Source organism: Pongo abelii, chromosome 15 (genome assembly GCF_028885655.2).
Source record: "Pongo abelii isolate AG06213 chromosome 15, NHGRI_mPonAbe1-v2.0_pri, whole genome shotgun sequence".
Taxonomy (NCBI): domain Eukaryota; kingdom Metazoa; phylum Chordata; class Mammalia; order Primates; family Hominidae; genus Pongo; species Pongo abelii.
Genome location: NC_072000.2, coordinates 102,529,251 through 102,601,339, shown reverse-complemented (window position 1 = coordinate 102,601,339; position 72,089 = coordinate 102,529,251). Strand labels below are relative to the sequence as shown.

Genomic DNA, 72,089 nt, shown 5'->3' with positions numbered 1-72,089 from the left:
TTGTAATTGTTTTCCTCAGGCGATTCCAAAGGTTCCTTTAATTTAATAAAATTTTAATTTTATTGAATTAAAATTTAATAAATAGGCCAGGTGCAATGGCTCACACCTGTAATCCCAGCACTTTGGGAGGCTGAGGCAGGCAGATTACTTGAGATCAGGAGTTTGAGACCAGTCTAGCCAACATGGCGAAACCCCATCTCTACTAAAAATACAAAAATTTGCTGGGCGTGGTGGTGGGTGCCCGTAATTCCAGCTACTCTGGAGGCTGAGGCAGGAGGATTGCTTGAACTCTGGAGGCAGAGGTTGCAGTGAGCCAAGATTGCACCACTGCATTCCAGCCTGAGCGACAGAGCAAGACTCTGTCTTAAAACAAAACAAAACAAAACAAACAAACTAAATTGATAGATAATAAAAGTAAGAGACACTGGGTTCTTTTTAAAAATTTTATTGCTTACATCGAAAGAGTATGACTTGATGATTCAGTATATGTATGCCTGTGAAATAATCACTACAATCAAGCTAATTAACACATCTATCACTTCGCATAGTTACGATTCTTGTGTGCATGTGTGTGTGGTTAGACAACGTAGAGGGGCCTGGAACATGGAGGACATTATACTAAGTGAAATAAGCCAGACCCAGGAAGACGAAAACTGCATGACCTCATTTAAACATGGAATGTAAAATAAAGGTGTTGGTCTCTATCTGTGCTCTACTCTGTCATCAAGTCATGCGCCTCCACCATCATTGGTTCTGAGTTTCACAGAAGTCCATAAACATCCTAAGCTAGTGAAGAATGGGCCCTGGAGCTCACTGAGAACAGTGGCTTTGGCTGAAGCCACTGGGGACCCTTCCATCAGATGCGCCCACCTGAGAAATCTGGTATACTGCTCAGCTCAGCAACCTCAGGTCTCTGGTTCAGGAAGGATCTCTGAGCCTTCCTTCTCTAGGCTGGGGTCGGTGGAGTGAGTTCCTCATGGACAAGTACTTTCCATACTGGTTGACATTGTTGTCTAGGGTCACTCGGCAAATTAGGGTCAAGACTTGGTTTAGAAAAAAGTTGTTCAGAATCTGTGTTGGTAAGTGGGTGGACTCTTTTGATCAAGTTGCTTCCTTTTGATTATAAAACAAGAACTTTGGGCTAGATCTCTTTGGAATATGATCACTCAGTCACGATGCTGGATACGCACGTTTATTTCTAGGGGACCTCATAGTATATGAATCTAGGCCAACTGGAATTGGGCTAAACAGAAGTCTAGATTTGGGGGAAAGTTGGTAACACAGATTCATTTCGTTTTCTCAAGAGGGGCAGGTTGTGCAAATCAAGCTCCTCTGGGGGTGGCCCAGAGGCTATGTCTTCAAAGATGGGGGCTGGCAACAGTCCATACAGTGTCCCTGCTTAACTGGAGCTGATGCTCATGTCAGTCTGCAATGTCGGCACCTGCTCTGTCCAGACCCATGGACAGAGGATAGGGGGGCCTCTATCCATGTCTGACAAGTGGAGAAATGAGCCTTTGCGCTTGAAGATAGCATCAAGTCCACGCTTTGCTTCTTGGTGTTATGGCCCACTGTGGGTATCACTTGCTTGGAACAAAAAGTTTTTCTGCTTTTGATCATAGAATCAGATGTTTCGCTATAGATATGGGATGAGCCCAGAATAGTCACGCTTATTCTCGGCTCACTAAAGTCCTTTCAATTAGCTATCCTCTCTTTACCTGACTAATGTCCAGAACCACAGTCCTGTATATATATTTAGACAGATTTGTATCAACATTGCATTGTTACACTTCACTTCCTCCTTTTTTTTAATTATGTAAAAAAACCCACATTAAGCCGAATCTAATTACTGCAATGTATATTAGAAGCAGGGCACCATCAAAATTTTATTTAAATTAATCAGGTTTTGATTTAAGATATTAAATTCAAATTAATCATGTAAAAATGGAAATGATCCTTGACGTGTTTCCAGCTGTGACTTCAGTCTGTTTTCTCGTGAGTCACTTTCGGGATGTCTTGGGGGGAACATTACAAAAATTCACGCCGGTGCTATTTCAATTAGAGTTATTTAGCAGGACAGATGTAAAGAATATGGTATAATTAAGAAGGAGTTGATGACATGGCTACAGATTTTCAGGATTAAAAGGAAAAAAAAATACATGAACTAGAGTGAAAATTGACTACTGGCCATGATGCCCAAGTTCAAGTGCAGGGAGGTTAAGCACTCATTAAAGACAGAAAGAAGATTTGCAGAACCACAGGACTTTTTCTCTGGAGCAGTCTGCAGATCCCACTTTGGTTTCAACTTTGAAGTTTCATTAACAAGCCGGTACTAACTGATATTGCAATTCTTATCATTCCTAAAATTATCTTTCCCTGTGGCAATCATAGCCTTTGACTAATTTGATTCCAGGGCCATCAGAAAGCTATGAGAGTTAAAATAGTACTTCAAGACCCATTTTAAATCCAATTGCATATACCGGCATATATAATACTGCATATAGATATCCAAATATTATTTATGCTCATGAACATATATATTGTGTGACTATGTCAATAAATTCTTAAGATGATGCTACTTTTTCATATTTATATATGACAGATTACAAATTGTTTGAACATACCCCTACTCATTTTTAATAGCACTTAGGTAGAGTGAGTAATGGTCCTCTATTCATGGAGAACTAAGATTGGACTTAGAATGGTTATGTAATTTGCCCAAAGCCTCTTATCTAACTGGACACTAGAGACCAGAACCTGACCATTCTCCTGATCTTCGCACAGCAATTTGTTGCTGTGATCCTTATACTCCGTAGCAGTCTCACCTGCAGGTGAATCTGGTTTTCAAGTCTTTAGAAAGCCCCAAGAGTCAGAATACAACTTCAACGGCCTGTATAGGGCACACCTGGTAAGAACAAAAATCCTGGCAGTGTGATCACTGTTCTGGGGCCCCTCGTCTGTTTCCAGTGTTTTGGCTGAACCCCAGAGAGGGACTGGGGCAGGGGCTTTCCTACCGGAGGATGTGACTCAGTCTGTGTTTCAGAGTCTCAAATAATCAATATTTCCATGCAAAGAGCAATGCATGTGTCCTTTCTCGCATCCCCTCTGACAAACACTATGATCTGTCATCTGGTCTCTCTGTCCTGCTCCGACCCACCCGAGCCCCACAGACCAAGGCTGTACCCTTCTACCCCAAGGCAGCCCACTGAGGCTTGGGGGCAAGTAGAACCTTTTCTCCACTCATGTCTTCAGGTCCCAGGTACAGAGCCTTGACTCCTCCCGTCCTACCTTTGACCTGACCCTTACCTCAGGCTGGATTCTGGTGTCTTCCGTTGTCCAGCTGTCACTAGAATGTGAGTTCCCCAAGGAAGGGAACCCAGCCTTGTTTCTCATAAATAAACCCAATTCAATAAAATGCAAAGACTGTAGTTTGTTGGTCTTTGGGTGCTCCATAGGCAGCAGGGGACTCAACACCCAGTAGGTACACAGTAAATTGTTTAATGAACAAAAGTGGAAGGAAGAGAAAGAATGAAATAATAAATTAGTGAATGAATGTTTCTGTGGCTGAGTTTATCGTGGATGCTCATTGTATATTGAAGGTGAAGGTGCCAGAGACTCTCCTCTCTCTCTTATGCCAACACACCTTATGTGAAGATCCAATCAGGGAAATGGTCCCACACCATGGACATGAACCTGACATGTGTCTGGATTGATTTGAGAGTTGTAGAAAGGAGATGATTCATTGACGGCTCCTGCTTCCCACTCATGTGATATCAATGTATGTAATTCTTCTTTCAAAATCACGTTTCACTCTTTTTAGAAAATGAATCAGGTGGGAGGTTAAAATAATAACCCTTTTTTTTTTCTTGGTGGAAAATAGTCTTTGTCAATGAAATGCTATTGCTGATGGTTCACAAATCCATTCAACCCAAATTAAAAGCGTGTTTTAAATACTAGGAGAAAAATGGTATTTTTCTCTGGCATCCTTTTGCTTGAATTTTTCAATCTCATTTTACACTTGTACACTGGTACCATGCAACACGGTGAGGGGAAAGGATTTGAATTTAGGTCTCATTGCTCACAGGCTGTGGGCCTTGGATGAAATGCTTGACGTATTTCATCCAATACGTCAAGCCTCAGTTTCCTTAGTTGTGAGTGATCAATTGTTTTGGGGTTCAGATTTCAACCTATCCTCATGCTGTTTCTCGCCTCCTCCTAGAACCCGGAGTTTTCAGGATTGTCACTTGTGGTAGCTGTTCCTGACTTTGGAGGCTGGGACAGTTGCTCTGTCCCTATGCCACTCCATTTGAATAAGATCCTAATAGCTGGCTGCTGCTTACAGCTTCATTCTAAGTCCCCCAGCTCTAGTAAAGCCTTGTGGAAGGCAGTTTGTTCTTTGTAGGTTTTCGTTAGAATCTCACCTTAGTGACTAACTTGAAATTTCTGTGATTTGCGGCCAACAATTTCTATTTTCTGATCCACATTTGGCTAATGACCTCTCTCTAGAAGAAAGATTGCAAAGATCAAATGGGAAAATATTAGGCTTCTCTGACCCTTTATTCTATCATCTTGCGTACTCTTGGCTAATCTTTAAATACACCCAGCAGGTTTCTGCCGCAGGGTCTTTGTACTTTCTCTTTTCCTCTGTCTAGGAAGCTCTTCCCCGGTTAGCAACACACTTTCTTTGTCACTTCGCTCAGGACACCTCAAAGCTCCCTTGTCAGTGATCATTCTCCCCTGCCCCCAGCATTTTCTATCCCATCATCTGCCTTTATTTTTCTTCAGAGCACTTATCACCTTCTGAAATGCCAGGTCTCATTGTCGTCTCTATATAGGCCTTTCCCCAGCCCACCATTAGAGCAAAGACTTCCTCTCTTGTTCACTATTGCATCTACAGTGCCTGGCAGGTGGTAGGTGCTCCATAAATATCTGTTGAATAAATATTTCTGTTAGAAATATAATAGAACAGTCACCCAGAAAATGCCAGCTATCCTGTGCCCTGTGAATCACCTTCTCTTTGGAGAGAACCATGGGCTCAGTGGAAGAGTAGGGACCATCAGCCACCACGTGACTTAAGCTTTATGCTCTGAGGGTAGAATGCCCTGGAGTATGCATGTGAGAAGAGACAGCCATAGAGACAGGGAGACAGGCCTAGAGAGAGACCAACAGGGACCAAACTGCAAGGTCGTAGAGAGAGACATGTAGAAGGAGGCAGGTTAGAGGAGGCCCAATGCAGGAGAGAAACAGAGAGATCAGAGCAGAAACCAAAAAAAAAAACAAAAAAAACAGACAGGAGAAAGACTAGCCATCAGAGTGGAAATAGGGAGGCTGAGCATACAGGCACCAGGCCCAGTCCTTCCACCCATTGTCCACACTTCATCCTTCCAGAGTCTGCCTCTCACCTGCGCACAGGGAGATACTTCTTGCATCAGCCCCTGGCCCTTTGGAAGCCAAGCTTCATCCTATTTACTCAGCTCTTATGGTCAGAGCTGAACTCCTTTGTGAGTGGCAACATCCCTGAGGGCTCTCCAGAGGCCTGGAAATCCTCTGTAGCACCAGGGCAGGGACAGCTAATTAATACTGAGAAGGTCTTGGTGGCTCCTGCTAATTGCCCTGACCTAGGCAGGTCTTCATGGGCTGTTACCTCCTTCCCAGCCCCAAGCTCCCAGGGGTCATGTCCTACTCCAAGCACAGGACAGCAAACTTGGAAGAGGTGAAAATTTTACAACATCTTTGTGCTTGACTCTGAAATTCATTACAGAGAACATCTGCAAATATGGACAACCTTAGAGTGTCCCAATGGCCAATACATGAATAACCTTTAAGTACATAATCTCACAGAAACCTTGCAAGGAAGATGCTGCTGTTTTCCTCTTTGTAACTGGGCAACCTGAGGCTCTAATGAGTTCCAGTTTGGCTGAGGATGCCACAGACTTTAGTTTTCTAAATGAGAATTAGGGTTGAGGTTGATCGATCTCTCTGACCCCTATAATTGCCACTACCCAAGGGTGTCTACAGGATACACCTTCAAAGTGGGACTACAGATTTGGTTTGCAGGCCCACAATCTGTTTTCAGAAACCTTTGAAACCACATGTAATTTAGAAATCAGAATTTGGTACGTTTAAAATAATTAATATGTCTCATAATTACATATCATAGAGCATCGTGCAGAGGAGTCTAGGACAGCACTTAGGGATAGAACACAATATTTCTGCAGTGAAATCAATGACTGTTCACATTACATGAGAAAAATAAAGACTATAAATAGCCTTATATTAGTTCTATCAGTTCAGGTCAGGTTTTACCACCAGATTAATGATAAAAACTACTTTTGAGTTTGCAAAACCTCTTTGGAATCATGACTATATGATTATGGGCTGGAACAGAATAAGTCTCAAGAGAAGGTCTTTCTTCTTTTCCATAGGCAGACCACACATATGGCAACCAAGAACCACACACAGTTTCACTTTATCAATTAGGTGTTTATCAAGTAGGGCAGGCATCGACTTCTTCTCCAAAATTCTGGAAGAATCTTTCACACCACTCAAGACAGCTCATGAGAAAAAAAAGCATCTCTTTATATTTAGACCGGCGATCTCACTGCAGGTGCCCCACTTGTGTGGGAGACAAGGCTATTTTTTTCTAGGCCCCAAGAAAACTTCTCCCTCCTCCCATCTGATAGGGTTGCTACTTCCTTTACAGTGCAAAGATCAGAGGGGCAGCTCCCATCCCCCACCAGTGTGGCGAAGGAAGAGGGCAAAAAACAGGCCAGGTTTTCACAAAGGAAGACCAGAAGCTGCAATGATGTAACGAAGTACAGTGCATGCCAGTTCATGGGCAGGCAGGAAGGAAGGCAATCGCAGGCTTCGAGGCAGGGCACCTGCCTTCTACTTGTCTGATTTTAGCAGCTGGAAGACAAAAAATAACTTGGGCTTCCTGCAGCGTGAGCTCCTCAGTAATCCCCTCTGAGATGGGGTGGGTATGGAGTCTCCTCATATGGAATCACAGCTCAGAAAGGATTTGCTGCCTCAGTTTTCTTATCTGTAAAGTGCGTGGCTGATGACCACTTCAAAGGACTGTGAGGACGTAATAATCTTAAGTATAAGAAAGAATCTATCATATAGCAAGGGAGCAAATGAACTAAGGCTTCCTAAGCTCATGATTTTGCAATCATTTCATTTGATCCTTTCCATTCTATGGCACTGATTACTTTTATCTCCATTTATCAATAGAGAGATGAAGACACAATATGCTCAAATGATTTGCCCAAGTCATGGGTAAAACCAAAGCCAGTGTTGGTTCTTTCTGACTCTGAACATACATTAATTAATTTCACTCACTATGCTAATTGTAAAACTGAAGCTAAAATGATAACAAAGAAACAAACACTGATCGGTATCTGTAAGAACGCAATTATTGTTCTGATCAAAGAGTCCATCTTTGCAAAGAATATTATTTCAAGAAAATATTAGATCTTCCTATTTTTAAAAGTAAGCACCCTTCCTAGCTCAGGGTAGAGGGTCAAGAATTAACTGTTGACTTAATTTGCATCCAGACTGCAACCTTTTTGTGGGCATCTGGACCAATGTGCAAAGATGGACTCGCCCTGCAGGTGGCATGACCCTGGAGCATTTCAGGTTCACAACCTGGAGTCTCAGGGCCTAGGAGGGGAAGAGGTTAACCTTTGAGACCTTTGAGAATGGGGACCTGTGTCTTTAATAGATCGGCCTGCTCCTGCCTTCTCAGGGCAAAGCGCAGCAGCTGGGCTGCCCCCCAGGCCCAGGCCTCCTGTTTTGCACAGCCTCTGAAGCCAGCCTGGCTCTGCCCTGGGAGTCTCCCGGCCACAGGTGAGGTTCCTCGGCCCCAGCAATGCCCAGGGGGCCAATCAGGCTGGGCCTGCATGAGGTAAGATGGAGAATCACCCTATGTGCTCTGGGCTCTCTCAGAAATCTCAGCAGATCAATGTCACCGTGGCTTTAATTACCCCTCCTAGGCCTCATCCTTATTTCATGGACTTTAATATGCCTGGTAGGCAGCTGTGGACACACAGATAAATAGCCACCCACCATGGCCTGGCCAGAGGTGGTGCCCACTGTGGCCTCCTAGGCCAAGGGACGGTGGTCTGACAGGGCCCTAGCCCTGCCCAGTGCAGAGCATTTTGACACCTAGATCCTTTGAGTATCTTGCAACAGCCCTGTTGTACAACGGAGGCTTGGCACCAGTTTGCTGAGGACCTACTGTGTGCCAGACATTGCCCCTGAGGCTGGAAGCACTGCGGCAGGCCCCAAGTGACTTCTGTAGGCTGTTTCCTGCTGAGGCCCCTCTAGTCACAGGCTGTCCCTGTGTGCTTACAGCCTTTTGCCTAGAGCAGTGTTCTCAACCCAGGGCGATTTTGCCCCCAGGGGACATTTGACAATGCCTGGAGATATTTTCTGTCGTCACAACTGGAGGAGGGACTGCTACTGGCATCTAGTGGGTAGAGGCCAGGGCTGCTGCTCAACACCCTACAATGCACAGGACAGCCCCCCACAAAGAAGGATCTAGCCCCAAATGTCAACAGGGCCAAGGGGGAGCAACCATGTAGCACAGACAACTTCCTTAACATGGCATATATAAGGCCGCAGAGGTCCCAGGGACTTCCTGGGCCACTCCCTGAGTCAGGGTTTCTTCTTCAACAGTTTAAATCAACCATGGGTCCCCTTGCTCCTGACCGGCCACCCACCACACAGAGCTTGCCTCTTGCTTGTCCTAGTTCCTCTATCTGGATGTTCTCATTTTTCTCGAGGGCTGACACGCACTCATCTTTAATCACACCTCGCCTTGGAAGCCCCCTGGAGTGGCCATCCCTGGCTTAGTTGTTAGCCCCGGGAATTGCATGGGTTGGTTTATGTTCCTTCCCCAATACCTATCACAGCAAACCCACAGGTCACACACTGAATCCCACACATGGTTCACAGGCATGGTTTACATTTTTAAGTAGATTAGAAATATCCAGTGACAACTCTGTAAAGTGGTCTTTTTATTGTACAAATGCGCTGCTGCCTTTCTCTGCATACACAAGGGATCCTGTGGCTCATGGGGAAGAACACAGGCTTTGCAGCTGTCCTCTCAGTCCCCGGGGGCACACAGCCACCTGTGTCTGGATCAGTGATTGGGACAAGTCAGTGCTCAAGAAATACCTGTTGTGTCGATGAATCCATCGTATATTCCTTCATGGAACAGAAGAGTTTGAACTAGCTGACCCAGGCTGGGATCCCCTTGAAATCGGGATCAGGGGTAACGGCTTTTTCATTCTTCTAACTCCTGCTCCCATCCCAAGGTTACTAAATCCACATTTGCTAATCTCGGGATGCAGGCCTCCAAGAACTGTCATTTGGTTCGAGTTATTCCCTCCCTCTCAGCTCCAAGTTTTAAATCAGTAAAATGAGAAGAATGAAAGGACCTCCCTCCAGGTGTAAGGATCCCCTCCAGGGATTCCCGGTGCGAGGCCCATAAAGCATTGATGCCTGTGTAGCGGGAGTGCAGTGCTGGGAACAGACTAGGGACTCTCTCTCTGGAGTACAACAGGTTGGGTCCTACTTCCATGTTTTTGCATACAATTTTTCTGCCTGAGACATGTCAAGTAAAGGAGGCAGAGGGGAGCAGGAAGAACTTTCTAGGGCACCTTCTCACTCCCCATGAAAAGTGCGTGAGGGATCTACGAACCAAATGAGAGGCAGTGGCCCCTGCTGAGGAGTCTCTGCCCCAGGTCAGCTGTGCTGCCTCCCAGACCACACAATAGACCTCAATGACTAAGAAATATCCTTCCAAACCTTTATGTCATGCCATTGCCAAGTGACCTGGCTGGTATCTTACCTTTTCACAAAGCACCACATCTGAGGGAGAAAGAAGAAATACCTCTCGGGTTAAAATTGTAATACAGGGTTTGACACTAAGTGGGATCATCATTGGGTTGTAATTTATTTTGTTTCTTAATGGAAACTGAATCTATAATATTTTTAACTGGTCAATAAACTAATCAGTTAGATAGCTGATTGCCTATTAGACAGACTTAGAGAAATAAGAAAAAAAATTCAGTTGTTTTGGTTTAGGAGAGATTTGAGTTTAGCTTCTCACCAATTCGACTTTAAAATATTTGAGTTTACGTAAGGGAAAATTCTTTCAAGAAAAAATTCATTCAATTTTTTCCAATAAAAAATTCTGAAAAATTTGAAAAAAAAAAGCAGCAATTTGGAAAGGACACAGAGATTTATTTATTTCAGTCTTCTGCTCACCCTCCCATCCTTTTGCTTGCCCTTCTGCACCCATTCTGGAACTCCTACACATTGGACCATGGCCAGAACGCCACCTGTGTGATACTCAGGGATTCACGCTTGTTCAGGACCTAATTTGCACTGATGCCTCTTCGAGGAGCTTTATGTCACCCTCATAGCAGTCCTTCCAGGGAAGCATTACTTTCCCCACTTCTGCACAGATTCACCAATTTTCCCACATTCACAGAAACTGCACCTTTCAAAGCTGGGTTTTGACCCAAGACAGTCTGACCTCAAAACTAGCGATCTTTCCTCCACAGAAATATTCATAAGGTAGCCCAAAATTACATGAGGAGCTCTCTAAGGCAGTTTGTCCATTCAGTGATGGGCTGTACTAACAGGACATTTTGAACTTTAACCTCAATTTGAAGATTGCGTTTTTCCTGGACTATGGACATTTTCCCAGAATGGGAGTTGGGGGCATGGTGTGTCATTTCAAGCTCAGTGACAGAACTCAGGACATCTCTGACTGAACTGTGGGCAGCCCTGACTGAACTCTGGTTGTCTCTGACTGAGCTCAGGCTATCTCTGACTAAACTGCCTCTGACTGAACTCTGGTCATTTCTGACTGAACTCTAGCTATTTTTGACTGAAATCTGGTCATCTCTGACTGAATTCTGGCCTTCTCTGATTTCATTCTGGACAGCTCTGACTGAACTTTGGTTGTCTCTGGATGAACTCTGGGTGTCTCTGACTGAACTCTGGGCAGCTCTGATTGAACTCTGGTTATTCCTGACTGAATTCTAGTTGTTTTTGACTGAACTCTGATAATCTCAGACTGAACTCTGGTTGTCTCTGACTGAATTCTGGGCATCTCTGGCTGAACTCTGATAGCTCTGATTGCACTCTGATCATTTCTGACCGAACTCTAGTTGTTTTTGACTGAATTCTGGTAGCCTTTGACTGAACTCTGAGTGTCTCTGACTGAACTCTGGTCATTTCTGACTGAACTCTGGTCATCTCTGACTGAACTCTGGTCATCTCTGACTGTACTCTGGTTGTATCTGACTGAATTCTGGGCATCTCTGACTAAACTCTGGGGAGCTCTGGCTGAACTTGGGTCATTTTTGACTGAATTCTGATTTTTTTTTACTGAACTTTGGTCATCTCTCATTGAACCCTGGTCATCTCTCACTGAACTCTGGGCATCTCTGACAACTCTGGGCATCTGACTGAACTCTGGTTGTCTCTGGCTGAACTCTGGGTGTCTCTGACTAAACTCTGCACAGCTCTGATTGAACTCTGGTTATTTCTGACTGAATTCTAGTTGTTTTTGACTGAACTCTGATACTCTCAGACTGAACTCTGGTTGCCTCTGACTGAATTCTAGGCATCTCTGACTGAATTCTGGGCAGCTTTGTCTGAACTCTCGTCATTTCTGACTGAACCCTCAGCATCTCTGACTGAACTCTGGGTGTCTCTGACTGAACTCTAGGCATCTTCAGCTTCTACTCCCTGGTGTGGTGAGCCCAGGGTGTGGCCTGGAGCCATTGCTGGAGACCCAAGTAGGACTCGTTGGCCCTCTCCCATCTTTTAAAGTTCTCCACCTTCTGTATGTTTTGTTAGCGCCTTAATACCAACCCCTCACACCTTCCTGGCACCCTATGATCCAGTAACGTTCACAACCTGTTCCCACATCTAAGCTCTCCCATGAGGCCGCAGGGCAGTAGCTGTTTCCCTGCTGATAAGCCAGTAAGAAGTCTTTGAAACCCTGAGCCATTTCTTTTTCTCTTTTTATAATGGTCTGCCTCTCAAACAACTTCATCTCCAGCATTTTTCCCCGTTTGTTGGGATTTTATTATTATTTTTAATCTGATAGAGAGGGTGGAAGCTAAAAAAAAATCTCACAAAGAAACTGTAGAAAAATCCGTCACCATCCATTTCCCCCCATCCTGGAGACCTTGCTGTTTTAGGCGCTCCAAAGAAACACTTTCAGTTGGTCACACCCTTTGCCAACAGCTGAGCTCGTGGCCTGGTCACGTTTATAGCTCACCCTGGAACACTCCATGTGGCGGAGGCTTTGGCAGAGCAAAACCACAAGCCACGGTGTCAACTGGCTAAACACCAACCCAGGAGATGGGGGAGGAGGCTCAGGGTAGACACCTGCACGTCCGCCCACACTGGTGGGAGGGCAGGGGCAGGAGGCCGAGTTCCTGCAGGAAGGCCCCTGGGCCCTGGATCAGAAGGAGGGGTAGGGCAGCAGAGGCCAACATCAGCAGCTGGGACCTCAGCGCGGCTGGGACGCTCTCCGGCCAGGGATTCCTCTCCTGATAATGGGGCCAGGGAAGCAAGAAGAGCATGGCCACTGCTCCACTGTGCAGAGCGCGCATTTTTAAACATCGACCACCCTTCAAGTAGCTCTTTGAGAGAGGCCTGGATACAGAAGTGAATATTTAAAAATATTAGGGTTTATCAAGGCACTGTTTAAAGAAAGCACCTGTACAGTCCCCACGGGAGGAGAGGTGTGGTAGGCAGTGCAGCCCCTGGCCCGTGTGTGGCCAGCCCATCCTAGGTCTCCCCTTCCTAACGGTGAAGTCTCCTCTCCAGCAGAGGCACCCTGAAGGTAGAGAGAGGAGAGGCAGGTGGGAGCCTCCGTGGTGGCATGTGATGAAAGGAAAAGCTAGACAAGGAAGACAGGAAGAAAGGAGGAAGGCACCGTAGGCAGAGGCTGGTTTTTTGGGGAGTGTGGCTGGAGCTGTGAATAGTCAGTGCTCCTTCTCTGAATGAATTTTCTGGAAAATCTCCATTTAAGATCCAAAAATAACTAGGGCTCCTTTCTGTCCTCCCCTGCAGGCTTGCTAAGTGGTGCCACCAGCAGGACCAGAGGATGACCCTGAGAGCTTCTGTTTCCGAATGCTTAGCCCCACCCTCCTGCCACCCCGAAGAAGCCCTGCACTCCCCTCTTCGCTCATGGTCAGCAAGTAGCCCTGACAGGTGTCCCATTTGTTTGTCAACGTCGGCTGTGAAAAATCCCGGGGAAGCAAATTGCTTTTCTGCAGAAAGGAGTCAGGGATATGATGAGAAACCCCAGCTCCTGGAAATCAGCATTGGTGGGGACATCTTTGATGTAATAAAATCATAAATAAAAAAGGAAATGCCTGGAAGTCCTGGGGTTGGGGCAGAAAGCCAGTGCCTCAGAGCCAGCCCCGGGAGCTCTCAGGGCGAGGCGGGGAGGAAGCTGCCATCAGAAACACGCAGCGAGTGTGTGGCCGAAGCACTCCATCCAACAGGTCCCCACGCATTCTAAATAATTAGGCTGACATCTGGGAATGATTTATAACCACAGTTTATTTCATCCAACAATAAAATTCCAGAGTTTGGCAAGGCGATGAAGGCCGCCGAGGCCGAAATGTGAACGTGATATTGTTAAGCTAAAGAAAATGCATCTATAAATCACATTACACATCCTTATGGGGATTGCAGATTAACGTGCTCAAGTTGACAGGATTTTGGACTCCAAAACTAGTTTTATGAAATGGTCACAAGAAAATAAAAATCTAACTAACAAAACAAATTTGAAGAAATTGGATGGGCATAGGAAGAAAGGGAAACTTAAGGAAGGGCCCACATCTCTGCATGTGTGAACTCTGATTGGGGAGTAAAGCCAAAAGGAGAACATTTTGGCAAGTTGGATTATAATGATGGGTAGGGTTTATTGAGCATTTACTGTATGCTAGGCACAATGGGCCTTTAAGGGGTATCTCATTTAATCCTCACAATAGCACAGCGGCATAAGCAGCACATTACAGCTGAGGCAAATGAAGCATAGAGAAGTGATATAATCCCCCAGGTAGCCCCCCTTGACCCTGGTGGAGACAATATTCAAACTGAGAGCCCCCGCATGCTCACCTCACAGACTGAGCAGGCAGATCAAATGTCCCCCATCCTGTCCTTTACACCACCTTGCAGCTGGGCCTCAGCATCTGGGTATGTAGAATGGGGATGATGACGTTCCCCATGTGGACTTGTCATTGGGATAACGTTTTATTTAATCCGATAAAAATAATGATTGACCACAGTGCTCAGTACCATGTTGGCTCTCGAGGTGTGGCAGCTTCTTCCTTGCTTTTATTCCTCCTGTAGAAAGTTAATTGAATTTCACATGACTTGCAGCCAGTGGACGAGGGGTTGACTCACAGCAAGATGCCTGCTATTCTGTGTAGGAGACAGGCCATGACGGCTATGGGGAAACAATCTGAGGCATGGTATCGTCATTCCCTGCCTAGTGGTTTGTTGGGTAATGAGGGACATTGAGACTTCTACCTTGTGGCAAATCAGATCAAGGCCTACCACCTGTATCCAGAAGATCATTTACTCAGGGATCAGCCAAAGTTAATCACAATGGTCCTGCCAACTGGCCCGTTTATCCGATCAGAATAGATATGAGCTGGGAAGCAAAAATGAACATGGGGCATTTGCTCAGTGCCTAGGCCGCAAGGAAAATAAGCCAAGTGTCCCTTAGTCCAGGGCCAGCTCAGCCTAAGAGGGTGAGTCCTTACTTGTGTCCCAGCCTGTCTACACTGAGCTGGAGTTCCCCAATTCTCACAAACCTGTGGCTGGGCATATCCACTCTAGTGATGCTGTTTGCGCTTCAGGGTGGTCCTTAGGATTTCATGAAGCACTTACCTAAAATTAACTCATATTTTATCGCAAATAAGACCTACACATTACCAAAAATTCAAACTACATAAAAGGGATAGACAAAAAAAATTATTTTTTGTTTTGGGGATGCCCACTGGTTTTTATTCATTCTTTCAGGAGTAGTCTACATGTTATCATGCATGTTTGTCTCTTTGTGTGATATGCTGTTCTGCCTCTTGCTTTTTATTCAGTTAACAACAGTTAATTTTGTTAACTCTTCTGTATCAGCACATTTAGAGTGACCTCATTTTTCTTCACAACTGCATAGGGCTCTTTTGCATGACTGGATTATCATAGGGGTTCCTGTTTAGCTGAACATCCTGGCTGCTTTCAGACTTTTACCATTATAAGCAATGCAAGCAGCAAGGCCATCCAGGAAAACCAAGCCTGGTCTTAGAAGTAGGTTTCTGGTAGCAAAGCAGAGTTTCTTTCCCTGCGGGCACTATGTGCCAGGTCCTAAGCCTGGGTCTGGTGATAAGGAGGTGCCTCCTGTAAGCCCTGCCTCGAGGGTGTCTGGATGCGTGGTTCAAGGGCAGCTCTTAGAAACCATAGAAACCAGAACCAGCTTCCAGCCCTCGATTCCAGGCAATCTCCAGATCCCCAAGTCTTGCTCCTAGCCCTCACTGCACTGCTGGTTCCATTACGCCATCCAGAGAACACAATGGTATTAAGGTGCTAAACAGAAGGTCTTCAGTCCATTTAAGAGATGAGAGCAGACCTATCCCTTAGGGTTATTATGAAGATTACTAAGAGCTCAGTGTGTATAGGGGTGTTGACTTTTGTGATGGTTATCGGGGAGACTAACCTGAAAACAGATCCTGTATAATACAACTCGGTGGGTGCCATTACTCAGGGATGAGAAAAGACATGCGGGGTGTTGTTTTTGTTGTTGTTGTGGGGAGTCTGTATTTTATTCTTGAGGGGTAAAGAAAGATTTCACAGAAAATAAAAGGTTTTGAAGGATGAATAGGAGTTTTCCCTACCTTTGAAAAAATAATAATAGAGAGAATTTCAGGATTCCAGGTAGAGAGAATAGCATAGTCAGAAAGGTAGAGAGGACATTGTGTGTGTGTGTGTGTGTGTGTGTGTGTGTGTGTGTGTGTGTGTGAGCATCTGTGAGAGAGAGAGAGAGAAATAGTGGAGAAAGTCACAAAGGGAGTTCAGATGAAGCCTCAGCCCAGGTCACCAATCCTGTTGCTCTGTAACTTTGGATGGGGCTGTGGCAGCCCTCAGGGGCAGAGGGTACCAGGACAAGATAGCGCTCCCAGGCACCTTTGCTCATTACCAAGACGCTGCTGTGCCAGAAAGTTGTTTCAAAGCCTTTCCTAAACTCCTCTCTTCCCATGCCCTATGCCGTTGGCAGAATAGCACAGCACTTAACAACAGACTGCTGGTCTTAGAAGTAGGGGTTCTGATGCTGGGTTCAAATCCTAGGTCTGTCCCTGGCTAGCTCTTTGACTTTCTGCAAGGTGCTTAACACGGCTTTCTGTCCCAGTTTCCTCATCTATAAGATGAGAACAGAATGGCCTGCTTTAATGGTTGGCTAGGAAGTCTAAGTGGGCTAATCCATGTACAAAGTTTGGAATGCAAAAAAAAAGCCCCCCAAAATATTATGGTTACATCGCTCTTAATAGGCACTGTAAAGTCTTGTAAGCATGAGGTTCAGGGATAAAGAAGAAAGTAGGAGGATGGGCTGTGAAACAGGCAGTTGTCACATAAGTGCTCCTACAGGGCAGGGAGGAGGGGACAGGATGGTGGAGGAACCAGGGGCCACTCCCCACAGAAAGGGATTTGATCCAGCTCTTAAAGCAAGATCGGGCATTGCCAGGCCTGAGTGAGGACACCTGGGGCCAGGTTTCTTCTAAATCTTTCTGTTCTCTCCAATAAGCCGAGGAAACCTGAGCATTCACAGCCACCATCTCCCCTTAATCCTGATGCTTCCCTCGCCTCAACGGGCATTTAAATAATGCAGCTTTGGCGGGAGGTGGGATGGGTCTGAGAAACTTCCTAACTTGCTGGCACCCCTGTATGCGGGTGCCACTGCATAATGATCGGGGCTGGCTGGAAAGAAGAAACTTGGTTCAAAATGTATGAGTTCATTTTTATGTTCTACTGAGAAAATTTATTCAGTGTGACTGCTCAGTAGCGAGTGCCGTAAAACACCTTAATCCCTGGTTGAAGAAAGGTAATGCCTTGACAGATGTGAGCCTCCTACTTTCCTCCCGGCCATGTTTCAACAACAAACCTTTATTTCTGCTTCTCGGCTGTAGCAGGCAAGAGAAAAAAATGAGGAGAGCAATAAAGCAGTCAGAAATCTCAGGAGCCAGGCGGCGATGCAATCGTAATGACAGATTTTTAATGTGGCGGGAGAGATTGACAAGGAAATGTCTTCAGAGCAAACGCTCACCAGATGGAATGCAAACGGTTTATTGGAGTAGAGAGGTGCAGCTGAACCGAAGAGAGAGCGGGTGGAAGGTGGTCTTTCTGGCTGCTGCAAGTAAACACGCCCGAGACAGGGAGAGGGGGAAGAGAAAAGACACGAAAAATAGCAAGAGGAGGGAGAAAGGCACTGGGCGAGATCCCAGATAGGCCATTCCGAGAAGCGTTTGGCATCTCCACACACCCTGAACTGGAGCCCAGCGTGAAGCCCCAAGAGGCTGATGAGACAGCAGAGGACCACATTTGGAAGCAAGAAGACCTGGATTCAAGATTAGCATTCAACTGACAAAGTTCCATTGGATCTTGAAGCCCAGGCGTTGTTCTGGAGCTTCTATTCCTTCCGACGGTGCAGATGTTTTTGTGTGGCCAACATTTTCAGCATTGACTTGATGGCAGGTCCTGCCTGGACCAGGCACTGCAGACAGTGAGGAGAGGGGCAGCTCTGTCCTTGAGCTCAACGAGATGCACACGTGTAGCATTTATCAATCAGGTCTCTGTACAAAATAATACATTTATTATTAAAATGGTATGTATGTGTGCATATGTGAATATATGCCTATGTATTCATTTATTTACTCATCCATGCTATCTATTCATCCATCCATCACTCTTTAAAATCAGTTTCCTGTATATAACTCATAATATATTTGAAATGGCCAAAAAACGATAATATCCTCCAATTTGAAATTCTCCAAAGGCGTATGATGTCATTTAAAACAGTCAGAGTAGGAAAACTACTTTATAAAATTCTGCAAAATAATCAAATATTAATAATATGTGTCAGTCCAGAGAGATAGTATTACATATAACGGCCGTCTGTTTTTAAGTATACGTACATGTGGTATAAAAGTGCATAAGAATGGCTACAGCAAAAAATAAAATGAACATTGAATGAATCCTGAAGACCATGTGGATTATGCCAATGATCTGAGGCCCTCCAATTCGGGAATTCTTCCAATGTTATCATAACCAGCTCTGACCTTGAGCAAACCCTTTCTTTTTTGCCAGACTCGGTTTCCCCACCTTGTAAAATCAGATGCCCAGGTAGCATGATTCTCACCATCTTTTTGTGACTAACATTTTAGAATGCTAAGTGCAAATTTCTGCCAGTGGATATTCTCAAGGCCAATAGTAACTTTACAACAACAAAGCAGTGAAATGACATGCAAAAGTGGAATGTGCTTTCACAATACATAATACAATAAAAATACTTTTCTTAAATAATACATGACAGTCGAATTCATCTCTTTAGAAACATCCAATCCAACATAAAGATGCCCCCTTTCAGCACTAAGAGCTACAGCCCTTCTTGTCCTCGGAAGGAAACAAATGAAACTCCACGTTTCACAGGGACGGCAAATCAAGTTGAAACCTGTTGTTGCAGCCCTGCAGAAAATGCAGATCCGTAAGATTTCATGCCAGACCCTGGGTGCCAGACATCTTGCAATAAGGAGGGGAGGAAGAGGGGGACAAGAAAAATAGTGGCTAAATGGAAAGACAGAATGGGAGAAAGTAAAACTGTACTTCTCGCCATCCTGACTGCATTCTTCTCTGGCACATTGGTGGTACTGATACCTGCTGAGACAAAATTCCAGGGCGAGAAACTGTGCACCACAAGCCCTGAGAGGTGGAAGGGATTTGTGTGTTAGGATTGGCTGGGTGCAAAGGGGCCTTTAGGATCACTTTACATATGATGGTATTCTCCAGCTCCATAGAGTAATGGAGGCATCAGCTTCTGAGAAAAAGAAAAAGGGATGACCAAATCAGTGTGCGATAGAAAGTTGTGTTTGTATTTGCGCAGCATACATCTGGCATGTTTTCTATTCACATTTCATCCTGCCCGGTCTCATGGTCTCAGAGGAAATTGCCCAAAGCCTCTCCTGTCTCTATTCAGCCCAGTGTTTCTACTTTTGTCTTAAAACAAATGGCCAAATAAACAATTTGTTTTTCGTAGACTACTGTTCTTCGGAGCTTCCATATTGTCCTGTTAAAATTTACTTCTTAAAAAATTGAAACCCTGCTTGGCTTGGAAAGCTGGCTGAGTAAAGACATTTTGGTCTAAAAAATAAACAAAGTGAAAGGTTTTAGAAGACAGACAAAACAGACAGCTGGATTTTTAGAGTACATACAATAGGTTTTATTGGTTATGTTAGAAAGAAAGAAGGAGAGAAAGAAAGGAAAGAAGGAAGGAAAAGAAAAAAAGGCAATGAAATAAATTCCTCATTTGATTTTGCACCCCCTTTCCAAATTTCTGACAAGAATTTTCAATCCAAAAGCTGTTATAAAAAACCTTTTCCAGCCAGGAGCAGTGGCTCACGCCTATAATTTCAGCACTCTGGGAGGCCGAGGCGGGCGGATCACGAGGTCACGGGTTCGAGACCAGCCTGACCAACATGGTGAAACTCTGTCTGTACTAAAAATACAAAAATTAGCTGGGCGTGGTGGTGCACGCCTGTAATCCCAGCTACTCAATAGGCTGACGCAGGAGAATCACTTGAACCCAGGAGGTAGAGGTTGCAGCGAGCCGAGATCGCGCCACCGAACTCCAGCCTGGCAACAGAGCGAAACTCCGTCCCTCCCCGCACCCCATCCACCCCCACAAAAAAACCTTTTCCCATTCTGTCCTTCAAGAAGGAGCAATGAACTGATGCCAGCGGGTTTGTATCAGCTCTGCTCCACTTCTGAGATGTGACTGCAGGTTAGCCATTTGATTGACCAAAACCTCAACATGTTTGCCTATAAACTGGACACAAGATGGGCACTATAAGGTTCTTGGCAGAATCACATGACAGATGTTTGTAAGTGGGATCTGTAAACCACAAAGCGCCCTACAGTTATGTTCTAATAATTATCCTAAATAATTATCCTAGTATCAGTGTTGATAAGGGAGACAATGTCTAACTTGCTGTTTTCCAGGTTAATTCAGGGTGCATTTACACATGTATAGAACCACATCTTGATCAAAATAGGCCTGAACAATTTTAGTTCAGAAATAAAACATTCTTTATTTCTCATTGGTAAATATAGCTCCTATGTTATGCCCATTCTCACTTTCCCTTTACCTGTGCACAGGACGGAGAAGCTACTTCTATTCTAAGGAGATTAAACAATAGTTTAGTTAGCTTTGTCCTGCTTCTGTTTAGAGGTAGACTCTATCATGGAAATGCTAATCATTGTTGGTGATATTTTTACTCCTCTCCCTGCTTTCTGTCATTTTAGATACTGAGCAGGTAGCAATATGTTGAGTATTAAACTAAAACCATAGAGAGGAAGATAGTGAGGTTGTGCATTGAAAAAAAATGTGAAGCCAAGTCATTTTGAGTTGATTAGGGCCCAATTCTTACTTTAAGAATTGAGCAAGTCTCCTAAATTTCCTCAACTCTGAACTGAGTACTGGGTTGAAGATGAATCCTAAGGCCTTCGGCTTTTTTTCAGATCTTAGGACATAAGTCTTCTATGCTATGAAAAACAAAATCGGGAGAATGGCCTAGCACTCATTTTCAGTATTGTTTCTAGTTATTAAGAAATCAAATCTTGAGGCTTCCACAAAGTATAAATCCAATGACTTTTTTAGAAGTAGAAGCAATAGCTAAGCATTGACTTGATGTATGTATATATCAGTAATCTCTGCTTCAGTTTAGCTTTGCTTTTATTTTAAAAGTAACAAATGCAAAAAAATTAGAACAAAATCTGGAGACTTGGCGTAAATCCTCCTAGTATTTTAGAAATGCGTAGCTTTCCTATTTTTGCTGATTCACAACAATGGCTTCACACTGCATGCCCTGTCATATAGCCATTTTCACTTCTTAGAACATGGTTTTTTTTTTTTTTCTTCCCCACATCATGAAATACACTGCAGCCACACAATGTTTAGTTATATATTTTCTCTCTTCCCAATTAGAACATAAACTCTAGGAGTGCAGAGATTCCTCACCTTGTGTATTGTTGTGTCCTGATTTAGAACAGTGCCTGGAATATGGTAGGCCCTAAGTAAATATTTTGCAAAAACAGACCCACAGTATTCCATCACATGCACACAACACCACTTGTTAGATCTTCCTGCACTATAACTGGATGTCCACGAGCATGGGACCTAGTCTATTTCGCTCTCTGCACTGTGTCAGCCCTTGGATCATGGCCTGATCCTGGGCAAGTGCTCGGCGAACCTGCTCCGTGAATGGTGAATGAACACCATCTCCCAGCATGAGACTCTACCACTTGCAAGATTTTGCTGCTATAAACAACAATGTGGTGAACATCTTTGTCATTAAATATTTGCTAACATCCCTTAATTTTTTAAGAGTAAATTCCAGGTAAGCATAATTGTTGGGTCAATGGGTGGGTATATGTTTAAGCTTTTGAGGCATATTGGAAATTTTCTTCCCAAAAAGTTTTTTTTCCTTTTCTATTTTTTAAAAATCAATTTACACGTCCACCAGCAGTATAGAAAATATCTCTTTTCCTGAAGCCTCAGCACCAGTGATGGCAGTTTTCAAAACCTTATGAACTTGAACTTGATAGATTAAAAAAAAACATAATTCCTCGATGTCATTTTTCATTTCCTTGACTATAAGGAGATTTAACATTTTTATATATTATTTCTGTGTTTCTTTCTTTCTTTTGTGTTTTGTTTTGTTGTTGTTGTTGTTGTTGTTGTTGTTGTTGAGATGGAGTCTTGCTCTGTCACCCAGGCTGGAGTGCAGTGGTGCAATCTTGGCTCACTGCAACCTCCACCTCCTGGGTTCAAGCGATTCTCCTGCCTCAGCCTCCCGAGTAGCTGGGATTACAGGTGTGCGCCACCACACCCAGCTAATTTTTGTATTTTTTTTTAGTAGAGATGGGGCTTTACCTTGTTGGCTAGGCTGGTCTCAAACTCCTGACCTCAGGTGATCCTCCCGCTTTGGCCTCTCAAAGTGCTCTGGGATTACAGGCATGAGCCACCATGCCCGGCCTCAGTGTTTGTTTCTTTATTTGTTGATTTTTATTTGATTTTTTTCTTGTTAAATAAATTCAAATACATAAAACTTTTAGGGCAGTGCTTGTAATGGAGTAAACATTATATACTGTTATTAAAATTCCTATTTTATTATCTTTTCCTTTTAATCAGTTTGTTAGAACTTACATATTATGTATCATATAAACATATTTACATATTATTATTTGACACTTACATTAAAAATATTTTGTCTATTTAGTTTATTTATTTGATAAATATTTCATTTTCATATTGTCACACTTACTCATCTTTTTGTTTTTTGCCTTCTGCCTTTGCAACTAGCTTATTTTTTGAACCATTTAATATACTTTTCAGACTCATGCAATATTTACAGGAGGAATCAAGTTTAGGAAAAAAAACAGTAGGCTAAATTATATATAATCCCATTTTGTTTATGCTTTACAATTTTCAAAGCAATTTAATATATATTTCTCTTGAGTGTTCCAATAATCCTTGCTATGGTGGATGATGTTAATACACCCATTTTTACAGATGAGGTTAACTGAGATGTGGGTACAAAGGGAACACATATAAATTCAGCAAGGGAGCAAGGACTGGCACATATTCTGAATTTATTTTCAGGATTCTATGCATTTTGGCTTTTTCTTCAAAAACTTGAGGAAAATGATGATGATGATGACGATGATGATGACAATGATGGTGACTAATTCTAAGTTTGATGTCAGCATTTTGGTGATCTCTGGTCACCTTACATTTCCTAAGTCCAAAGTCTACGGGCAGAGTAAGGTCATTAAGGTTTCCTGAGTGCCCCTTGTGGGCTAGGTGCTTCCATGTGCATGGTCTTAGTTCATCCCCACTGCAAACCTAGGCAGTTACAGTTGTAATTCTGGGTGTCTCTTTTCCTTTTTAATGGGCAGGAACTTCAGACTCCCAGGAGCCCCCTGTGCACCCCAGGACACAATGCTAGTAAACAATAGAGGCATGATTCCCACCCAGAGAGGGCACATCCAGGACCACAGTTCCCCCCATTTACTCTGCAGCATTGAGTCTGACAACACCAGCCCCTGACTTTGAGTGGCAAATTATAGCCTGGTTGTATAATAGCTCTCCATCTTATTTATTCATTTTTTTGAATTCCTAAAAAATCATGGCAAGTAGATCAGCATGGCCTCCTGCCCGCCACACTGTGGAAGTTTGATAATGTATGTCCTAACCGCTTAATTGATTGATTACCTCACTGCAGCTTCCTGAGGTACCGAATTTCTCTCTAATAGCCAGAGTCAGGCTCTGCAGGCAACCGTGGGGGGGACGGGGGTCCCTTGGTGTCGATTTGCTCTTAACTGGAAAGTCATTACCACTTAATACATGTAGATTGTGTTGAAAGAAAATTATGTGTAATGAAATGAGGGAAAAATTAGTGGAGTGTTATGGGCGAAAGCAGATGTTAGGGAGGAATTATGCTAGCAGAGATAATCACCTTCGTTGGTTTTGTGTGTGCTGGGGTGTTAACTGAGGGAGAGGCAGGGGGAGAGTGGAGCAAATGCATTGATCGACGCAGATTCACCCCTTAGAAGCAGCAGCAAAGAATGATACCCCCTGGACTCAGAGACTGGGCTTCCGTAGCTTGTCTCACCCATATCTGTGGCTCTTCCTCCCTGCAGTCTCCCAGGATGCCTGGACACAAAACATCTACCTGCGGGTGCTGAAGAAGATGGCAGGGAGCATCCCAGGGAGGCCGCTTGCTAACTGAGGCCAGGTGATGAGTATCCTACTCTAATTCTTAGAACATTAGCTGAATCAGATACAAAACAAAACAAAATATCCTCTCCCTCCTAAAACAAAACAAAACAAAAACCTAAGCAGACAACAAACCAACAACTAAAAAAAGCTTAGCCTGAAAGAGGATAAGGCTGTTGAATCTTTTGGTAAATAGTCGTATCTCAAGTGGAGGCATTTAAGTGCCTCTGCTCGTGTGGGTGATGCCAGAGAGAATAAAAACTCATTGTTTTGAGGTCTTAGGATCCTTGGGTAAAAGAGCTTGGCACACACAGCCCAAACCTCTTGCCTGATATATTTGCTGCTGAGGAAACTGAAGCTGAGAGAGAGAAAGGTCCTCGCCCACAGTTGTAGACCCAGTGAGTGGAAGGCAAGGCCAGCCCCTGAGTGCAGGATAGGGGGATCTCACAACCCACACTGCTTCTTCTAGGACTCCCAGGTCTGACCCACTATGAGGTGAGGCTGCAAAACAACTGGATGTTTTAAATATCCTGGCAAGCATGCAAATACTTGCATGCATCACAGAGCCATCCAAGGTATGAATTTCAGCCTCAGTTTTCAGCAGGTGGCTCCTCCCATAGTCTGCACCAGAGTTTTTAGAAACAATTGTGTTGATCATCTTTGCGAAAGTTCCCAATGTAAGTCCCCAAGATGACTGGGAGATAGGTTCCATCCTTTTGGTTTTCTATGGGACTAAACAGGCTTTGTAAAACTGTAACTAGTCATCCCTAATCATGTGAAATATGGGCTCAAGGGTCAGGGATAAGTGCATTGTGTGACCATGCCAAGTTACTAACCTCTCAGGCCAGTGTCCCATTTGTTAAAGAGGTGATGGCAGTTAGACAAAAATAATATTTACAAAACACTGAGCACAGTGCCTGGTGCATATGGTAAGTGCTCAATAGTTTATGTTCGTTAAGTTCATTGTTCATATAAATAAGTGTTAGATTTTGCATAGAAGCATACTACATGCTAGTGTGTGTGTGTGTGTGTGTGTGTGTGTGTGTGGAGAGAGCATGTGTATGCAAATCTCTCTCTCTCTCTCTCTCTCTCTCTCTATATATATATATATATATATGCCTGTATGTGTGCCTGTATCTGTACATGTATATATCATCTTTAAGGACTCCATGATATGCAGTTAAATGAATACACACACACACAGAGAGAGAGAGAGAGAGAGAGAGAGAGAGAGAGACTCTATTGGGATTAAAATGCAACAAATCATTTTAAAAGGTTACTGAATTAATGCATCAAAGCCTTTCATTAATAGGCATGTTTTAATCAGTTAATCTGAGGAATGCTACAATCTGATGTTGCAGACTCCTGTTTTGTTGTTAATGTTAAGATACCCTACTATGTGAACTTGTTGAGGGTGCCTACTCTGCACATCATAAATTACTCTCTTCTGGAAATAACTGGCAGAAAACTAAATGATCAAGAGTTTAAATCAACAAAGGCATATTACCTATACTGATAGTGTCCTTGTATGAAACCTGTTTCACTGCAGAAATCGTTGCTTTGCCATCTGAACAGTCCACAGAGAAATGTGGAGATTCTCCTCCATCCACTTGCAAATGTTTAAGACAAATTCATTTTGGATTTTGTTAATGGATCCCAGCATCATGGCTTCATTTAGAACTGGAAGCATTCACCAGATATCCATGATTACCAAGGAGACTACGCAGTTCACTGAGGCTGTGAAGGTGCGTCCAGTTCCAGGATGTTTTGTTTGAGTTACAGTAATGGTCATGGTTAAGAGCAGGATTGGGCTACACCACAGAGTATGTCAGCATGATTCTTCATTTGCTAGTCATACTAGAGAAGTCATACTCATGAGGAAAACCTGGAAAACAGAAATAAGATTAATGAAGCACAACACACAGGCACAGGCACACACGCACACACACATGTGTGCGCACAATCACAAACACACACATACTACCAAAACTCATCCATAATCCCCTCCTCACCCAATATGAAGCCACTGTTAAATTGTTCTTGGTATTCTTCTGTTTTTTGCCTATAGATGTGTGTATGTGTGTGTGCCAACTCATGTGCCTGTATGTGTGCCTGTATCTGTACATGTATATACCATCTTCAAGGACTTCATGGTATGCAGTTAAATGAATACACTATAACTGATATAACCAGTCACCATCTTAGGATGTTTCCAGTATTTTGTTATAATAATCCAACAATGAATATCTTTCTATAATGTGTAGTATATCTCTGATTATTTTCCTAGGATAAATTCCTAAAATGTAATTTCACTGCCATAGAGTAAGATCATTTTAAAGATCTGATCAATATTGCAGTTAGTAGCTTTAGAAGGGAGTCCGGGTGGAAGGAGGCACTAAGGTATCTTAGTTCCCTCTGAAAAAATACATTTGATTCTTTGTATACTGACATCATAAAGCTCAGTGGTATAGATGCCATCATTTACCCATTAAAACTAGTTATTTATCTATCACCTTATGTTATGCACATGTCACAACCTATCTCATTTTCAAACATCACAAAAGCCAACAAACTAGGTATCGAGCCATTTTACAAAATGAAGGAATAATTTTAACTAAATATTATTTCTGGTATTTATAAATAAGAGCAAAGTGCTGTTGACTAATATTGCATATTGACTAAGGTTTACAATAATTATTGAAGAATTCCATCATGATTCTACTAATACAAATGCACAATATATCTAACTTGCTAGATTATTTGGAGAATTCAAATAAATCATGTATGCAGAAATGCCTGGCATATAATTAAATGAATATACGATAACTTACATAGCCAATGGTATGTAAGTTTTGCTTCAATTATAACTATAATCAGTATTGTTACAATTAACTACAAATTTCATGATCCTGGTAAGGGTTTTGGACAGACCCATGTTCCAATCCTAGCTAGATATGTGGCTTTGGTGAAGTAGCTTTAACTCTCCAGTACTTAATTTTCTCACCTGTAAAATGAATGTAAAGATACCTGCCTCGCTGGGCTTTAGTGATGAATTAATGAGAACATTTAAGTAAAATAGCCCGGTGCTTATCCTGGCACACAGTAGGGACTCATCGTAGAAACGCAATCAGTCTTTACTTTTTAAATCCGTGACGAACATCTACAGAAATTCCACTTTCAAAAGCATTAGACCCCAGATTCACAGCTGAGCAAATTTGTTAAGGGAAAGTCAACTCACTCCTCACTGGTCTCTGTGTCAATGGCTTCAAGAGGCAAGCATATTTTTTCAGAGCCCCTGAAAAACTATGATGAATGTTTCAGAGACTAAAAGATTAATTAAGTTGTTCAGTACTGCATCATTAAATGAAATGGCACTGTGCTAGTGGCACATTGCTGTTGTTATTTATACATACAAGAAAGCAAAATTTAGTTGATGCTTTGGGTGAGCCTGCTGTCGGTCACTCACACAGGCAGGCTGCATGTGAAGTCCAAGCTCTACCTCCCTCTCTTATTCACTTAGGGGAAGGAGCTTGCAAATTGCAACCAGCTAAGCAAGGAAGGGAAGGGCCCTGGATCTGGGTTTGGTTTTGCAGATGACTTTGCGCATAATGTTAACAACCCCCTGTCTTGCAAGACATTATCTTTAATACCAGAACCTCAACTTTTCTTACTTCATCTGGAAACACACTTTCACATGCAAGGATTATCCATATTATCCATACATCTCACAGCATGGGCATTAGAAGAGAAAGCCCTTGGGTTAGAGGCTCTCAATATAAATTTAACCAAGAGGGTTTTCCTTGAATCTCAGCCTCCTCAGTGGTAAAAATGAGATGAAACAGACCTAAAAGATCTTTTTATGCTAACTAGAGGGAATAACATGTGGATAATCTCAGGCATATGGTGGGACTTCAACAAGGGTGAATCCTTCCCTTTCTCCCTCTGAAGGCAAATTTATTCCTATTGTCTTTTTTTATGTGTTTGTTTTATCTCAATGTAGTGGGAAAACTTTGCAATACATATTCAAAACCACTTAATTATTCTTCAAACTTTATTTTGTGTATAACACTTATTAGTTAGATAAACAATCATGACTTTGAGGCGCCCTTATACCAAATGGGCCAGAACACCATGGTTCTTTGTCCTTATATTTTCTAATTTTTGAAAACAACCCTTTTTTTGTCTTTCTCTTTCTCGTTGGCCTGCTAATAACCAATTCTCTGAGTAATAACATTTTTATCAGCTACTGCAGTCTCCTATCCTTTTGAGCAAGCTTAAAAAACAAGTGATCATTATAAAATTTATTGATTCTGAACTAGAGTCTCCCATATAATTAAAGAAATTGTCTCTTGAAAAGACGTTTCAGCTTCTGGGCTGTGCTGAGGACAGTTGAGGACTCAAATGGGCAATGCACACATAGGGGTGTTCAAGCCCTGAAGTGCGGAATCAGAATAATGACATTTAAAGTCCTTCACATTCTCAGATTGAATGACTCACAAGACCAGTTATTATACCGTAATTTATTCCAATTCTATGCCGTCAGTTGAATTTCGAATAAAGAATTCGTCAGTATTTACGTGAGTGCTTAGTAAACCTCTGAGAAATATTTCTTGTAAGGTGTTAGGTCACCTTGCCTATGAATGGGTTGTATCCCAACCTTTTTACCCATCCCCTCTGGTTCCCACTGGAGTGAGTGTGTGTCTTTCTGGAGCATGGGGCGATCTCCAGTAGGCTTGTCCTCAGCAGGGTGTCCCAGTGCTTTTAGGTGGCCTCATAGGCCTATGTCACCTCTTTCCAGATTGCTCACACATCTGCTGTTTCTTGCAGTGTCACACAGATAAAACCATTTTTTATGTGTGCTGTAGTGTAAGAAAGTTGGGCAAGTACTGCTAGATGATCCCTCAACCTACAAGAGTATCTGCTGCTAATGCCTATGGTAAGGATGCCCTTACATGGTGTATCTTCACAATTGCCTCTTCTAGTAAGACAAAAATGTTATGGCATGACCTTCCCTGCTTGACTCTAACATCCTGGCACATCATCTAAGAAGCTCCCCTAACACACTCTTGCTTAAACCATTTGCTCTTTTGCTTCATCCAGTTTACCAAAGCAGAAGACAATGTAGGTAGATTATGGGTTAGATTATATGACCTGCAGTCCAATAAGACTGTATGATTTATCATCCTGATACTTGTTAGCTATGTTACTTTGGACACAGACTTTCTTCATTTCTTTAAGTCAGTTTCTTCATCTTTAAAATGACACTATTAAAGTAAAAGATGTGTGTGTGTGTGGAGAGAGAGAGAGAGAGAAATGTAAAAAGCTAAATATTGATACAATTTAACCATTTTAGAAAGTACCATTTAATGCCTTTACTCCTTTACCAGTGAATCTAAAGACATACTCAAGTATTAAATAAGCTTTCTCTGGATACATACTCTATACTAGAAATAACAGATTGGAAGACAGATATCTATTTTATGACCCATTACCTTATTGATCAGTGGGGGAGAAACATAATATGTAGATAGATAACAAAATCAATTTTGTTCTTTGTACATAAATATTTACTTCCCCTCCACTTTTGCAGTTCTGAAGAGTTTATATCCCATTTCCTTGACATTGAGGTTGATTGTATAATTTTCTTTGGCCAATGGGATGTTAAAAAAAAAGTAACATTAACCTCATTTATGTAAGAGCTTTGAGAGGCAGTGAGAGTTTCAGCCAACTCCCTTATTCGTGATATCTGCCATGAACAAACAATATTCAGCAGGCAGGGGATCGTCCTTTAACCTGGGTCCCAACATGAGAAGACCCAGGAAGCAGATCCACATTCCACTAGAAGATTGGAGGGGAGCCTTTGAGCACAGAGCTGCAAAGCTTCAGCCTACCCAAGGCTGGCATGTAACATGGGGTAACAAATAATTGGAAGTTATTTGTTACACAGCATCATTACAGCACAGCTGACAGATACAGATAAGAACACAATAGTTACATATTATAAGCCGGGAAGTGTAAGACTATTGAAAACTATTTAGATCTATCCTGAGGTGACAAGGAGAATTTCTTTTTTGCTGTTTTTTTTTAAGACGCAGTTTCATTGTTGTTGCCCAGGCTGCAGTGCAATGGCACGATTTTGGCTCACTGCAACCTCCGCCTCCCAGGTTCAAGTGATTCTCCTGCCTCAGCCTCCCAAGTAGCTGGGATTACAGGCATGCACCACCATGCCCGGCTAACTTTTTACTTTTAGTAGAGACAAGGTTTTGCCATGTTGGCCAGGCTGGTTTCGAACCCCTGACCTCTAGTAATCCACCCATTTTGGACTCCCAAAGTGCTGGGATTACAGGCGTGAGCCACCGAGCCCAGCCAGGGAATTCATAGAGAGGTAACATTGGAAGTGCGGGTCAAGAATGATGGCATGAAGAGTACATTTGTTTAAATGCAGACAATATATTTGGTGAAACATCAAATATGTTATCAATGAACAGTCCACCAGTCAGCTTGGACAAAGGGCCAACTAGAAAAGTGTGTTCAATGAATAAGTCATCTCTTGTGCATTTCTCTTGAGTTTGGGCTCTGCAATGGCATAGAGATTGAGGACATCATTCTGGCCTTGACTTGCTTTGAGTTCTTTCAGGAATTCAGACATTGGTTTGTAAATCCAGATTTTAGGCTCAATTCAATTTTGAAGAAAACCCAAAATGTGACCTCAGCATCAACATGATCCTCTGTAGAATTTCCTAACACAAACTAATACCTATCTAGAAAATCACAAATGCACACTTTTGTTGAGGTGCTTATTCTTAGACAGGTTGTTATATACGTTTGAACATGAAGTACAATTGTAATATTTCTTTATAATTCTAAGTCTCTAATGGTTTATGTTTATCAAGCTTGTTCAATGTAAATTTTTGAGATATATGTACAAGAAATTGAATGCTGGTTCTTTATTACTTGCTATTATATGACTGGGGGAAAATCATTTAACTTCTCAGAGGCTCAGTAGTCTTATCCCAGAAACTGGGCAATTATTTCATATGTAATGTTATTATTTTGAAAAACAAATGAAACAACACCTGTAAAAGTACCTGATGTAAAAGTAAGTACTTCTTATCCTACCTCTCTTCCTTTCTTGAAATACATATGGCGTGTGTGTATTTTTTATGCATGAAGTAATGATATATGTTCAAAACCCAGCCAAAATTTAGAAATTAGGAAAAAATTGGGCTGGGCACGGTGACTCACGTCTGTAATCCCAGCACTTTGGGAAACCAAGGTGGGCAGATCACTTGAAGTCAGAAGTTCTAAACCAGCCTGGCCAACATGGTGAAACCCCATTTCTACTAAATATACAAAAATTAGCCAGGCATGGTGGCGAATGCCTGTAGACCCAGCTACTCAGGATCGCTTGAGCCCAGGGGGTGAAGGTTGCTGTGGGCCAAGATCGCACCACTGCACACCAGCCTGGGTGACAGAGCAAGACTTCATCTAAAAAAAAAAAAAAAAAAAAGACTCCATCTAGGTAATAAAGAAACATGTCTCTATTATCAGCCAATGTTTTCTTATTTGCAGTACTCTCTCCTTCAAAACCTCTAACTCTGGATATAGCCCCCATGCATTTCTCATAGCCCTTGTCTCATGCCAATGATGATCAATTTAAACATAAGGGTGGGTAGCATGGTGGGCAGGCAGTAAACAAGCTTGCCTGGAGTATGGGTACATTTCTGAAAGGGTCTTCCATAAATAAAAGATTAGAGTAGAAGGGAAGTGTAGGGCCCATGATGAAGAGTGAAATCAGCTTAAGTATCTGAAATTTGCTCTGTGGTCAATGGGCGTCCACTGACCATTTTTGATTTAGACTGGTATTTTTTAGTGGCTAGTAATAGTATTACCAAAAAAAGACTGATATTTGATCATTTTTGTTTGGCAAAATTCTGAGATAAAAAATAATTATTTATATAAGGAAATCACAGTGCTTTTAATATATTAATGTCTTGATTTATTGAGTCTTGGATTTTCATGTCTCTCTCTTATTCTTTCTTTCTGTCTACTTCCCTCCATGCTGTCACCTTTGTTATGTAATTTTAAATAACCTTATTTAGTTCTAAAAAAAACCCTATGAGGTAGTTATCACTCATTTATATTAATTTATTTTTATAGATGAAGAAACTAGATTATAGGAAAGTTAAATAAATTATTGCTCAAGGTCTCAGAGTTAATAAATAATGAATCTAAGGAGAGATTTTAACCACTACAACTTTAACTGCTTTCAAAATTTTCTGTTTTTTACTTTGAAATTTAAAATTATTTTATCTTGCTTGCTATCAGATAAAATTATTGCTTTGAAAACATTCAATATGTTTATCCTGGGATACCACTTTTGCCTGTGGTTCCCTTGTCTCCCCAAGAATAGGCACAAACCAGACTAAGAAACATGAGTGCTAAATGTGACTGAGATGGAACATGTCTCATTGTGGCAAGTATTTGGACCAAACTAAAACTGATTCCTTATGGAGACTCGAGTGACAGAGTCCACCTGCTACAACTGGCCAACTCTATCATAAATCCAACCATTTAATTTTTAAAAAAATGCAATTGGAGGGTGACAGCAGCAAGGATATTTTCTTGCAGAAAGCTTCCGATGAGAGAATTTTATCTTCTTTGCCTTGTCCATACCAATCTCCTTATAAAGAAAGCAAGTAGACCTAATATTCAGAATTGAATAATGTGGCGTTTTTAACCAAGCACCAGATTTGTTTTAATGATTCTCTTAACAGTGATTCATGCAGGATTCTCGCCTGTGTCCCTTTTGTGCCCGAGTACAGATGTGCATCTAGAACACATTTAGTTCTATGATTTCAAAGAGTGGACGCCCACTTTATGCATATGATTAATTCTACATGCAGCTAATTATACCCACAATTGGCTAATTGTCGGTGCAATTAGCCAATTGCAGGCCCAATTGGCCACTTGTCCCATAATTTGAAGGTGCAAGTGGACAACTGAAGGAACAATTAGAGGCATGCAGAGTTTTACATATTTAAAGAGGAGACTGGGGGAGGAAAAGCGGCTGAAAATGTGGTCCTGAATGCAAAATAAAAAAAATCCATATGTATAGGTCTTTGAGAAAGAAAGTTATTGTTCATTGGACTTTTTATTCTCATGCAATTTTCAAAGTCAACATTTTTTTCCTAAAAACTTATAAAACAAACAAACAGATTTTTGAGACTGACACAGCTGAAGCCAAACTTTAGATCAGTAAGAACTAACTCCTCCATCTCAAAGCCTGTGCATTTTAAGGGTTAGTAGTAAAACAAATGTCTCTCGGAGGAAAATTGCAAATGTTACCAAGCTTTCGGCCAAATCCTTTTGACTTTTCTCATTTCTTCTCTAATTATTCTTAATTTTCTTCAATAAGAATTTTTTTTTCCAGTAGCTACACAATCCAGGAGATGTAGAAGAAATGACAGCTTTCACTCACACCTTTTTTTATCTGGCCACCTTCAGAGATTATGATATTGTTAGAAATTATTTGCTCCAGTACAATTACCTAATTTCAAAGCCCCAAACCTATAAATACTCTCCCTTCTGTACATGCCTCCTCCTCAGGTGTCTCACCGCAGGACACCCAGATCCAGAAGGAGCCAAAAATAGCCAGAAATGGTGTGAAAAGTGGCACACTGTAGGCACTTAGTAAACAGTGATTGAGGACGTGTGCCACTCATTAGGGGTTTAGGGCTGAAAAAGAAGTTTGGAATCATCTTCCATAGTGTGGATTCGGTGGCTGCTAATGTCCTTGTGAGTTAAAATAAAACAAGATTGCTATGATTCCCCTCATATCTGCAGTTGATATTTTCAGACCTTAATCTGACATAAATTGGTCACAGAAGCAAACCCAGCAGACTTTCAGATATCAGAATACCTGCTACAAATAAATGTATGAAAGCCCTGCAAGAGATCCCACTGCCCCCAAGTTCCCCAAATTGTGTTATCTATTAAACATGAGTCTCAAGGAGTTTTCTGAGAGCAAATAATGTTATGGTCAAACATGGATGGAAACACAGGAAAAAAATAAAAAGGTCAGCAATAAAAACAAAAACGGAGACTGTGTAAGTCACATTTTAACCCAGTATATTTCACATGTAATTATCCAAGGAATCCTAACAAAATAACTAATACTATGCCACAGAATTAAAAGAGACACATGTTGGGAAATACAACTAGGTACGTTTTAGAGCTAAATCGATAAGTTAATACACACTTTTACCAAACTTGATTATCTGGTTTTCAGCTCACAGGAAAATTTTTAAATAGGTCACTTTGGGGGCTCAATAGTGAGACTACATAAAGGGACTCTGACATAAAAATTAATTTGAAATTTGTATCACAACGCTATTCACTGGCAGCGAATAATTCATCTTTCTGGGCCTCAGTTTCCTCATTTGTATAATAAAAGTATTGAATCTGATGGACACCAAGGTTCTTCCGGTCCTGGCATCCTGTTATACTCAGTGGTTGCGCCAAACAGTGCTTTACTTGATGAACCTGTCTCTCCTCTCTCTACTCAAACTCCAGGGCTTGCTACCCCAGTAGTCGAAAGGTGGAATTCCTAATTCCAAATTTTCTGCATGTTAGTTTATGATCTGGGATAAGTCTCTTAACTTTTCAAACCTCAATTTCCCCGAAGAGAAACTAAGGATAATAATATCTCCAAAGAAGTGTCACTGAGCTGAAGAAATGTGAAAGCCATTTGAAAAGTATGAAGCACTCCCTATTACTGTTTCTGTTTTTATTAAATAGGATACCAGCCATTTGTAATAACTAGTAGTTATATTAATGATCTTAACACAGATTCAATTATTATTAACATTAATTGCCTTATAACTACTACTAATATGCTAATCGTGATAATGAACCGATGCTGTGCTTGATGCATTTCAGCAGCAGATTTTGTTCTGCTAAACTTGGGGTTTTGCTTGGAGGGGAGAAGAGCAGTGCTGGCCTTCGGGCCGTGCCAGGAAAATGTGTGGGCCAGATGGCAATCCAAGTTGGTCTGATAGAACATTTCTATTTCTGTGGATTCTCAAAAATGAACTGACAGGCACGAAGCAAAGTGGTGACTCATAGCCTTCAGGTCCCTAAGTTACAGCTTCTGAGCTGCAATTTCCTATTGTCCTGGCCAACTCATTTATGGGAAGATTCAATCTAGAACCTTCTATCTTCATTGCCATCATTGTCATCATTACAGTCATCACAACCACTCTTTACCAAGCACCTATTGTGTACATGGGAGTATTATATATTATGGTCTATTAAAAAAGACTATGTTGGCTAGGCACAGTGGCTCACGCTTGTAATTCCAGCACTTTGGGAGGCCAAGGCGGGTGGATCACGAGGTCGAGAGATTGAGACCATTCTGGCCAACATAGTGAAACCCCGTCTCTACTAAAAATAAAAAAAAAAATTAGCTGGGTGTGGTGGTGGGCGCCTGTAGTCCCAGCTACTCGGGAGGCTGAGGCAGGAGAATCACTTGAACCCAGGAGGTGGAGGTTGCAGTGAGCCGAGATCGTGCCACTGCACTCTGGCCTGGTAACAGAGTGAGGCTCTGTCTCAAAAAGAAAAAAAAAAAAAAAAAGACTATGTTAATCTCTGTAATGACCTCATAATGCATACATTCCTATATCCGTTTATTCTTCAGCTGAGGATACTCTGGGTCAAATAAGCAACTTGTCCGCCAGGGCAAAGATGCTGATGGGGGGAGTTGAGATCTGAATCCCAGAAGTCTACTTTTTTTCTTCTATATGATACTATCTTTCCAATTGACAGCATCCTGAAGATTGCAATCCTCCCGCAGGCAGCCACTGTCTTGTGTGTGAGTGTGTGTGCACATGGGCATACACATATGTGTATTATATATTTTAATTCCACTTAGCAGAGGGACTATAAACTGGCCTGGCACAGAATGTCCAATGCATAAATGCTTGCTGGCTTGAATTTACAAGTCTAAGAGGTGGTCCACCGTGATTTTTTTTTATCTTCATAAACTGATAAAATATTAATGCTAGTCCCATATTCTCATTCTACAGATGTAGCTACAAGGGCTTGAGCACAACAGTCATTGGCAGAACTATGCTTAGAATCTAAACCTGACTCCCAAGCAGCCACTCCACATACCACATCTCATGGGAAAGGAGAAGTCCATTTGTTCTTAGTCACAGTTTCTCTGTAGTCTTCTCTAGTTGCTGACCATCAAATGATGATTTAATGAAAGGAAGACATATCTAGATACTACAAAAATCTTTTTCATTATTGTCAAGAACACGTGGAAAAGGGTATAAGTCTGAGTTTCTCAACTTGTATTTGGGTATGAGATTGGACTGCAGTGAGAATCACTTCTACAACAGGAGTCCTTAGAGACTTGGGGGCTTTGGATGGGCTTCAGCTGGGATAGTCATCCAGTCCCCAGCCTCAGAGAAACATCACCCTACGCCATCAGAGCAGAGGGGATGGACACTCAGTACAGTCATTTTAGTAGTGAGATAGTAAAATACTATTTTGTATCATATTCTTGCAAGGATTGACTTTTTTAGACACACACTGAGTTGTCTTTACCAAATGAACATTCCATTTTACAAAAAGTATTATCAAATTAATAGCATAACAAGTTTTCAGGGGAGGTTTATTAGAGTCAAATATTTTAAAAGCTGTCATTTAAACAGAAGTAGTTGTTAAATTGAGGAGATAATTAGGTACCTGAAATTAATCAAAGTATGTTTTTAAAAATAAACTCTATATTTGACTCATCGCAAAGATATTTCGGTCTTGTCCAAATTCCCTGTAATATATTTGAAATTGGCAATTTTGCAAGCAAATCTGCAAATAGCCTTTGGCCATTAAAATCTTGCTCTGCCCTTACTGTGGGGCACAAAAAAAGTGCCCCAAATTAAAATTTAAGTTATAAGATACATGGAGTCTACAGACATTGACATATAATTTATAAAGCTGATAATGCTGGATTGAATGCCTTTATGCTCAATTTCCTACTACTTTCCTCCTTCTCCCTGTATTTTTTTTCTCTCTCTCTTTTTTGAACTGCCTTTAATACTATGATTGTGCCAGCTTAGTGGCCTAGATGAATTTATAAGAGAGAATAACTAGATCCGTGACATTCCACCAGTAGGAAAACTGGAGTGAGTTGAGATTCATTTATTCAAAAAATATTTTTTGAGCACCTGTAACATGGTAGGTTAGGGGATGGGGCAGTGAGCAAAGACGCTATATTGCAAAGAGGGAGAAAGTAATGATATACAGCAAAACAAACAAGCAAACAAAACCCCAAATGAAATAGATGATATATCAGGTGGGAATAAGTCCTATAAAGCATAGAGCAGGGTAAAAGGATAAGGAGTGATGCGGGGAGCCGGAGGAGCCTGCTTGGGAGGTAGAGGTGAAAGAGATGATTACTCCCTTGCATGGATGAATATTTTTGTGCTGTGTGCTCTTTGGCACTTGTATTTCTGTTTCATTTTTAATTTTTAAATACAATTTCAGTTTTGTAAGAAACTGAAGTGATGAATGAAATACAGTTTTCTGCTTAGTACACAGACAATTCTATGGCAAAGGCAGAATGTCAGGTTTTTGTGCAAACAGGAGAGATAGCAACAGTTCTCACTGACATTGAGCCAGCTAGACTCAGTGATCACTGTCTCCCATCACCCCCAACCTGGAGGAAATCAGACCCCATCCAATATAGAGAGCATTAACTGTGGAGAATATTAAGGTTCATCCTTTCTTCATCATCCCAGCTAATTGAATGCATATATTCTCAACCCCATTGGTAAAATGGGCTCTGCCAAAATTATGGCTTAGAGTTATTTTTCTCTCTTGGCAGAGTAACCACTTTACAAATTCTTTTTGTTTTTGCAGCAGGGTCTTTTTCTGTCACCCAGCCTGGAGTGCAGTGGTACTATCAGGGCTCACTGCGGTCTTGGCCTCCTGTGCTTAAGTGATCCTCCCAATTCAACCCCCATGAGTAGCTGGGACTACAGGCATGTGCCACCATGCCCAGCTAATTTTTTGTAGAGATGGGATTTTGCTATGTTTCTCAGGCTGGTCTTGAACTCCTGAGGTCAAGAGATTCTCCTTCTTTGGCCTCCCAAAGTGCTAGGATTACAGGCATAACTCAGTATGCCTGACCTTACGAATTTTTTATTCTCCTCTTTTCTCAGCCTTTATAGAGCTTGCTGCTTCTATTCAAATGGCTTTCTCTTGTGTTCATAATTTCAACGAGGTATGATTTGATGTTAGTGCCACGAGGAGGAATAGGAAAAAAAAAAAAAAATGGCTCCAATGATGTGCCAAGACCTGGGCTAGGTGTTTTGCCAACTTTTGTTGTATTAGTTAACCCACATTAACAACCACAGGAGTTAAAGAATACCTCTTTGTTCAATAATATTCCCAAGGTCACAGAGATGATGAACAGAGAGGATTCACCCTAGAGCCCTTAGAGTACTCTTGGCCTTTTAGTCCAGAGCTTCTTAAATATAGTTATACCTCTGTAATACTTTGGGCTGGTTTGTTAAACAATGCAGATTCTGAGGCTCCAGATCCAGAAGAATCTGGTAGTCTGAATCCCTAAGTGAGCCTGGGATTCGATAAAGTTAAAAAACCGCATTCCTCCATAGTGATTCCTAAGATCTATCAAGTTTGGGAAATTTTGGTTCATGAAATATGAAGCCCAGAAGGAAAAGATGCGCAAGACATATCTGGGGCTAGATCTCACATTCCTGATCAGGGTATTTAATATGAAAACTGAAACTGCTCCCCATTTCTGCCTGACCCAGCTTTACTTTTATTTTTTCCATAGCACACTGTCTTCTGACATGTTGTGCTGTGGCTTGCTGTTTAGTCTGACTCCCCAGTTACAACATAGGTTCCACTGTTGCAAGCATCTTTGCCTTCATGTGTTTCCCTGCTATCCGAAGCACCAAGAACCAGGTCTGGCTCATGGTGGGACCTCAACAAATTATTGTTAAATTAATTAGGATCTTCCTTGACTTTCAGTTTGAGCTATTTCCATGGGGCACAGCTACCACTTCCCTCTTCCGACAGGGGTCCCTTTAGCTCTCCAGAATTAGATTTCAGTGGCTGCATCTCCCTTGTTGTCAGCAGCAGTCTAATGGTTGTGGTAAGCAATGTCCATTTCCTTGCAAAAAGCAGAAAGTGTGGGGCTTAGAGATATTGGCGCATGGGGCTCCTACTCCTCTGTCTCAGCTCCCAAAGCCTTGGTGCTCATGTCTATTACTGGGTGATGATGCCCGTTGTGCTAAGGTCTCTCCCTACCTTGCTAGAATCTGAACACATGGAAATAAAGGGCATTGATGACTGTTGGTGAGAGATGCTAACGGAGATGCTGGCAGTAAGCTAAGGCCAAAAGATAGCACTGTTTTATAGTCTCACAGACCTGACTTGAATCACATAGATGTCATATACCACCTGTATGATCCTGAACAAGTCTCTTTACCCCTCTAAGCTTCACTTTCCTCTGTTGTCAAAAGAAAATGAGTCTCTATCTCATAGAGCTATTTAAAAGGCTGAAGTAAAATAAGGTCTATAGAACTGGCTAATAAGTCAAAATAATCATTTTTGCATTCTCTGGACCACGAAAAGATAGTGAAATGATGAAAAAATCATATACCTTTATGTGCATAAATGTATACATAATTTAGAATTTTATATGTGCATATAATTTAAAAGTGAACTCTGATGATTTAATTGAAAAAGGGGAGATAAAATTCAATTGTAGATGGTCTGTGGCTTGAAGCTACATCTCTGGGTCTTAAGGCATTTCCCAGCACACAGTAAATATTCAACAAAGGTGTGTTGAATAGTCAGCAAAAGTCCTCATCCTAGGCCCAATACAAGTGAGAGCAGTGGACACGACATAAAGTCAAGAGTGAGCAAATGCAAGAGGTTCAGGATAAGCTGAACCTGTCATATAAGCTAGAGTCCTATGTCCCAATGCAAAGATTAGAAATAGCCTCCCTTGCCCAGATCCAGCATAAGCAGTACATGGCAATTAAAAGACAAAACCAGTGTCACCTTGGGTAGCATCAGTATAGACTGCTATCAGGAGGACCTCCAATAGTATTACCAGCTGCAATAAAAAAGCACTTCTTTGAATGCTTTTTCTACCTAATTGTCAAAACCGAATAATATTATCAGCTTTTTTATCCTTTGAGTATTTTTCTAATAAGAAAGCACGGAGATGCATTGCAAATAAAAGCAGAAGATTTGAGGATGCAAAGCAATCATGCAAAATGACTTTCATATCAGTTTGATAAGCAGCTGAAATTTAATAACTACATCTCTCCTATGGTGCTGGATGAAAGTTTAATACTTTCTGCTTTGGCTTCTTTCTTCTGCAAGATGCTTATTCAGAACTGTAGCTTCTCTTTTATAGTCAGGAAAATGAGAGGTGCAGTGGATTAATCAAAGCCTTGAGAGGCTGGGCCCAGCCCCAGCCCAGTCCAAACCACAGTGTCTGAGAATCTAAACCAAGTCAAGCCCAAGGCTGTCCATGACCACTGGGGAAACAGGTAAAGATTTCCAAATATCTCAAAATACAGTAAGATGTCAGTCACTGTGGGAATCACATACCTATTAAAAGCTATGAAATAAGTTTAACTCTCCAAATTATCGTTATTCTTTCTTTGGTTGAGGGTAAATTGCACAACAACAAAAAGAATAAAGAAAACCATTTGGAATTAAACAAAAATTCCATATTTTAAAACAGAACAAATCAAACCCAAGAATATGATGACTCTGTTATACACAGGAATGTCTTCTGCAGATCAGGGTACATCTTGTAAAGAGTGGATGAGTGAATTAATTAATACCTGATTGGTTTGCAATTTATAGCTGGAACAGTTCTGAGATGGTATCAAGCTCAACCTCCTCATTTTAGAGTTGGGGGAATTGAAATGTAGGAAGAATTTTGATGGTCAAACTCACGTGGTAGTAAGTAACTGCATCAGCACAGGTCCGATGGCACTGGACACTTGTCTCAGTAGGCCTGGCGAGACCATTAGGATCCCAAGGGTCTCCCATTCCCCACGTTGTCTACACAACCTAGGCAGGGAATTTGTTCAGTGCTCCCAGCACCCAGCTGACAACAGCCACAGCTTTCAATGAACCACTTTGAAAAGATATAAAACCTAAAAGGAGAGGGAGGAGCATTTGATTAGATGTTATCCAGACAGAATTGGAAGACCAATTCAAAACCAGTGTTCTGTACTAATGGATCTTTCCAACTCTGCGTTCCAACGGGAGCCAAGAGAGGATGGGTCTCCCAGAGCGGGGAATTCTTGGCCCTGTTAAAGGGCCAGCCGAAATGGGGTTCCGCTGGCTTGCTCTTCTACTGCCCCCTACTGGGGATATTTTTACCAAGGAACGAAGTGGGCTACTGCTAAGTTGTTTTTCACAGTGGGGGCAACTAAAGTCAACAAGGGATTGTAACTCAGGAGTAGAAGGCAGAGATCATTTTCAAACACATAAGGCAATGTGAAAATGTACATGAGCCTCCTAAAGGTTAAAGATGAATCCTGATAACGACTCACATTACCTCCTAGGCGAATTTGTCTGAAAAAACATCAGCACGTCTTTCTGCTATTTCTGTACGTATGCACGTATGCAGATACGTGCATAATATTATATATTTTTTAAGATAGGTATAAACAGATAGTAATACAATGAAGGAACATCTGAGCCAGTCATCAGCTCTAACTGCAGCCTTTTAAAGAAAATGTAACTCCAGATGTCGTCTTAAGAAAATGAATCAATTAGGCAAATGAGGAATTTCCTCATAAATCAGAGGATGAGAAGCCAAAGTCCAGTCCTTGCCCAGGGGAGAAAACAGAGATGAGGGCTGCCCGGAGGTTGCTATTTTTCATGGCCAGGTAACCCAGCCGCCTCCTGCTCTCCTGAAGTCGTGTTTACCTTATTGAATGCTGGTTTGATTTGGAAAGAGTGTTCTGAATGTTCCAACCCTTTTACCCTGAAGATAATAATGCCTCAGCCTTCAGGAGTGGGACCAAGTATAAGCTGGTGTCACTATTCATGAAATAATTGAGTTTACACAAAAAGTGATTTCAGTAATAGCTGCCTTTTTATAAGTATGTACATTTTATTTAAAATTACTGACTCAAAAGGCAAGGTAGAAAAAAAATCACCTCCAACAACTTCCTGTAATTGCGAATTATTGTGAGGGAAACAGAAGGAAAAGATTTCGAAATTATGAGCCATTATGCTCAAGAGAGAGAGAGAGAGGGAGAGAGAGGGAGAGAGAGAGAGGCAGTGGGAAAAAAAAAAGACAGCCTGGCTTCGTGAAACACAGCTGACAAGCTCGACTAAATTACCCCCGGACCATTACAAAAATCACTTAATTGCCAAGCATTTTGTTAGGTCAATTGACTCTAATTGAAAAAATAACAAAAAGCTTATTATGCTGCAAATGCGGCCGTGGAAAATGAGTCTTCTGTTAGAAGGAAACAATAATTCTAAATTTCAGCTGCTGCTAACACTACAAAGTTCAGTGTTTCCTTCGGATAGAATCCGCAGTGGAGGAGAAAGTGAATATGCATCAATTGATTTTTTTTCCTTTTAGCGCTTCCCCCCCACACTTCTTGCTCTTCCTGATCTTCTCCTTCCCCACCTCATCCTACCCCCACCCTCATCCCCGCCTTGTCCCCACATGATTAGCAGGGGCCCCCTCCACCCCCTTCCATCAGCAAATATACACCTCACTCCCAGCTCCCTCCTTATCTTCCTGCAAGAAAGGGTTGGGAGACAAAGAGGGGGCCAGCAGTGTGGGGCCCTGGGTTAGGAGAAATGTCCAGTATCTGCCCTCCCCAGCCCAGGCAGGATGCTGCAGCCCTGGTAAAACGCCTCCCCCACCATTTTCTTTCCATGAGCTGCTCTTTCTCCTCTCCTGGCTGTCGCCTTATCTCCTCCCCTCCCCTTTTAAATGCAGATAATAGAATAAGGCGAACAGCTTATGTCCGCAAAATTCCTCTGAAATTGCCCCCTAACATGCACACCCAGAGCTGGCCTTGATTGACATCAAGTGCAGTAATTAAAAACCCCGCCAGCTGACATAGGTGAAGGTTTATTTATAATTACACATTTTTAGGATGGCTCGTCCGGGGTTGGTGCATTTAAAAAGATAAGTCGGCCACAGCTCTGTTACTCCCCCAATTACAGATTTGAATGGTAGGAGTTTATAATGGGGTGGGGGGAATTCTGCTTTGCAAAAAAAGGAATTATTTCTTCATAAAACCGGGAGTCCAGGGTAGGAAAGTCTGATGGCAGAGCCTTTGTTTAGAAAGCTGTGGGAGAGAGAGTGTGTGTCTGTGCGTGTACCTGTGTGTGCATGGGTGTGTGCACCTGCATGTGTACCTGGGAGTGTGTGTGTCTATCTATGTGTGTGTGTGGGCCTGTATGTGTACATGTGTGGGTCTGTGTATGGATGCATGCACCTCTGTGTATACATGTGTGTGCCTGCATGCACATGTGGGTGTATGGAAGGGGAGTCATGCAGTGAAGCAGAAAACACCTCCCTCGCCCTGTGCTTAAACACAGAGCTGTACTCACAAATCATTTCCCTGCTTGCTTTATCTAAAATGTTAAAAATCATGCCCAGCTTCAAATCCAAGACTATCAGATCTGACATTCCCAAGAACCCACTGTGAGAGAGGATTCCTCCGTGGGAGCCCAGAGAGCTGGGACAGGAGCTTCCGGGAGGACTGCGTGGGCATAGAGTTCCTAGGAGGCGGAAGCTGCCTGCACACAGCAGGGTGTTTGACACCCATGGGGCAGTGCCCAAAAGAAGCAGCCAGCAGGTCCCCTCTCCCCAACATCCGCTTCTCATTGTTGCCTTTTTTTAGAGCTTGGTATCACTTACCCAGAGGGGCAGAGCCGGCCGTATCAGACTGTGCATCTCACGTGTGTGGTTTCTTGGGCCCCACAGCTGGAGACAATGGCAGGAGCGGCCTTGAAGAGCCCCGAGTGTCACCTGGCGTCTTGGCAGGCAGCTGAACCTAGAAGTAAACTGAGCCAGGCCGGGAGCTACAGGTGTTAAAGGTACCAGAAAGCAAGGCTCGAAAATCAGATATGAGAGAAAAGGGGAGCAACAGGAAGCCTTTGTATAGGGGGTGCCACTGCATTTCGGACATGCCTGGCTGGGGGGCACAGGGCACAGGGCTTGTCCAAGAAGACAGGATGCAAAACCCACTGCTGACCAGGGAGTCAAGAGCTGTGAAAGGGTCCAGGTGGGTCACCCAGAACAGTCCCTCTGCCCCAGAACGCTGCACAGAGAGATTGCCTGGAAGGAAGCAGATCCTTCCGATTAAGTGGCAGAACCCTACTGAGAGAAATAAAAGTGAGGAATGGTGAATTCGGCACCACTTACCAGACCAATGGGCTTCATCAATTAATCACAGCCAAATAATCACCACCTACATTAAAGAATAATACATGAAAAGGACAGGAGCCTCACTGTAACTTATTCTGAAAGGGCTGCCTCCCTAATCCCTCTGAGTCCTGACATGTTAACTGGGTAGCGACTAATTAGATGTCAAAAATTCATAAGCGCTCTTTAATATTGCATATATCTGCAGCCGACATTTCAATATGAGAGTTGTATACACAGAAGTCACTATAGCATTAAAACACAGCGGGGTGGAAGAAATAAAAGGGAACCAATAAAAACAATGTCCCTTAAAAACCCCAGAGAGTGCCAGCTTTGGAAGTGTGTACTTTCTTATTCAGAAAAGGTATCACCTTAATAAGAATTATAGGCAAAGGGGTTTCGCTGCTCCGTGCTGTGTGGACAGAAAGGGGGTGAAGAGACGAGCTTATCAAAGGCACTGCCAGGTAAATAGTAATTTATTGTGCATGCACAATGAACATTACCCAGTGTCCTGACACTGGGTGATAATGAAAGGCATGTTATTGTGGAATCCACTGAGAGAATTTCCACTCCCCCCCGCTCCCTTCTCCTCTTGTCTCTCTTGAGCAAAGAAGCCGTGATTGGTCCTGGCAGCTTCTGCCTGTTTCAAGCCATTTCACATAATATAGAAAGCACCTGAAGTTTAGTGGATTAAGTAAGTGAGTTAGTTTGCCAGCTCGGTGATATATATGTTGCCTGCATGTGAACTTATATTTCAAATGCAGGGGACTATATTTTTATGAAACAAGCCTTTTCCTGTCGGAAGAATTATAGGAATGTGATATAATACAAGGCAGTGAGATTAAAAACAATGCATCATAGCAGAGAGAAAACGCACTGTTTTATGACTTGCATCCGTTAATTGAACCTCTCAGGAATCAAGAGAAGGGCTCTGCAGGAACCTGCTGGAAAATCACTCTCTTTTTTTTACTTCCATGTTTTGTTTTTTTGTTTTTGTAGTTGTTATTTTTATTTTTTATCATACATATAGATACATATATACATGCATGTATATATACACACACACATGTTTATGGACACACACAGCTATGAATGACATATGTTGCTTTCTGTACAATACTGTACTTTTATTTTCTTTTAATGCTGCTCACATTTGACTTAGAGTGAGGAAGTTGTATTGAAGAGCATTAAAGAAGCTATCTGAATTCAAATCATTAGGTGGACAATTGTTAGTAGCTGTGCACAAATCCCATTAGCCTTCTGGGCCTCAGTTTTCTCTTCTGCAAGACAGGTGTGGTGATGTCATCCTTCCAGGTTGGTTAAAGCAAAGTACAGTAAAGACAACAGGAAAGCCAAGGCTCCTGTGAGATTCCAAGTGCCATTTAGACTTTCTGTCCTGATTATCTTGAGTTGAGACCATGGCTGGGCTGCTTTTTACCACATATACTGTGATATTGACACAGATTTATATTTTATTGTCAGGTAAATTTTGTTTTTTACTTGAATTTCCCCATCATTGCAACAATGCAGCAAGCTACGCAAAAGTGATTAATGATCAGTTTCATGGTTTGAAGGAAATCCCTTTCAAAGACAGTCTGGTGCCCCATCTCTGATTACATCCATGCAGACTCAACATTTGGGTGCAATGCTGGACCCATGCCTCTCCCTGGAATGTCAACACCAAGGGGAGGTTTCCCAAGAAAGGATGAAACCTGACTTGGTCATCTGGCACAATGCCAGAGTCAATGGTCAATCTTTATCTGATTATACAGGGTCTTTGATTTGAAATTCACTATGTTAATTCAGGCTGAAAGAGTCCTTTATGATCAATATTTAAATCGTAATTAACTGCATTCACTTGCTATTTTTGTACGTCTGATTCTTCTTACGATGTTAAATCAGGTTCTTCCCTGGTTTCAGCATTTCGTATTTCAAAACAATAGTCTCTATCAAATTTGACCAGTATCTAGGAAAACAAGATCTCTCCTGGCTTGCCTGGAGTGCTGATAATGAGACCTTTCTTTCTTTCAGTTGGTTAAGATTAAAGTCCAAGTCACTTCATTCATTCATTTCATTATTCACCCACCTCATTCATTCACTCATCCATCCATTCCTGCATTCACCTTTCAAATAGTTTTGAGCACAGCTCCTAGTGCCTGAAAATATGTGCTTTCTCTTGGCAATACCGTGAAAAAAATTTATAGTCCAGTGGGTTTGGGCAACAAGTAAACAAGTGACTCAGATGCTGATGGGAGTGCCAGGAGAGCAGCAGGTGCTTGTTAGGGGAGTGTCGGAGGAGGCAAAACAGGGCCACTTAATCTGGTCTAGGAAGACAGTGGTCAGGAGAGCTCCCCAGAAATGTCAACCAGTCACTGGGGATAGAAGGACTAGTCTGAGATGAGAAATGATGGTAGGGGAATTGGTAGAGGTGAGAGGAACAGCACATGTAAGGGCTTAACTGAGGAGGTCAGTGGAGTGAATTTGTATGGTACTTGTTTTTCTTCCATCCAACCATCTTCAGGAAACAGTACTTAGCATTGTTAAGGGGGATCCACTCCCTCCTGTTCTCAGCTATAATTAATAGCAAAATTAACCCCTGTGTCTAGTTTCAGAAGTGGACTCTTATTGGCTTTACTGATTATTGTACCCATCCCTTTAGCTACTGTGATTGGTTCAAGGATGAGTACACAACCCAATCAGAGACAAGGAAATATGAGGTATTTATTGGGGATTCTGAGAAAGGGAAGCCTTCTTTTTCTTCATAGGATCTCTCGGAACTCTTTCTCTTTCTCTGGATAGTAGTTTGTGAGGGTGTAAAGTCTGCAACAGCTACAGCCATTTTTTTTTTTAACCAATAAGGAAGAATCCAGAACATCCAGGACTATTGCATAGAACCAGAGGGTGAAGCCAGCATCGTGAAAGGCAGTACAGAAAGGTAGGGAGAAAATGGATGCCTATCATTCACGTGGCTAGGTTTGTGGTAGGCAAGCTCAAGAGCCAGGAGACCCAGTAATTTCCTTCCAGTCCAAGTCTGAGCATCAAGAGAGTCTATAGTATAAGTTTCTGTCTGAAGGCCAACAGACTCTCAGCCCAGAAAGAGATTTGACACAGGAAAAAAAAACCCCTATGTTCCAGCTCAAGGCAGTCGAGTAGCAGACGTTGCCCGTAACATAGGACAAGGTCAGCCTTTTTGTTCTATTCAGGCCTTCAACTGATTGGTTAAGGCCCACTCAAATTCAGAAGGGCAGTATGCTTTATCCAAAGCCCACCAATTTAAATGTTAATCTCATTCCAAAACAGCCTCATAAAAACACTCAGAATAATGTGTGATCAAATATCTAATTAGTCTGCAATCCAGTCAAGCTGATGCATAAAATTAACCACAACAGGCAGGAACTAGGACTGTGTGAGTATCCATAATGTATAATGTAGTGCCTGGTACACAGTAGGTGCTCAATAAGTACTTCTGAATAAAGTTCATAAATAGCCAGGCTGGCTGGTAATTTTTAGCAAAGAAGACACAGCACTGGGATATGGTATTTATCTTTAAGAGCATAAAGTTCAATTTGATAACCCCTGGCTCATGCACTACTCCTGAGCTCTTCACTGGTGAACTTGAGCCGAAGGTTGGGTTCAGCTTCTCATCATTTCTGATTTGGAAGGAGCTTCTCCAAGAGTTCAGAGGCTCCTTTCAAAACTGAGCGTGAGCCTCCTACCACAGTCACAGGACCACAGTCACAGGACCTGAGCAGCCAAGCCCATTCTGCCTTCAGGGTTGCTGCTCTCTCCCCATGCACACACATTACACCAGCCCCTTCCAGCCGCAGAGCCACTGAGCATTTCTGTAGCCTCAGTGTGCAGCTGTGCAAATGAGCACCCTTGGTTCTGAGGTATGCCATTCCCCAGGAACATGACATTGAGCACCAAATCCCAGGACTTATCCTCTGTTTTCAGCTCTCTTTCCAGAGAAGCTACATGATGTGAGTCCTGAGCTCTCTCTGATTGGACTCCTTCCATATCTGAACTCTTTCACTCTGGCCTCTAATTCCAAGTCCTGCTTCCTGTGGTTTGAGTGTTGCTTGTGTGGTCAACATGCTCATGCCTGACAGTGACCTTGGAAGTGACAACTATATTGAAAAGAGGAGGCTTATTTTGTGTGTACATGTAGGGGAGGAACTAGATCTGGCAAGCAGGAAAGATGATTTTGACTCAAAGTGAAGATCAAGCTATGTCCAGGGATAGTTCAGAATATGGGATCATGGGCAAGTTATATATTCAAGATCTGAGTTTGACTTGGTCAGGCCTTGAGTCTGCTCTCCACCTTGTCTTGGACAGGTAGGGATAAAAATGATCAGAGAATGAGAAAAGGATGAAGGAAGCAATGATGGACAAGGAGAGAGGGTTTTGGAAGCTTGGGCTTGTGCAACAGAAAAGACTTTTTGATTGAAGGTGGGCCATGGGCAGGTTTGCTCTGCACACATGTAAGTGATGGGAGCCCCTTTATAACTTAGATGTGTGGTCATCGGGAGGTGATTCTTCCTTATTTATTCTCATCATCCAGAAGAGAGTCAAATCCTCCAAGTCCCCCCACCCTGCCCTTTTTTTTTTTTTACTTTTCTAGACCAGTTTGGGAGAGGAGGTTCTGCTTAGATATCTACAGTGGCCCGGGTCAAAGAAAGTCAGTCATTGCAAACCTTCACTAGGTCTTTGCATATCAGAGATGCCAATCGTTTCTATCCACGGTGAGCTTTGGCACAGTCAGGAATCAGGATGATTAATAACAGGACTGGCTCTGTTCTGTGGAATGATGTAAGTGGTGGATGGTGCCAAGTCCATGATACACAGAAGCAGATTACGTTACAGTTAGAGCCAATATTTTCTCAACATGAACTTAAACTGCTCTACTTCTGAGAATGATTATACATCCCTGAGATGCCACATCTGTGTAGATGTGTATGTTCATGTGTGTATGTCCACATGCTTTTATTGAGCATCTATAGGGTAGGCAATGTTCTGGATAAAGGTGATATGGCACACTGTCTTTACTGGGCTGAAGTTTGCCATCTGGTGAAAAAGAGATGCATTAGATAAATTATTATGAATGCACTCAACAATCAGGATAGTAGGAAATTGTCAGATGCAGAATTGAGCTCTGAGGATCTATTGTTTCCTCTGGGCACTCATTTGAGAATCAGGACCAAGTCCCACTTGCTATGTAAAATGGGGGCAAATGTGTGTCTCAGGGGTTCAGGAAGAGCAGTCAGTTTAGTGGTCACTTTGGGACTTTGTATAGATCTGCTTTATTCAGACTGATCACCCATCTTCCAATTGTTGCAAGTCGTGGCTGTTGTAGGCTCAAAACTGCACCATTCTGTAGAGAATCACCCTCTGCTGTTAGAACTCCTCACCCTAGAAATTGCATTCTCACCCACCCACCCCAACACAGGTGGCCTGCAGCTAATAGCTAACTGATGCGTGGTAACAATCGTCTGGAGTCCAAGTCACCAAGGGGACCAACACTGTGGTGCCATTTATAACCCAGAGCTTCTGTGGGATCAGGCATGAGCTAGTCTGCATCTGAGACTTCATCCTTGCTCAGCATCTTCACCTACTCATTCCCTGATTTCCTCCCTCTTTTTAAAGTTTCTCTCTCAGTAAATCACTTGCACAAAGATCTCCATCTCAGGCTCAGTGATGTGCAGTAGGGCAGGGTGACCTCACAAGGGGTTAGCGACAACATCTTCTGCTCAGTGCTTATTTAGTTGCTACGGCCTAAACCTATTCCTTATGCACCCCAGACAATGGTCAGGGGCAAATGAATAATGTATGGGCCACACTAAATAATCCAGAAGAAGCTTCTAGTTTATCCCCGGCTGAATTCTTAAAACTTTATGGCTTTGATCTCCGAGGGAAAGACAAGCAGATCTCAGCAGAAGTAGCTGGTTGGAAGCTGACAAAAGGAAACTAATTTGGGGTTCAGCTAGGATTAACTCACTGAAGAGATCATTGGACTTTAAGTCTTAAAGATAAAGGAGGAAATGGTCATTGGCCATGGTGGTGAGGGCTTTGTCCCAGAAGTCACAACTCCAAGTAGAAGCTATGAACATTCAATGGGTGACAATGGTTCTACTTTGGAGACATAACAAATGATAATTACACTTATTACAGTTACAATTTATTACAAGCTTATAAAGTGTCATTCTATATAGAATGCATATTATATCACTAACATCCCCCACAAAATGGTACTGTGGCAAATGTTATCACTCCGATTTTCCAGGTGGAAAACTGCATTTCAAGGAGAGTTATCTATGTGTTGGAGATGAGCTTTAAAGCTTGGTCTAGCAGATCCCAAATCCAGTGTATTTATTTGACTCCAAGTCAAAGGCCAACATTTCAACAGCAGATTGTTTTTTTGTTTGGTTGGTTGTTTTTGTTTGTTTGGTTTTCAGTAAGACACTTAATATGTATGTGACAAAGAATTACCCTTGGTGAGTGTTGCTCAGTTGTACCTGGGCAGTGCCCAAGCCAGCATTAACCAACTCCTAAAGGCAAGTATGATAACTGCTGCACCTGAAGACTGTACCGCCTGCTCACAGCATCTCAACAAAACCACCCAGGTACAGGAACGTGAATTTAAATGGCTTTTGTGCTTTGAATTTCCCTGATCATTCCTTCACTTTATATTTCACTTTGTATATCAGACATTCCTTGTGAAATGATGTGGAAATAGTAAAGTCTAGAGAAATGGCACCCAAATTGATGTTTAAAAATTATGGCAGAGTTTGGAAATAAATTCTTACAATTTACATGAGAAATTCGGTGTTTTGTGGGGCAGGGTTAAGGGGGGACTAGATTGACAGTCTAGTCTTGAGACATATGGGCACAGTTGTAATAAATATAGAAACATTTGCCCTCAGAAGTGTCTGTTGAGTCAAATAGACTGATGGGCAGAGGGGAAGTGAGGTGGAGGAAAAGGTAAAGAATTTCCACGGGGAGGAAGAAACGGACATTGTGACTTCTTCAGTCATTGATACAGTCATTCTCAGCATGTAAGGAACAGAGTGTCTCTTTTGCAGATAACTGTCTTTATGCTTTATGATTTCAAGACACAGTGTCTAATTGGCCTAGCGATTATAAAGTCCTGCTCACCAGGTGACCCAGTTGACTTAGACTCATCTCAATGGGGATGATGATGATGATGACAGAAATAGCAATAACAACAAAGCAGCCACAGTAATCATGGTTCCCAGTTACTGAGTGTTTGCTTTTCCACATGAGACATTAAACAGAAATGTCTGTAGACTCTGTTGCAACTAGAAATTCTCTTTGGTTTGGAAGAAAAAAGAAAGAAAATATGGTAACATTTTTGAGGATTTGCTCTGTGCAAGATGCTTGACACTTTATATAGGGTATGCTATCGAATACTAATAGCAGTCCCTACAAGATACAGGACATAACTCTCATGAGGAAAAAGAGGCTCAGAGGAGTTAACTGGTCACCCAAATTGCACTGCAAATTAACAGCAGGGTGTAGATTCAGAACAGGATGCATTACTACTTTCACAGGGATGGGAATGGCCAATTCCTGATGGGCAGGAGCCACTTAGTAGAAAAGGAGTAGAACAGACTCCTAGCTGTGTTTTCAAGATGTTGCCTGGGTCAGACTGCCTCTCTCTTCTCTTCATCCCTCCCCATGGCTGTAATGAAGATTCACTTTCCCCCCAAGACAACTGAATTATTATTTATAAAGCAAACTCCTAGATAGGTCATTGCAAGTAAACAACTGATAAACATTGCCCAGAGTCATTGATCCCCAATGAGCACCCCAGTGATTCCTTCTAACCCAGGAATCCAGCTCTTCTTTATATATTTAAAGGAAATTATTCAGAGGAGAAATAAACTTGAAGAAAACAGATACTTTAGAGTGCTTTCATTTATAATACATCCAAATTGAGAAGAGCTCCTGTATCTAACATGAAAATATCAGAAAAGAATCACCCCCTCTACCTTAAACCAAAATGCAACTTGCTGTGAAACAGAAGAATAATTCCCACTGGGATTTTATTTGGCGATAGCATCATAAAACAAAACTGGTGCTAAGATATGAAATGAGAGCAAAACTATGATGACTTTTTAAAAGGAAGATGCAAAATTTAGATTATTGCAAAATCATCATGATTGCATTTGTTATGAGGGTCTACCTCAAAAACAGGAGAACAGAAAATCCAGTGGTTTATAAACAAAAAAATTTTTGGAATAATCACAGTTAAGTAATGAGACTGTTTCAAAAAAATCTAAAATTTAATGGTTTTCCATATATTAGCAGCAATCATTTAGAAAATATGGAAATCTTAATTCATTCTCTCTAGAAGCCAGAAAATATAATTTTATCTAGAAGCACTATGGATACAGTACACATATAGGAAACATTGTATAAACTTATTAATCAAAAATATAAGCATGGACTTGATTCAGTTCCCTCATGAATAGTATCCTGTGCAGTTCCAGGGTGTTTGCACTTAACATTTCCTCTTCCCCAAATGCTTTTCCTCCTGATTTCATAATTGGTTGAGAGTTATCAAACCATCCAATCATCTCAAAGAGGATTCCCTTACTTCCGTTCCATAGCTGCCCACTGTGATACTATAATTGTAATATTACATATATATGTATTTTGTCATCATTTTTTCCCCTTTTTCCTGGCACATAGCTCCCCAAAAACCTTGGAATCTTTTAGTATTGCTTAAGAGTGTCTAATTTGTATGCTAAGGAGATGGCTGGTGGCTGGTGGCTCCCAGCATCAAGATGGGGCCTGGTTGTCTGAGGTACCAGCCCTAGAATTGGGGAATCGAAATTTTCAGCCTCTTCTTTGAACTCTGGGGAGGTGAGAAAAACTGAAGGTTGGGTTCATCACCTGTGGTCAATGATGTCGTCGATCATACCTATGTAATGAAGCTTTCATAAACCCCCAAAAGGACAGAATTCTGAGAACTTCCAAATTGCTGAACACTTGGAGGTACCTGCAGGGTAGCTTGCCTGGAGAGGGCATGGAAGCTCCTTGCTATCTCTTCCCTATCTCATTCTATGCACCTTTTCTTCTGGCTATCCATCTGTATCTTTTGGAAAATCCTTTACAATAAGCCAGTAAATATAAGCACATGTTCTCCTGCATTCTGTGAGCCTCTCTAGCAAATTAATCACACCTGAGCACAGGGCTGGCGAACACTTGATCTGTAAGCAAGTTTGGCTGAAGTTGTGGGTAACCTACTACCTTTCATGGGCATCTAAAGTAGGGAGCAGTCTTGTAGGTCTGAGAATTTAACCCATGAGATCTGATGCTGTCTCCAAATAGATAGTGTCAGAATTAAGTTAAGTCATAGGACATCCAGTTGGTGTCTGCTAGAGAACTGATGTGTGGGAAAAAACCTACAGATGTTGTGTCAGAAGTATTGACTTTATAAGAAGAGGAACAAGTGTGCCTTTTCCCATCTCTCACTCCCACTGTCAGCCCAGTCACTTTCGCTCACTTTACCCTATTCTTCCCAGCACTTAGCATTATTTGAAATAATTTTATTCACTTGTTTACTTATTTATCATCCATCTTCTTAACATAAACCAGAGCTCTATGGAGCACACTTCTTTATGTTCAACTCTGTCTGGCGAAGAGTTGACACTCAACACACATGTGTTTAATCAAATTTGAAAGTAAAAGTATGGTCTATGTAGAAAGACCACACTCTGTAAAGGTGTAATTTTTCCCCAATATAATATATTGGTTTCACTAGCTCAAACTCAAATTTCAAATAAGATAGCCTCCATACTGGGGAATGGGAGCTTGATAAATGATGCCAGGGATCATTTGAGAGAATAAATATATAAATAAAAGGCAATGCAGACAGTTATTCTTGAGAGAAGACAAAATCGAGGGCACCTAGCCTAGCAATGTCACAAAACATTTTATATTTCTATAATAATGCAGCAACAGAGCACAGGCCTGAGTACAGAGTTCATTGGCAGGTCATGATGTATAGAACAAAAATGAAATATAGTAACATGTGATAAAGAAGTTATCGAATACTTATCAAAGATGAACTATAGTAACATGTGATAGAAAAGTAATGAGGAAGTAGGCAAAATTTTGGAGTTGTCCCCAAGATCTGTGCTCCCTGGTACACACCCTGCATAACCACCACCCCCCCAACTCCTTTGAGTGTCACCAGAACTGGTGAATATGACGAGTTGCATCCCACTTGTTAGGTTACCATATATGACAAAGGTGAATAAGTTTTGCAAATGTAGCTAAGGTTCCTAATCAGTTGACTGAGTTAATAAGAAGGGAGATCATTCTGGTAGTCTTGACCTAATCAGAAGGGATCTAAAAGTGATTTAGTCCTTTTTCAAGATTCAAAATGTGAGGCTGGGCTTGCTGGTTCACACCTGTAATTCTAGCACTTTGGGAGGACCAGGCAGGTGGATAACGTGAGGTCAGGAGTTTGAGACCAGACTGGCCACCATGGTGAAACCTCATCTCTACTAAAAATACAAAACTCAGCCAGGCATGATGGTGCAGGCTTGTAATCTGAGCTACTCAAGAGGCTGAGGCAGGAGAATCATGTGAACCTGGGAGGCAGAGGTTGCAGTGAGCCGAGATTGCACCACTGCACTCCAGCCTAGGTGACAGAGCGAGGATCTGTCTCAAGGAAAAAAAAAAAAAAAAAAGTGACAGGGGTTATGGATGGGGTCACATGACAAGAACCTGAGGTCAGACTCTAGGGGCTAAGGGTGATCCTCAGCCCCTCAGCCCTGAGCAAGGAAATGGGGACCTGAGTCTTATAAAGGCAAGAAAATGAATTCTTCCAATAACCTGAGAGAGATGGAGGCAAATCTTTCTCTAGTGGAGTTTCTAGATAAGGGCACATGCATTGACACCTTGATTCCAGACTTGTGAGACCCTGAGCAGGTGCCCGAGACACACTGTGCCTAGAATTCTGACCTACAGAATAGTGAGCTAATAGTGGCTGCTGTTGTAAGTCACTACATTTGTAGATCTTGCAATGCAGAAATAGAAAACTAGTGCAGTGGCAAAGGGAAGAACAGTTCAAAACATATCACTGGGATCGTTTATTAACCTCTTGAGAAATACTAGTATGGGCTTCCATAAAATACTCTGTAGTGGTAAATTCCAGAGAGATTAAATAACTGGGTAGAAAAAGTGAAACTATGTTGTCTTAGTTTGTTTGAGGTGTTCTAACAAAGTACCATAGACTGGGCAGCTTATAAACAACAGAAATGTATCTCTCACAGTGGTGGAGGCTGGAAGTCTGAGATCAAGGTGCTAGCCTGGCTGGGTTCTGGTCAGGGCTCTCTTCCTGGCTTGCAGACTACAGACTTTTCATTGTGTTCTCACATGGGAGAAAGAGAAATAGCTAGCTCTCTTCGCCTTCTTACAAGGGCACTAATCCCATTCATGAGGGCTCTGCATTCATGACCTAATTACCTGCCAAAGGCCCCACTTCCTGATGCCATGCTACTGGGGATTAGAATTTCAATGTATGAATTTTGGGGGGCACAAACATTTAGTCCATAATACATATAGTATCCAGGTGAATACTTATCTGATCTCAGGACAGAGGCATAATTTTGAAGCATGAAAATGACGGAAAAAATATCTCATACAATTCAAGAGGTTTGAATGTAAAAAAAGAAAAAAACCCTTTTAAATGAAAATAAAAACAACACGAATCTGGGAAAATATTTGCTTCAGAGATAACAGGTAAGGATTTAGTACTTTTCTTATATAAAGAACACAGAAAAGTACATTGAATATATATACATTTCAATGTGTATATGTGTGTATTTATGCAAATGTAAAATGAAAACACTAACAGCAAAATGTTCACATACCATCTCAGAATAATAAAATTATGAGGTATTTTTAAATTTATTCTGGAGATTATAGTTCTACTCTGTACATTTTCTAAAATGATTATTAATGTGATGAACATACAAAAATAAAAATATGTAATAACATTTCAATATATTGCCACAAAGAAATAGTATGTAATTTAACAGGCCTTTTTTAAATTTTTATAAATATTTGAGTATTAATGATAAGGGGAAATATTAGAACATACATGCATGTGTATGCTGGAATTACCACTGTGTAGAAACCTCACAAGCGTATAGATGGGTAAAGATTGGAAGACACTATGTTGTCATTAAAATAGGTTCTATTTTACAATAGTTAGAAAGGGAAGACTAAATCCCCTTTATAATGTTTTATATTTGAATTACATATGTCTCTATATCTACTATATTTGAATATTGATAGATGATTTATAATAGATTGGATAGATAGATATAGATACAGATTGATTATCACTAATGGGAAAACCCAAAATTCTAAATGCTCCAAAATCCTACACTTTTTGAGTGTTGGTCGCCATGATCGAATTAGTGGAAAATTTCACACTGACCTCATGTGACCGACCCCTTCAGCTGTAGTGTGTCTTTTCCCTACATACCCAATTTCCCCCTTGCAAACATGCACACAAATAGTAATAAAAAGTCATGTGTACAGGCTGGACGTGCCAGTGGCAAGTTCTCCACCATGCCCCACATGGGGCCCAGGCCTATGTGCGTTACTCACTGTATTTGTTTTCTCATTCTGTCCTCTATGGTTCAAAGACGTTGTTGAAAATGTCAAAAAGCCCTGCATGACATCCATAGGGTAATGTAAATATTCCAAAAGTGTTAAAAATCCCAAATCTGGAATACTTCTCTTCCCAAGCATTTCAGATAAGGTAAAGTCAACCGGTATATAGGTATAGATATAGATATAGATATAGATATAGATATAGATATAGATATAGATATAGATATAGATGATATAGTTATAGATTACAGATAGATAGAGATAGAGAGAATACCTTGTCATTAGTTTCCTGTATTAGTTTCCTGTGGCTGCTGTAACAAAATGCCACAGAGTAGTGACTAATACCACAGAAAGTTATTTTCTCACAGTTCTGGAGGCTGGAAGTCCAAGATCAAGGTGCCGGTAGGGCTGGTACCTTCTGCAGCCTCTCTCCTGGCTTCAGATAGCTGTCTTCTCCCTGTGTCTTCAGATCATCTTCCTCTGTGTGTTTCTGTGTCCTTTTTAAATAAGAAAATCAGTGATACTGTATTAAGGCCCACCCCAGTGACTTCATTTTAACTTAATAACCCCCTTAAAGACCCTGTCTCCAAATATGGTCACAGTCTGAGGTACTGGGGATTAGTACTTCAACACAGGCTTTTTGTGGGGGGGCATATACGATTCAGACCATAATATCAGCAAAAAATCTCTCCTTATAAGGAAACAACAGCTCTCAACTTGAAATGCTGTGTTAATATCTTTCTTAGGCATGGCCTTAGAAAAGTTACTTAATAAAATGGGAATAATATTATCTTGTTATCCTTAATTTGGGTCTTTCAGCCTTGATTTTGTCAAAGGGGTAAATACTGTGGCCCCATGTATTATAAAGATGATCAGTAGGATAACACATGGGGAAGATCAAGCACAGTGCCTGGTGCTCAGGAAGCATTGAGGGGTGCGCATTGAGGATCTCACCCACTCACGCTATGGCTTAGTCAGTGTTTCCCAGGTTGCTTTTTTACACATGTTCTCTAAGAGCAGGGAGAGATAACTTGTGGCAAAACCTAAAGAGGCGTTCAGCAATGTCATTTTTATATTTACTTAAAAGCAACAAAACACATTGACCGTTTCTATAACAGACCCATATTGATGACAATAAAAGTTTCAACTCATTGTGATGTAAAATTTTCTGGGAAAACAGGCCACATTAACTTTGTGGCTTTATAAGCATAGAGCTGTATACCCTGTGTTTCTGTAAACACACACGTTGGATGCAGACATACGCCACCAGAGAAATAAGACCCTACATTTCTCTCCAGTTCTAGAATTTCTCATAGCCTGTCCTCAAAAAGGGAGCAAGATAGAAAAATCAAACAGTAGGCTCATATTGCAAAATCACTGGAAGACAGGAAAAAAAAAAACAGAAAAACATAAAAAAATGGGCAGGCAACAATGCCAGAGGACAAATAACAGATGGACAAATAGAATTTGAAACAAACGCCAAAGACTAGAAGAGGCAGTAGCTAAGTTGGACAACATTGTTAGAAAAGATTGCAAAATCATCAGATTCAGCCAATGTGAACTCTTATAGGGCTCCTACCTGTAGAGCTGAAACACAGGGCATCACAACTTCCTTATGGAAATGTGTGCCCCTGCTCACTCTATCTATCGTCTTGTAATAAAACTCAGAAGGCTGGAATTCCTGCACTATTGGAAAGAGGAACCAGTTTTGAAGATTAATTTGCAGTGGGGTTTTCCATTGAGGAACTGTAAGCATTTGTTTCATCCACATGCTCATGACAACCCTAACCCAGTGCGTTCATAACCTCTGTGGACCACTGATGGCCATCATAGGGACATAACAGAATCCATGCCAGCAACACAGTTCTCCTATCAAACAAGACTGTGCTAAACACCCACACCAGAAGTCCTTTGTTATTTTGCAATGTGGCTCATCAATATTTGTTCATATAAACAAAAAATTTGCTTTCCCTTCAAGAATCGGCTTCATTAGCTGTACTTAAAGTCTCTAGTAATGAATAAGTCTACCTCACTGCTGACAGATGAGCCAAGGGGATGCATCGCCTCCCATGTTATTGAAGTGAAACCAGCTAGAGAAGAGCTGATGACTCACAGTTAGCTCTCAGGGAAAGTACATTGAATGGATGAATGCAGGCACACACCTTGTGCGCTGAATGTTTACCTGCATGAAGGGTGGTCTTGAGCTCCTTCCAGAATAGAGGTTAGATGGGAATCTCCCATAAAGAAAATCAATTGAAATAGATGCCATAAGTGTTGGTTAGATCAGGAATTGTCAAACTCTGCTCACTGGCCAAATTTGGCCATGACCTGTTTTTTATGTCTCTCCAACTAAGAATTGCTTTTACATGTTTAAAGATTTATAAAAAGGAAGGAGACAGAAAAAGTGACCAGAAGAATATGTAAGAGATACCAAATAAAGCTTGCAAATCCTAAAATAGGTATTACCTGGCACCTTATTAAAAAAAATTACTTCCACTGCTCCTCCCCAAGAATTGGCTGTTTCTTTGTAGAGTGGAGATTATGCATTACTTTCGAGTTTTGTCTTGTCTGCCCTGAAGGTGATGCCTTCCTGGATCACTGTGTGGAGAGGAGTTTTAAAAGCATGAGATAGTCTGTAATCCCAGCACTTTGGGAGGCTGAGGTGGACAGATTATGAAGTCAGAAGATTGAGAGCATTCTGGCCAACACGGTGAAAACCTGACTCTACTAAAATACAACAAATTAGCTGGGTGTGGTGACACGTGCCTGTAGTCCCAGCTACTCGGGAGGCTGAAGCAGGGGAATCACTTGAACCCAGGAGGTGGAGGTTGCAGTGAGCTGAGATCACGCCACTGCACTCCAGCCTGGTGACAGAGCAAGACTCTGTCTAAAACAAACAAACAAACAAACAAAAAAACATGAGATAATCGTAGAAAGTATTTATTAATGCATTTTATGTGCCTGTAACAAATAAGAGCTTTACATGTATTAACTAACTGAATCCTTACGACAACGCTTTATATGAGTACTCTCTATTCCTCTTTTTAAGAAGAGACAAATGAGCAATAGAGAAACTAAATGACTTGTCCAAACACACAGCTAGGAAGTGGTAGGAACCAGGATTTGAATTGGGGCTATCTATAGTTGTGGATAGTTAGATATAGATGAGTCAGGGTAGGTTAATATATGCCACAATAAAAAATCACTACAAATTTTGTGTGGCTTTCAGTAGAGAAGGCTCATTTCTTGCTCATGCTGTGGCTCCATAGTGAGTCGGCTGTTGCCTCACAGTGGGCTGGCTGTGGCCCTACTTCACGTGTGGGTCTCTGGAACCCACACAGAGGGTGCAGCCTGTCTCTAGAACATTGCAAGCCATGCTGCAAAAGGGAAAGAGAAGGAACTCTATGTTGACTCTTAAAGCCTCTGACTAGATGTGACATATGCCCCTCTGATCAGGTGTCATCAGACGGAGCAGGTCAAGTGGCCACGCCTGATGTCAGTGGGGCTACAAAGCATAATCCTCCTTTGGGAGGGACAGTGAATACCTGAGTCAGCAGGACTGTCTGCCATGGAACATGGCAGAGGATTTCAACCAGTGTCCCCGTGTCTCAGGATGTTGGTTAGGAGTCCTGGAAACTGGCTGATTCTCCCTATTGTTTTTCCCTGACTCTCCAGAAATGAAAGCATGCCAGTCAGTAGTAGCATCTCATTCATCAGTCAGGGTCCCAAGTACTACCTCCCACCTCTCTCTCTTTCCATGTGTGTCTGTAGTGCTTAAAATAAATAAATAAATAAATGCATTTAAGTTAATTTCTTTAAATAAATATTACATATAACATACATTATTATATTTTAATATATATAACATATATTAGACTTGTATATAGTATATATTATATTGATATATTTGTATATATAATATATATATAGCATGAATGTGTGTATGTATTTAGTTTAAGAAATTTGCTTACTCAGTTCTGGTAGCTGGCAAGTCTGTAATCCATAGGGCAAGCCAGTAGGCTGGAGATCCATAAGAGGTAGTGTATCAGTCTTGAGTCCAAAGGCTGGAAACTCAGGCAGAATTTCTATGTTGCAGTCTGGAGCCATAATTCCCTCCTCGGAAAACCTTGGTTTTTCCATTTAAAGCCTTCAACTGATTGGATGAGGCCCACCCACAGAGTGGGGGGTAATCTGCTTTCATTAAAGTCAATGCATTATAAATGTTAATTATATGTGAAAAATGCCTGGATAGTAACATTTAGACTGCTGTCTGATCAAACAACTGGGCACCAGAATCTAGCCAAGTTGTCACATATTCATAAAATCAATTGTCACATTTAAGGACCATGCTTCAATGTAAAAGTCCTACAACAAAGCTATCACCCTTATGGTCTTTAGCTCTTTATACTATTAAGTTGACACTAATTGTGGTAGTAAATTCCCAAATGCCTTAAGGATTCAAGTACACTACAATTTATTTTTTGCCATTTGAGGTCCAGAATAAATGTTCCCAATTGTGAATGGCTCGTCCCCATGTTATTCCGGGACCCAGGCACCTTTCATGTTGCACTACCCTACCTTTAACACAGGACTTTCAGACTTGTCTCTATCGGGCCAATGGAATGAGGGGAACAAGAAAAATTGGAATGAGGGGAACAAGAAAAATTGTTAGTGGCAGTATTTTATAGACAAGAGAGGAATTGCTACAAAGCATTTCTGCTTAGAGCCATTGGCTAGAACTCAGTCAAAGGTCCATGCCCATCTCAAAAAAGTATAGGAACTATAGTCAAACCTGTACCCAGAAAATATAAACAATAAAATTGATGATCTTCAAACTAGCCTTTGCCTTATTTCTGCACCCTACATTCTCCACAGTGATCTTAAATTGTAACATGGTTATGGGGGAAAGAGATTGTAGTAAGTTATGAAAATTTTTGGTTTGTAAATTGTATATTTGCAAATTTGAAAGAATGTTTCCTCTTCTCTTGTGAGGAGTAAATGATCTATGGAAGTAACAGTGCCTGATGTAGTTTAGATGCCCAGCATTTCAAATGTTTGCTTTTAAACAGTTGAAAAAAGTAAAACAACTGCACCTTTCAGAAGATTTGGCAATCCCATCCTTTACATTTCACTGGTTTTGGAGGGGGAAGAAAAGAGTCAAATGTCTCAAGGTAAAACAAATAAAATCTGTACATTTTTAAAGTCTGTTTTCAAAGTTCCTCTGCACTTCTTTATGGCTAAAGCCTGCAAAACTGAGTCATACACCTAAGAAACCAGCTCATCTTTGTTAAAATGGGTTTCATTTCTTACTGACCCTGTCAACAGCTCTGAAGAGCTAATTTGCTAGTTCAGTGGCTCATCATCAGTTTCTCTTACAGGAAAATGACAAAGGTCAACTGTGTTAAAAAGTTTTATTTTTCTTAATCCAAGGAATTTCAATATTTCTGTCTCTCTCTGATTAAATTAACAAGAAACTCATTTAATTGCTTATTATACATGGAGAACATAGGTTGTCCTTGCTGGACTGTATCCCTATCTGACTGCATTTGAATGACATTTGAGGCTCTGTTTCAGTTAATTTGATAAGTATGTCTCTATGATCTGTAAATAAACCAACTTGTAGTCAAGGAATTCAGAAGTGACATGTCATGTATCACCTTTGTCATTCTTTAAGACTAGTGTGGCATCCTCATACTTTTGATATAGTTGACCTGGCTTCACACTTTGATTCCAAAACTTACTGACTTTAGCATCTTGTCCAAATTACTTGAATTAGCTGAGCCTCAGTTTATTCTTCTGTAAAAAGGACCTACTAAATATCCTTACCATGAGACCCTTTTAGGATTAAATAAATTTTTTACAGCAAAGTTGTTAGGAATCACGTAAGGTGTTCACTCATTTCTTGGCAACTTTTCTGTCTGTTTAGGTATAGCTCAGCTATTTTTTTACTACATGTCACCCCCTTGAGTTAGAGCACTTTGTTTGCAAGCAGAAGAAACCAAAACAAATTGGATAAAATAAAAACTGGGCATTTAGGTGAAGCCCACAGTCATGTCTTCTGCGGTGGTAATACACCCCGTCCTTGAACAAGGCATGGGACAGCATCTATACGGTCTAGGAAATGCATGAAGATGTCATATTTCAACTTCTCTCTGTTCAATCCAACTTCTTCTTTTCTATCTGCAGATCTGCTTTACTATATACAGTATCTACCAGGTGAAAGACACTGAAATCATAGCTCTGAAGTTTTAAAGACTCCCCCATAGACTTTGTGTTTGCTGGGAGCTAATCTAGTGTGAAATATAGGTTATAAAATTTCAGTTCCAAATTCAATTGGCCCATCTTATATCACCTGTTTATATCTAGCCCAACCCACTGTGCCATTGTGTGGATTCTCAGGGCCCCATTCTGTGAGTAAGAAAAGAAGCTAAGACAACGTTGTGAGTTTAACAGACACCACGCATGTCTACTACAGTGGGCAATTAAGAATGATTTTATTTTTATTCTGAATAACATAGATGAGAAAAAATACAATTTTGCCTCCTTCTTCTAACTCCCATAATTCCAGGGACATAGAGAAATCTCTCTGGTTTCAGTTGCAGGTCATGATAGAGTTGACACTCTAAGATGGAGGGAAATAAATTACGTCAGTGAGCCCACCGTAAGCATCATCTGGAAGCCGCTGGAAGCCTCTGGAAGCTTAAATACCAACGCTAGTACAGGGGAAGTTTCCTTTACATAAAGCACAGAACTGCAGAATGTGAGAGCATCACACTTGGCTGCATTTTTAATGATCTCTCTCCAGTGGGATAGATGGCGAGAGCTCTTTTGACTGAAGTGTGTGGGCAGCTCTGCGCGTGTGGCCCGGTGAGACCCAGGCGAAGTTATGGGAGCTGCTGGCCCTGCCTATGATGAATCTCCTGCAGACCTCTCAGCAGGTTCCCAAATGAAAATGCCCTCTTTCTGGGCTGAGGCAATTAATTGAGGACTTATTTTTACCTGTAAGAGAAACTGCAACCTCATATATATGTGAAACACACTGCTGCAAACATACTCAATTTCAAATAAATATTTTATTCCTGCATCTTTTAGAGTATAGCTGTTATTAGAGAAAGTAAAAGAAAAAAGTCCAAATTTGAGTTCTATTTCTTTTTTTTAATATAGGATCTGGCTCTGTTGTCCAGGCTGGAGTACAGCGGCACAGGCATAGCACACTGCAGCCTCAAACTCCTGCGTTTAAGTGATCCTCCTGCCTCAGCCTCCCAAGTAGCTGGGACTATAATAGGACCATAGGCACACATCACTCCACACCTGGCCCAGTTGATTTTTTTTTTTTAATTTTTGTAGAGGCAAAGTTTTTCTATGTTGCCCAGGCTGGTCTCCAATTCCTGAGCTCAAGTGATCCTCCTGCCTCTACCTCCTAAAGTGCTGGGATGATAGGCTGAGCCACCATGCCCAGCCTGAGTTCCTTGTTAAAGGAACACATTTTACAGGTCTCTCCTGATGAAAATGAAGATGAATAAATAAATAAACAAATAGGCAGGTGGATTAAAAAAAAACTGTTATTGGCTTTGGGACAATGAATGAATCTTGACATTTTAAAGAGTACAGCTTTTAATTGTCTTTAATTAGACAATAGTTTTCCAGACATTTCCTATAAGGAAGCCATTGCATATATATATATGTTTGTTTTTTTCTAATTTACTAATTATAAGTATATTATGTTGGTGATAAATTCCCATTTTTCAGATTTAAAGATATTGAGGCAAGAAAGTTCAGGTCATTTGTCTGAGATAATATAGCTTGTTAAAAGCAATCTAAGGCATGAACCCAGTTTATCAGACTCTTAGGGCAATTGAAGAAAGAGAGTTGGTTCAAAGAGAACTGCTCCCTAAACTAAGGATAAAATTGGCCATGATCTCAAAAAAAACAAAAAAAAATTCAGCTTTTTTTTTCAGCAAAACATATTTCTCTAGATTCTTCTCAAAGATTCTAATTACATGAGTCATGTTACAATAGAAACCCAAACCCAACTTTAGTTTATGACCAGGAGAAGTAAAAGAAACTAAAAGTAGCCTCAAAAATAAAATGCATAAAAATAATTTAAAAATACTTGAGGAATCATTTTAAACAATGGGACATTTTCAAGAAGAACAGGGATCCTTGAGAGATGAAAAACAAGTTGAGCATAGTCTCAAGTTATCCAAGCTGATTGCTTAGAGGGCTTTGCAGTCTCCCTGAGTTGAGGGGATATTGCTAGGAGGCTAAGGTTACTAGAGCTCATGGGATAGGGTATCAGAGAGCAGAGAGAGGTGCTGGGAGAAATTTCGAGAATTTCTGGGTTCCCTTCAACTCTTTAACTAACTGCTGACCAGCACATGTATGTGTGGAATGTACAAAACACTGGGAAAGAACCACAAAAAAAAAAAAAAAAAAAAAAAAAAAAAAAAAAAAAAGTTCAAAGGAAGTAATCCCCAGAGCTCCCACAGGCCTGGGAAGAGTTCCTGTTCCCCCAAGCCAGAATCAAAAACCTAATAACTCATGGGAGAGCAGGTAGAATGCTCAGATGTGCTTTATCTTAGCGGTAGGATGCAGTCTAAATGTTGCTCTGGTCTTGTCTAATAAACACTAAAAGTAAGATCCAAAAGAATCAAACTATTTCCAAGTAACATAACTACATCCCAGAATAACACTTAATAATATTTATGAGAATATAAAATATCCAACATTCAACAAAGTAAAATTCACTGTCTTCAATATCTAATAAAAAATCACCAGGCATTCAAAGGAGAAAGAAAATATGACTCATAATGAGGAGAAAAATAAATCAATTGAAACTGACTCAGAAATGACATAACTGATAGAATTAGTAGACAAGGCTATTAAAACAATTATTATAACTTTTCCCTGTATTTCATGTGTTTAATGACCTCGAGGAATGAGTATGTTGAGACATGGGACATATAAAAAGAAAAACCCAAGTCAAACTTCTAGAGATAAAAATTATAATGTCTGAGATGAAAAGTACATTGCTAAAGATTAACAACAAATTAGGCATTGCAGAAGAAAAGATTAATGAACTCGAAGATATAATAATAGGAACTATTGAAAATGAAATACAGAGAGAAAACAGGTTAAGGAAAAAATTGAACAGAGGATCAGCAACATGTGGAACAGCTTCAAATGGCCTAAAATACATGTAATTGGAGTCTTTGAAGGAGGGCAGAGCAGAAAAATACCTGAAGAACTAAAGACTGTAATTTTTAAAATTTAATGAAAACCATATTCTAAAGATCCAAGAATCCCAATGAACTTCAAGCAGAAGAAATAAAAGACAGGAATTAGAAGGTACTGTGAACTGAATGAAAATTAGAACACAACATAAAAAAAAAAAATGGGTGGGATGGAGCTAACAGTTCTTTGAGGAGAGCTTTTGGCACAAAAATGCCTGTATTAAAAAAGAAGAAAGGCTTAAAATCAGCGACGTCAGCTTCCATATTAAGAAACTCAAAAAATAAAATTCCACACAATTTATACATAACCATACACCATAAATAAATAATATTGTGATCCAAACAGCATACACAGCCTCTCTTTCTCCACCCATAGGCAGACACAGACATAGATTTGAAAGCCACAGAGCCAAGTCCTGACACTAGCACCACCTGCATGATCTCTGGCAAATAGCTGAGGTTCTCTGGTTTTCATTTCTTCCTCCATAGAATGGAAGAATAGGGCCAGATCTTGAAGACTGGACAGAAGTTCCCCAAAACAACAGAAGGGTAGGAGTGACATTTCAGACAAAGGGAAATATAGACAAAGATCTGAAAGCATCCAGGAACATGGTGCCTCAGGCAAGGGGTGTGTGTACAGTTTAATATGTCTGTTCCTTAGCAGGTGAAGGGAGGTTGCAGGTATGGATGATGCTAGGCTTAACCATAGATGGCCTCACCTGGCATCTTGAAGGCAATGGATCCAGGAATGACCTCAGCAGAGGCCTGTGGTGTCTAGAGACCATAGCTGTTGTCTTTGGATAATCCAAATCGTATGCTTCAGTTAATCATCAAATTTACATTTACAAGGTGAATGAGTGGTTAGAGAATTTTGTTGCACAACAATACAACAAGAAAAACATCAGTTGATCTGTCTGTCTGCATTAGAAATTTGCCCAGGCCAATTCATTATGTAGGTGTATTGATTAGATGAATTATTTATCTTAGCTCATACAGTTTGTCTGTAGAGTCCCTAAATAAGACAAAGCTCTCAAATGTGGATTCTTTCTTGGAAAGACTCTTAAAATGTTTTCAGAACATTTTTTCCTTTTTATTTTAGATGAATTCACTGGATTTCAAAGCAAAGATTCTTGCTATTAAAGTATGGAAAGAAACACACATGTGCATCTTGTGGGACATACCCAAGGTCTAAATGCAGATGTACTCAGAGCATGTGCTAGTGGGCTGTCACCTGAGCCAAGATTTAGTTACCAGCTTCTGGGAATGTCAAATACTCATCAGCTTTTATTCTTTTCTGCAGAAAGTGACAAATGCCTATCTTGATCACTGGAGCACAAAATTAGCTGAGTGCTTCAGGGAAAGGGCAACAAGGGAAGAAATGAACAAGGGGTCAGAGACCCTAACCCATGTGGGGAACAGTAGAAACGACTAGGAAAAAGACTCATCTGTCATGGAGATCATGCTGTCCATGGTGCTAAATCACTCCATGAAGGTCTCAGAAGTTCCCCCTGTCCTAGACACCGATATGGTGCATGGCAGAACTGAAACTTAACCTTGACAAGGCAGAGCTCTTTATTTCAAAAGATCAGAAACTGGACTGTGCCTCATGTCTTGTCCATATTCGTGACCAATGTTTTCTTTTTTTTTTTCATTCTTGAGTTATTTAAATTGAATTCATCTCTTAGGAAACTTGGGTTCTTCTTCATCAGTTTTTTTTTTTTTTTTTCCAAGAAGAGGGAGTGTGTGGCACCCTTTTTTGAGTGTTTAAATAGATGATGATGTCTTTCGATTGCCTCCCTAGGTGGAGTAAAGCCTTGCCAGTTTTACAGTTAAAGATCAGAACTGTTTGTCTTGCAAAGTATTTAGATAACAATCAAAACATTCAGTGTTGGAAAGCAAAAGTCCGAGTTAGCATGATTTGCATTTATTTTTAGGCAAATTATTTATTAACCAGCTATACACTGTCTTTGTTTACATCCTTTTGACGCTTTTGTCAGGACATCTTTAGACCTAAATTTATTTTTATTGGCTTTCCATAATCATGGACTAAACTTTAATTTGTATATTCAGGTCTTTTATAAACATCGGAAGCTTTTGTTCTGTCGTAAACTAAGTATAGCTAAGTGTTTGAAAGCATAAACTGCAGTAGAACAACTTCAGGTTTTGTTCATTAACTTAACATTCCACAAATAGTTATTGGTTTCCTATTTGGTTCAGGAAAATATCCTGCACAGTGGTTACTGGGACAGGTTTTGGCTCTCACAGAGCCTAGAGTTCAATAGAGATCAAGACAGCAAACTAAGAAACAGCAGCTTGCTCAGTGACAAGTTGGGAGTTTCTTCTCTTCCCTTTTCTGCTTGGCCATTTATGGCAAGTTGGTGCCCTTTTTTGGGCATAGAGCTCAGAGTTATATATGAACATAATCTATCTCAAAGAATGGGTGGCTAGACCTTACATATAAAGAATGGAAACACGGTAGCTAAAATATGGGTGTTTCTTTGATTATTTCTGACTGATAAGACTTGCACTCAATGAGACCTGTCACTTAAACAAGAGGTCCCCAATCCCTAGGCCACAGATTGGAACCAGTCCATGGCCTGTTGGGAACGGGGCCGCACAGCAGGAGGTGAATGGCAGGTAAGTGAGCATTACTGCCTGAGCTCCACCTCCTGTCAGGTCAGCAGCATTAGATTTTCATAGGAGCACAAACCCTCTTGGAACTGCGTACGCAAGGGTTCAAAGGATCTAGGTTGCATGCTCGCTCCTTATGAAAATCTAATGCCTGATAATCTGAGGTGGAAAACTTTCATCCTGAAACCATCCCCCACCCTCCCCACCTGCTGTCTGTGGAAAAATTGTCTTCCATGAAACTGGTCATTGGTGTCAAAAAGGTTGGGGACTACTGACTTAGACTGTCAGCTCCAAGAGCTCATGAATTTTTGTCTGTGTTGTTCACTTATATAGCTAAGATGCAAAAACAGTCCTTGCTATATGATAGGTTATCAATAAATACTCACTGAATGGACCATAGACTAAAATTCATCTTTGTATCCTAAGACTGTGATCTGCCATATCATTTTTCTTTACCTTTCCATTCTGATGAGGAATGTAAAATTCCTAGTCCTCAACAGTGTCTTACTTTCTACAGGGCTGATTGTGCCTCTTCTGCCTTCCATAGTCCTTTTCTGGTTCCAGTGTGAGTTTGATCTTTGTCATCCTGCTTTGCGTTGCTTCCAGGTGGTTTGTTGTCTGTCCCATTTCTATTGCCATCTCATCCCATTGCTTCTCTCAGTTGTGGGGCTATTTTGATTTCAGGGAGGTAATCTCTTCTTTTCTTTCTTTTTCTATGCAGAAAACCTGTCACTTTTCACGTCACTCTAGTTTGCCTTTTTTATTTAGAAGCCAATCTTTTTCCTATTCTGAGAATAGTCTTTCCTTTTTCTTGATACTTTTACTCCTACTTAAAAAGCGAGAGTGGCCATGTTGGCTAACACCTGGTGACACATGAGCTTACCTCCAGCACTGCTTGCTCTCTATTATGAGGGTAGAACCTTTCCTTGGCCTGCAGTGGCCTCCGACCAGTGGCTGAGCTCTTAACTTCTTTTTGGCCCCTTGCAGTTTATGAAATCAATCTTTTGGCTATGTCTGCTTTCATCCTCAAAGCAAGTAAATAAGTAAATAGTGGGGTCAATGGACATTGACTTAGAGTGGAGTAAAAGAATAGGAAGAGGCTTAGAGACTTCTTATGCTCTGAATTTCTTCATTTTACAAATGAGAAAACTGAGGCCCCAAAAGAACATGGTCTTGGTCAGTCACAGAGCTAATGCACAAAGCTTTAGAAACAGGAACCTGTGCTCCCAGTTCCCCTGCTCTCTCCATTACAGAGATGAGTGAGTATCATTTCTTACAAGGATCCTGTCACATGGAAAGTGTTTCTCAAAGGACTACCCTGGCTCTAAAATGAGGGGAAAGCTTTGGCTTTGTGACTACTTCTTGCTTCTATCTGCAATACCTTCCTGTATTCTCACACTCTTGAATCATGTATAAATAAATACATAAATAATTTTTAAAGACCATAGTCTTTGTCTTACAGAGAGTGAGTATTTTTGACTTAATTAAGCGTGGGGGTGAGGTGAGTGGTAGGTTTGGGGTGGAGGACATATTCTGGGAGAATGAGATGATGATGTTATCTTCTCTGAAGCTTTTCTGGGGCCATTTGCCAGTGGTCCTTGATAAGGGCTCATTTTGGGCTAGGACACAGCGGCTGGCTGGCCTTGCCCTTTACTGCCATAAAGACATCATCAATTTCCTGGAAATTAGCTACAGAAATCCAAGAGTGATCACTCAGGGCTCAGTCCAGTCCAGTTCAAGGATGTAAAGAACAATTCTCTTTTACAAATCAATTAAGATTTATTGCAAGGGACTTGAAAAGGGAGTGAGATTTATTCTCCAGAGGGACTTCCAGAGCCCAGTGATAGCCTAGTTTGTGTCAACAGGCTTTAGTCAAAGTCCTAATGATGTTTACATATGAAGAGTTTCATTATTTGGGCTTAAGAGCTACTTATTATTACCAGTTTGTGGCAAAAAATAAAAAATAAAATGACTCTAAATTAAGGAGCTGATATGAAAATAGATGAAGTTTGCATTCTATTGAGCAAGCATACTTTAATTATTAATTTTATGCATTATTTACAGTGATAGTTAAAAACATTGATCTTAGCAAAGCAGGAAGTGTTGTTACACTAACAACGAGATTTGACTAAGAAAAAAAGGTAATAATTATCAATTAGCAGAAATTACTGCTAATAAGAGTGGGGGAAGTGCAGAAAATTCTGATTAGGAAGAACTGACACTTTCATAGTGTTGTGTAAATTGCCAGGATTTTAAAAATACATCTGCCTTGTATGATGTTTACAAAGAAAAAAAAAGTGTCAGGCATATAATTACTAGATACATCCAAGATACAAACCTTTTTGTTGTTCTTTTAATCATTTGGAAGAAGAGGAGTCATTGCTTAGAAGATTTTTGCCCTTTTCTGAGGATAACAAGTAAAATTAACTAACAGCTCAATTATTCTGTTAATGAGGCAACTCCCTCCCCACTTGCATAAATTTAATTTATTTTTCTCTCCAGTGTCCTTTCTGCTACCATCAATCAACTCCCCTTCCAGAGGAAAAAAATTATACACTAAAAGTGGGGTATGGACTGGGGGCTGATATCAAAATTGAGGTTGATCATACATTATAATGTGAAAGAGGAAATGAACATAAAAGAAAGGGAGAAAACTGAGTCTCAACAAGTCACCAGGCCAGCCTGCAAAAGCAAGCTTGAAATTTCCTATTGGGTAAAGTCTATTCGATTCGGATGACATGTACACTAAAATAAAAGCCCAAAATTCACCACTATGCAATATATCCATCTAATAAAACTGCACTTTGTACCCCCTAAATCGATGAAAAGAAAAAAAAATTCCCTGCACTGAGGCTCACGCTATTATCCAACCCCGAAGGTATGGGGTGAAGCACATTCTTTGTAGACTGTTGTTTTCCATAGATGTTTGGTCATTGGTTTGTCTTTCCATTTTATCAATCAGAGCTTTGAAGCTGCACCAGGTGAGGAATACAAGTGAGATGATTCCAGGCAAAAG

General features: G+C 41.2%; 1 long non-coding RNA gene across 1 annotated transcript; it reads right to left on the bottom strand.

Annotated features, from left to right (window-relative positions):
* Positions 1 to 13,581: 13,581 nt before the first annotated feature.
* LOC129049974 (uncharacterized) lies at positions 13,582 to 44,256 on the bottom strand. Its single transcript, XR_008513453.1, has 3 exons — positions 44,046 to 44,256; positions 40,984 to 41,301; positions 13,582 to 17,885 (listed from the first exon to the last, which is right to left on the bottom strand). It is a non-coding gene; the product is annotated as an uncharacterized LOC129049974 (long non-coding RNA).
* Positions 44,257 to 72,089: the final 27,833 nt, after the last annotated feature.